Source organism: Anastrepha ludens, chromosome X (genome assembly GCF_028408465.1).
Source record: "Anastrepha ludens isolate Willacy chromosome X, idAnaLude1.1, whole genome shotgun sequence".
NCBI classification, from domain to species: domain Eukaryota; kingdom Metazoa; phylum Arthropoda; class Insecta; order Diptera; family Tephritidae; genus Anastrepha; species Anastrepha ludens.
This window is the reverse complement of record NC_071503.1, coordinates 95,501,646-95,562,593: the sequence shown is the minus strand read 5'-3', so window position 1 is coordinate 95,562,593 and position 60,948 is coordinate 95,501,646. Positions and strand designations below refer to the sequence as shown.

Sequence of the window (60,948 nt, the reverse complement as noted above, 5' to 3'; positions counted from 1 at the left end):
CGATCGCAGCGCGGATTAATAGGCAGAATCTTTTCTTTCGACGGCAGCATGACATTCCTCGTCGTACCAATTATTTTTTCGGGCTCGTCGGAATCCGATTTCTTCTTCGGCGGTGGTACGTAGGGAACGTGAAATGTTGCTGCATTGCTCGCGCATTCCCGCTTGTTGGGGAGTACTCTCTCAGAGCAGGAGTGAGAGTCGAGTGGCGAATCTTCTGGCTGTATGTTGTGATGTCGAGCATTCTTTGCGTAGTTAGATGTACGTTTTTCGCTTCACAGACGCGTATACGTAGTTTGGGTGCAACAAGGTAATGATCCGAGTCGATGTTGAGACCTCGGATCGTACGTATATCTAATACACTAGAAGCGTGTCTTCCATCTATCACAACATGATCGATCTAGTTTCGTGTTTTTCGATCAGGAGACAGCCAGGTTGCTTGGTGTATTTATTTATGCTGGAATCTGTTGCTGCAGACTACCACGTTTCGGGCCCCGGCGAAGTCGGTCAGCCTCTGTCAGTTACCGTATGTTTCGTTGTGCAGGCTGAATTTTCCGGCTGTGGGACCAAAAATTTCCTCTTTGCCCACCCTGGCGTTGAATTCGCCAAGCACGATTTTTATGTCGTGGCGAGGGCAGCGCTTTGATGCGGATTATTGTGAGACGCTCGTCCATCGGAGTGAACGACAGTACTTGGTGACGAAGTCTCTCTCCCACAACAAATCCGACACCGAATTTGCGCTTCTTTACATAGTAGACGTCGCAAGGTCCTATATTTTTCTTGCCTTGCCCCGTCCATCGCATTTCTTGAATGGCAGTGATGTCAGCCTTTACTCTCACGAGTACATCAACCAGCCGGGCAGAGGCACCTTCCCCATTAAGGGACCGGGCATTCCAGGTGCATGCCCTCAAATCGTTATCCTTATTTCGTCATCAGGAAATTTAGTTTTCATCCGGGGCTTTGTAAGTATTTTCATTTGGGGGGATTTTTAAGTGACGGGTCCTAAGCCTTGCGCACAACCTGCTTTTCTGGAATACTGCGCCTTCTCACGTTAGCTCACTCCCGAACGAGTGTTCGGAAGCTACCTAGAGGATACGTGGGCTAATCCCGGACGATGTGAGCTGCGTGAACCATTTGCAGAAGAATCGTCCTGGCCACTCCCAAGTGAATGGCGATCAATAACTTTCCCCACTTGCGTGGACTTCTACACATGGAACCATCCTCCTGATAACATTAAAATAAAATATCACTTCTGTTTTTGCATTCAAATTGAGCAAACGTTTTATGTGCAGTGACAAAACCCACACACACACACCATCCAGCTCCCGTTGGTAACTCGCGCACTTATATTTTTATTGTGCGTTTGCGGACAGACGGAGTCGTTGAACTCTTTTATTCTTATTTTTATGATTATTACTTTTTGTACCAAAAAAAATGTGTGCAAGAAATTCCACGTACCTTTGTATGCTGGAATAGGAATGTTTTGACCACTGCCTTTTTTTCGTTTGATTGGTGATTCCGTTGCCTTGGTTGAGTTGCTGGTTGGTGATTGGTACTGGTGTAGGTCCTGGTTTAAAAATTGCTTGTTAATTTTAGAATCCGGCTCGATGTTTATCATCGGAGGGCGACGCAGGTGCGAGGTTTAAGCTGTGGGGCCTCCACTTTTCGCTCCGATGATATTTTTTTTAAAGAGAGGGAAAAGAAACGTGCTATTATTATTTTTTATTAATATTTGGAATCTATGAATGTACCTACATATATGTTTGATACAATATGACACGGCTTATGTAGGTATTAATATACTAATATGTACATGTATGTATAATATGATAATGTATGATGGCCCGGAATCATCCTTACCTCTGTCGGCTGACACGTCCTGGTCCTTGTTGTACTAAAATTGAAGTGAAATTGAATTTTAAAATGAAGGCGAAAGTAACCTCGCCGAACAGCGTTTAACACAGTAAACGTTTTAACTGTTCGGCGGGGAAATACCGAGGTTAACGGTCTTAACGTTGCAGCGACGGGAACCGGTGGTTTTCAACAGTCGGAGCGTTAGGCGCAATTAACATTATGGGGGCTAAACATTTATTAGACTTTAGGGTGTGGCCTAAACAAGATTATTATTCGATTAGTCAATTTTAATGCTCAGGAGGAGAAGTATGTAGTAAATTTTAGAAATGAGATATGCATATTGACTGAATAATATTAGTTTATGTTATGAATAGTATTGTAGGTGAGAACATTTCAAAGAAGCTTCAGTGATTACTTCAATATTAAATGTTCGGCACTTTCGGCTTCATCAAGCCAAAGGCACAGTAACCTCCAAATAAGCCGCACTCTGGTTTCAGAGTAAGTTTCTAACTTTGCAGCAATATACATATATTTTTGTGCACTCATTATCAATTATTCGTAAAGAAATACACCAATTAAATATTTACCTACTATCAGAGAACAAAAAATAATTGTTTAGAAATTTTCTCTAGTATAAATGGCCCGGACAGAACTTTATTATAAGTAACTTGTTGATATTTTCTGCATCTTACTGATCGCTCATGCGCGCACTTGACACACAGCAGCTGTGACTGTCGAATATTTCGAACACATATTTACATATGCACATCTATGCGAGCAAATACGGAGGTGCGACCATTCGACATGACACAAATTCACGGTTCACCAAATATTGGCAAATATTTCTATACGACATATTTCAGTATTGACTATTTTCGAATGGTCGTCTGTGATTTCTTCAATCATAGTTAAGGGATTTTTTCATCGTTGCGAAAAATTGCTACTACTTTGCTCCTAGAAATATGAGCTCAAACTTATCAAAAAATTTATTTTTGTTGGGCTTTACAATATTTGAAACTGTTCAGCGTCGCCGCGACAAAGGGCCTCCGCACACGGGTCTTATCGTCATCGTAGCGTATGTGACAAAATGTACGAGAGGCATACGCTTCGTGTAGCACACTTTTGTTCAAATGATGAACCACACAATGGTGAATCACAGCTACTCGCACTCGTCACAAGCATGCAGTATGACGCTTATCGTACAGCAGAGTCGTCAAATATCCTGTACGCTTGTAGTTTGTTTTTGATTTTCAGTGTTAGTATTATGTTTTTGAATTGAAAGAATGAAAAGCATTTTTATACATTCTGTAAAATGTCTGAAATTTATAATCATTGTAATCATTTGTGTAAACAAACGTCTGAAACTTGTTATCATCCTCTTGTAACACCCTTGTGGCTGTTTGAGTTATTCCTAATGTACGGTTGCACCCAAAGCCTCCTGTTTGTTTTATTTCTCCTCCGATGGAGAAGATAATACAACATAATAAATTCCTCTTCATCGCTCGACATATTGACAACTCGTATTTGTGCTAGTTGCGTCGTATGCGGACAAGCAAGCGTATCGTGACCGTCGATACATTAAAAAATATTGTAGTGCCAATGACGATACGACCCGTGTGCGGAAGCCCTAAAAGAATCATGGCCGCTACGGCTGCTTCTATGGATGCATTTTGCTCTTGTAGTCACTAAGGTTAGAATTTCAGCTTTGGAAACATACGCATGCAGAGGCATAAAGTGAGTATGTGCGGTTATATGTACATACGAATATGCATTGTTTTGCTCACAATAGAAACATCTACCTACATACATTGTCCCAACATAGTATGTAAAACATACATATGTAAACGACTACGGTTTAGATGCATTTTTTTACACTCTTGAAGTTTTTATATGTAGATATGCATATGAGCTGTGTTATGAGGCAATTCAATATGGATGGCAGATGTTGTATGTATTCAACACTTTGTATAGGGTTATTCAATAGGTGCGCTTCAACTTTTTTCCGATAGGGAGAGCGAACGACGCAATATTTTTTATTTTTCCCTTGTCATTTGTAAACTTCATTAGCATACATTTCATCATGGAACGCTACACACTTGAGCAACGATTGCAAATCGTGCAAATTTTTTATGAAAATAATCGTTCTGTTGCTGTTACTTTAAGAGCATTACGGCCATCTTACGGTCCATTTAACAAGCCGTCCCGTTTTGGGGTTATGTGAAGTCATTGGTCTACAGTAACAAGCCGGCGACGATTTGTGAGCTCAGAGCCAATATTGAACGCGAAATTGCTGGAATTTCGGCCGATTTATGCAAAAGAGTGGTCGAAAATTGGGTTCAACGATTGGACTTCGTAAAACGTGCACGCGGTGGTCATGCAAAAGAAATCGAATTTCATACTTAAATGTATATGTTCAAACTCGATAATAAAAAAAAATTAGTTAAAAAAGTCAAACCGTTTGTGTTTTATTCAAAAAAGTTCAAAAGTTGAAGCGCTCTTACTGAAAAACCCTATAGTATATGTATATACATATGTACATAATAATTTAAAAAGTATAACATATTGTTGGTTAGTATTCAATTCAATTAAATTCGTGATGTTAATGAATGGTTTACAAAGATAATTAAGTTCATTTTCTATTTGAATATTGTTTATTCTAAACAAACACATCCCTGCATTGTCCTCATAAATTCGGAAAAGCGAAGAAGGTCAATGAAAGAATGAACAACCGCACCAACATCGCTGTACATACGTTTTAGTTATTTTTTTTAAATACAAGAGCAAGGACACATCTCAGTGACACCATACCAACTATAAAAATATATTTAAAAGGCCTGAAACGGATAGGTAGCTAAAAAGCGTAAACAGGTTAATATAAATATTATTGTTAATAAATTTATAACCAAAATAGTAATAAAAAATATAAAGAATTTAAACTAACCCTATTTTTTCCTTATTTCGGAATCGGCCACATATCATTGACATACGCCAACATTTGGTCGTTCGAGCCGGATAGGAAAAATTCAAAAGTGGAAAATAATTGGAACGTTTATTTTGAACCCGAGTTATCTAAAAAACAAAAAAAAAAGAACCAAACAGAGGAAACATTTGCAGAAGCTACATATAAGCAGAAGCTACCAACAACCTATAATACACAAGCAACTCAATCTTAAATAAAAACCCACACGGAAAACTGTAAATACGACCCAAAGTTTTCGAAGTTCTCAATTTTAATTAATTAATTCAGAATCGCTAGTTACTTGCTATATATAGAGGGTGAACGATTTGAAGTGTTACCAACTTCACATTGCTTGTATCTGTAAAACAGCTCATGACATCAACGTCAAAATTGTTCTAATGACAGTTCAATACAGGTATATTGTTTATGAGCCATCAAAAGCATTTGCGTCTCAGTTTTGTTTTTCTGTGATGGAATGCAAACGTAATAGTGTGATTGCGTTATATTTGGCTGGAAAATCACAACCAGCCATTGTTCGTGAGCTCAGTCACCTCAAAGTGAATGAAATGTTTGTGTATCACACTATAAAACGTTACAATGATACTGGTAGCATTGCGAAACGCTATGGAGGTGGACCAAAAAAAACCACAAAAACGCCAGAAATGGTTCGGAAAGTGAAGGCTCGACTTGAACGAAATCCACGTCGAAGTGGAAGAAAAATGGCCAAAGAACTGAAAATATCACAAGACAGCATTCGACGCATATTGAAAAATGAGCTAAAGGTAAATTTCCCAATTGAGCAGTTCATAAACACTCAAAACGATCGGGTTTACTTGAACGAACGCTCATACGAGAATTGGAGCCTACGTATGGCCACTGGAAGCAATTTCCCATCGCAAGTAATGATTTGGGCCGCAGTGACCGCTGATGGACGCTCTCCAATCGTTTTTATCGAGCCTGGTGTCAAAGTGAGTGCGACTTATTATCGGGAAAATGTTTTAGAAGCTGCTTTAGAGCCGTGGACACGCAAACATTCCGGTCGTAGACCATGGACGTTCCCACAGGACTCGGCACCGTCTCATAAAGCTCGTGTGAACCAAGAATGGTTAAAAAATCATGTTCCACACTTCATTTCGTCCACACAATGGCTTTCGAAGTCGCCAGACGCAAACCCGATGGACTATTCCATCTAGTCCATTTTGGAGAGCAAGGTGAGGACTAAAAAATATGCCAGTATGGATGCGCTGAAAAAAGCGATTATACGAGAATGGGCCAAAATACCTCAAGATCACATTCGTGCAGCATGCAACTCATTTTTTTACCGTTTGAAGGCTATAGTCAAGATAAAAGGTGGTCACATCGAGCTAAAATGAATATATGTTGAAATTGTAATCATTTTTTAATAATAATTAAAAAATAATCAATAAAAACTAATTTAACACAGAAAAGTTATGGTGTTTTGAATAGGTAACACTTCATATCGTTCACCCTGTATATTCTGCTTTGCCCTTTTTTACCTACATATGTACATATAAATTTACCGAAATAGAGCAGCATAACATACCAGTTGCTCTGTTGGCGAAGATTATTGCTATATATTTACACTATATGAAATATATATACGAGTATACGAATATACATTCCCGCACTTATATTAATGTAAAGCAATCCACTCCGCCTAATAAGTAGTTTAATACTGGTTAATCCATTTAATACTTACAAAATAAAATACCCAGCAAGAAAATGGAAACAGTGTCCCAGTAGGAAAAATTTACAAAAACCCTGCAGGAAAATTTGGAAACTTGTAATAAGTTGCCTTTAGTGTATACTCTACATACAAATAAAATTGGTATCTTTACCATTCATTATTAACCCTCGACCCTAACAGAAACAAAAGGTATCCACCGCAAAACAAAACAAAAAAATTTTTTTTGCGAAATTTGGGATTCAAAGGCTCCCTTCAACTTAATTTTCCAATTAGTATACGAACTCAATTCAATATATTCGATTGTAAATCTTACCCCTTTTTAAATAATATGGATGACTTCAAATTAACAACTTCAGATTTGATCGAATTCGTGGGTGATCATTGCCAGACCCTACCAGAAGACGAGTCAGTTTATGCTTTGGAAATCAAAAGAGTTGAACTGGATTCTCTCTTCGATAAATTGAAGAAAGCATACGACATTTTTCGGAGAGCCCCTAATAGTGCCGACGAAACCATCGACTTAAACAAAATAAAATATAGATATAAAAAATGCTATCAAATGCATCTAAGCTGTTTAGCTTCAATAAATAAAAATTTGGACATTCTAAAGAGCCCGAACCCTTCCCAAAAATTAAGGAGAGACGTTCAGAGGTCCCGATGATGGAGTTTGCACCCACAGTCCATCTACCCCCATGCGACACGGACATATTTTACGGAGATTATGTCACATGGCCTACACTTAGAGACATGTTCACAGCTGTTTATAACCAGAACCCAAGGATAAGTAATGTCGAAAGACACTTCCACTTAAACCGAAAGACCCGAAGAAAAGCACGAGAAACAATTAAAGACGCACCCCTTACGAACGATGGTTTCATATATACAATCATGGAAAAACTTAGTTGACCAATATGAAAACAAGAGAATGCAGGTGAATACTCAACTAAAAACCCTTTTTAATCTGCCGCAAGTAACCCAAGAGACAGGCAACTCCAATAAAACCCTACAAAGAACGGTTAACAGTTCTCTGACACACCTAACGAATCTCGGGATAGACACAATAAGCTGGGATCCGGTCCTAATACTCCTTTGTAGATCAAAGCCCGATATACAAAAACCCGATAACAGAACAGTCAAAACAAAAAACAAAAAAGAAAACCGAACCTAATTTCATAAAATTAAAAAAAAAAACACTGCAAACTATGCAAAAAAACAATACGCCATTCGCGAATGCTATAAGTTCCTTGCAATGAATGTAGAAACGCGTTTATCTACTATCAAACAGTACGGGTATTGTTACAACTGCTTAACAATGTCGCATTGCTTCAAAGACTGCAAAAGCAAATACTCCTGCAGAAAATGCAACAGGAAACATAATACCCTGCTACATAGAGACTCAGTCGCTCGAACCCAATCCGGAAGGATTAAGGTACTCAAGTTCGACTCCTGATACCAGCTCCGATACCTCCACAAAAACTCAAACCCAAAAAATAAATCCGCAAACCTATACCAACACAATACAGTCCACTCTATCGACAACCCAAAACCCATTCAACGCAATAGGAAACAGCTTTTATTAGGTATGGTTCAGTCGGAATCCGAAGATATGTTTATAGCTAAAAACCTACAACAAAATCTCGATATACCCACACATTCTATGGCAGCCCAAGTTACTGGATTAAATAATGCAGTTTCAGCAACACCAACAAAGATGTGCGTACTTTAGCATATCGACGCAAGCATTTATTCTAAACAGTCTCACGGATAATTTATTTTCATACCTAATCGACCCAAAGCTCTGCCCTGAAGGGCTTGGTTTTACACTAGCAGATCCCCAATTCCACAAACCTAGACGCGTGGACATATTAACTGGTACACATATAAATGGTCACATCTATACTCCAAAAATTATACTAGGAGGAGTTAAGCGAAATATTATAGGTTCACTCCTAGCCCAAAAGAATTTTGATGGATTCTATCCTGTTCCGAACTCAGATCGTCTCAGTCTCCAAATTTAGTCTCTCTTTACAATAAAATGACTCCGGATAATTTACTCACACGTTGTTGGGAGATAAAGGAAGTTCCCAGAAAGCCGTTGGTCTCCGCACCAGACACACTTTGCGAATAAATCTATCAAAAAACTACACGTCGAAATCCCAACGGACGCTATGTAGTAACCCTACCCTACACGGACCCTCAAAGCATCGAAATTGGGGAATCAAGACACATAGTGCTAGCTCAATACCTCAGAAATGAAAGGTTATTTCTTAAAAGACCCGAGGTTAGACGGAATACGATAAAGCAATTACCGAATACCTGGAACTTGGTCACATGAAGAAAGTTGAATATACGCCAGCGGATAAAACAACTTCATATTACTTACCACATCACGCGGTCATTAAACCCGACCGCATAACAACAAAGTTACGAGTCGTATTTAATGCATCAAGCCCCACATCGAATCGAAAGAGCATCAATGCCATTTTACATATTGGACCCACGCTTCAAAAGGACTTAGTTCTTCTAATTCTAAAACTGAGGCTTTTGCGATTTGTTTTCAACGCGAATTTTCAAAAAATATATCGACAGATACTTGTCGACCTAAAACACACCCGTTTCCAAAGGACACTCTTCAAAAAATCTATCGAAGACCCAATAGAAGACTTTGAGCTTCAAACAGTTGCGTTCGGTATAAATTGCGCATCATATTTAACCGTTTGAACCCTATTAAAGCTAGCCGATTATGTCCAAGATACACACCCTATTGCATCAAATATTCTCCGAAAAGAAATGTACGTAGACGATGTCTTAACAGGAACTCACGACCTATCAACTGCTAAAAGAGCAGAAATGAATTAATTTCTGCCCTAGAGCCGGCTGGATTTGCCTTACGCAAATGGGCCTCAAATGACACGGAAATATTAATTGATCTTCCTCAGGAACATAAATTAGACAACGAATCACTGAATTCATCAGAGGTCGACAACACCAAAACCCTAGGTGTTCGATGGAACTCTAAAAAAGATTCATTTTTATTTCTCGTCAACCCAATCGAGATTAAACCCAACCACACCAAACGCGAAGTTTTATCAGCTATGGCAAAATTATTTTACTGCGCCGGATGGCTCAGTCCAGTAATAACGACGCCAAAAATTATTATTATCAACAAATATGGCTTGATAAATCCGACTGGGACGAAAGTCTTAAGCCACTCACGCCTGATAGATGGCTCAATTTCGTAAAAGACCACGAAAAGGGAAATAATATTGAAATACCCCGATGGACTTACTTCTCGTTATCAGCAACCATCGAATTTCATAGATTTTCCGATGCCGAGAAAGGTTAGTCGCAACCCATTATATTCGAGTCACTATCGGAACCGAAGTAGAGGCCACCCTGTTAGTTTCGAAAACAAGAGTTGCCCCAATTAAAAGCATATCGCTGTCAAGGTTAGAACTCTGTGGAGCCGTTCAACTAGCTTATCATGTGGACACTACCCTACCCCAATTAAGCTTAGAGCAATACAGAAGCTATTTTTGGACGGACTCAACCATAGTTCTATCGTGGTTAGGCAAACCGCCATGTTCTTGGGACACACCACCATTATGGAACATGTTGGAGTGAATAACTGGCGCCCTGTCGAAAGCCATGACAATCCGGCAGTTTTGGCAAGCCGAAGATGTACGCCGATGGAACTTCTGAGCTGCGAACTCTGATGGCATGGATCCAAATGGTTAAGGTTCGAACAAGAACAGTGGCCAAAAACTCGGAACCCCTATACCACAACAATGGAAATCAAACACGTAAAGACATTCGCAATAACGACTCAAGAGGATATACTAGAAAGATTATCTTCACTACACAAAAGCTATTCGAGTAGTTGCGTATTTATTCAGGTTCTACTCAAATGCCTCACGCAGGAGACGTGAATGCCAATATTTAAGCCAAGAAATAACTCCAAGTGAATCTAAAGCGACGCGAATAAAACTGATTATTATAACCCAAAAAAATCATTTCCCAGAAAAGATCATTATTGACACTTAACCCATCAGTGAATTTGAACAAAATCATGCGAGTTGACGGGTGATTTAGCAACTCCCCCGCTCTGTCAAATAACGACAGACAAATGGCAAATTTATTTACTCGATTTACGCACACGGTGGAAATCAACCGGTTCTGCGACTCATGCGAACAGAGTTTTGGGTACCAAAAATAAGGACCCTCATAAAATCGGTGATCCATAATTCCAAAACTTGTATATTACACAAGAGGACACAACACACACAAATAATGGCGGCACTCCCAGCTGAGAGGACAACCCTAACCTACTCATTTGCCGTCACAGGAATAGATTTCGCAGCACCTTATGATATTAAAAATTACACTGGAAGAGCATGCTTAAAAAATAAAGGATGCGTCTGTATATTCGTATACTTCGCAACTAAGGCCATACATCTCGAACTTGTGAGCAATCTTACGGCACAAGCATTCATGGCCGCATTTGCACTTTTCTTTTTCAACGGAACAAACTTTGTATTAGCTGCCAAAGTATTACTGAAAGATACCGCATATAAAGTTGCTTGAACTCTCGTCCATTAAGTCCCTCAAATGATGACCCAACAAATTTAGAACCCATAACACCAGGACAATTTTTAATAGGTACACCACTATTAACACCCACCGAGCCCAACTTAAAAGATACTAAATTAAGTATGATAAACAGATGAAAAAAATTAAAAGCCCTTCATCAACAGTTTTCTAACAGATGAAAAGAAGAATACCTCAAGGAACTCCACAAGCGATATAACTGGAAATACCCTCAACGCAACACCGAAGTTGAGGACTTAGTCGTCATCAGAAACGAAAATCTGCCTCCAAACGAATGGAAAGTAGGCCGAATAAAGTAGGTGTACTTCGGTTCAGATAATAGGACCCGAGTTGGCATTCATCCGCATAAAACAAGATGACAAATGGGACAAGGTCAAAGCCCTAATCAATCCGTCCCAAAAAATAACCACCATCGGCTCAGAATTAGTGAGAAGATTGAGGTTGCCGATAACATATTTAAACGAATATCGTATCTGCAAACTCAAAATCGGGTCGCTAACCGACAAGCAACAGCGACTTGAGGCTCACGCCTTAATCTCGAAAAATTTACCCACACGACCCTATGAGCAGGACATACGTGACGAGATTCGAAAACGTTTCGATCACTTAGTCCTCACTGGCCCATCTTTCAACAAGAAAGACCAGGTGATGACAAAACTTGGAGCTGATATATATCCACAAATCATAAAATCCGGCATTATCCAATGGCACAATTGTCGCCCAAAACACCGCACTTGGATGGACTCTAACTAGAAACATTAATTAGACCCTAAGTAAACTAAACACCTTAAACAATTACACAATAATTATACCAGTTATTTTACACCAAATTAACCCATTTTTATTCGCAGGTACTGCAAGGCGGCCGGGATGTTTATTCTAAATAAACATATCCCTCCATTGTCCTCTTAAATTCTGAAAAGCGAAAGAAGGACAATGCAGAAATGAGCAACCGCACTAACATCGCTATACGTTTTGGTTATTATTTTAACTACAAGCGCAAGGACACATCTCAGTGACACCATATCAACTATTAAAGTATATTTAACAAGCCCGAAACGGATAAATAGAAAAAAAGTGTAAACAGGCTAATATAGATATTACTGTTAATAAATTTATAACCAATACACACCCACACACACTTGTACACACACACCCTACTATATATAATAATAAAATATAAAGAATTTAACCAACCCTATTTTTTCCTTATTTCGGAATCACCCACATATCGTCGACATACCAAGACATTTCGCGTTCTCCTGGGCCTTCAGTGCAGCCTGGCTGTCACTGAAAGCTCCAATCTGTATCCCGTTCCATTTCCTCTCGATTATCCATACGGCTACTTTCAGGATGGCAAAAATTTCCCTTTGGAAAACAGTTGCCATTTCCCCCATAGCATAGTGATACTTATTACTATCGTTTAAGTACCATCCGGCTCCAGACCCTATTTCATTCTTGGACCCATCGGTAAAGAAAATATATGTCAAGCCTCCCTGCATGCATTCTGGATTGCGTCATTGCTTACGCAGTGGAAATCTGATATAAAATTTCAGGTCGTCTTTAGTTGGCAAGAACAATGAATACTGCTCAGATAGCAACTTAGAGAATCCTCTGTGTTCCGGAGTTCCGTCTTTGTGCAGGGAACCATGTTTATGGAGTCTTCACGTTGCTTTTATTCCTTTTTGTTGTATCTTAAGACCCAAGGGGAGCAAATCAAGCATAGGATTTATTTCACCCATAATGCATAAACATACACTTCTTTCCAGCCTGTATAGTTTCCGGAGTGTGGACTTAACCATGCTCCGTCGCCACCGGACCACAGAAGTGATGATTGGTTAGATAAGTGCTGTGTATGTCCGTGCGACCACAGCAATGAAACGTGTGTCTCTCAAGTCAGCTTCTTACGTGCAAAGCCTTCCTAGGGATTTATTAGATGTGAAAACCGAGTCCCTGCATCTCCGCTAGTAGAGAGTCTACGACTAAGCACCACAACAGCGGAGAAAGAATACACTCTTGGGGACATCCACGCTTAGCCCTGACGGTGATTAGTTCGTCACTGCTCCCACCAGCGGTTAACAGCCTCTCAGAGAGCATGGAATATATCCATTTTATAATGGCTTGATTAACTCAGTGTCGTTCGGCAGAAGAACATATCGAGCCGAAGGAGGCATTATCAAAAGCCCGCTCAATGTCCACGAACACGCCCATTGTGTATTCGTCAGCTTCCAGCCCGGCTTCAATCTTGCTAACAAGATCGTGTTAGGCTGTTTCACATGATTTTCCACTCTGATAAGCGTGTTGATTTCTACTAAGTGGACTTCTCGGCAATACACCCACTCGAATATGTTTCTCCACCACTCGTTCCAGACTTTTCAACATGAACGATGTCAAACTGATTGGTCTAAAACTTTTTGCTAGGGAATAGTCATCTTTTCCTGGTTTCGGAATAAATACTACTCTTACGCGTCGCCATTGGGATGGACCAAATGCAAGACAGGCTATGAAGATCCTTTTCAGGGCCTCAATCAGCCTGTTTCCTCCTTTTTTAAGCATTGCTGGATATATTCCGTCAGGTCCAGGGGGCTTAAAGTTCTCAAAGGAAGACAAGGAAAACCTTATCGATTCCCTTGTCACTATCCTACTAGCAATATACCAGATGTACCTAGAGGTTCCACCATTGCTACCGTTATTGTTCATGCCACTCTCTACTTCAGAGAGAGTTCTACTACCCAGAAAATGGGTTTCGAGTAGAGCATTAAGCGGTTCGGATTTGGAAATGGTGTATGAACCATCAGGTTTTCGAAAGGAATCCAGCCTTACTGAGCGGTCTAAATGAAGGACCTTACAAAGTCTCGCGGTTTCCCTCATTTCTTCCACGTTACTGTAGAAATTTCTATAGGATTCAAGTTTGGCTTTCCGTACTTTTTTCTTATATTCTCTCTGTGTAAGTCGATGATTAGCCCAGTCCTCTTCTGTTTGGGTCTTCAAGGGCTTATTAAGAAGTTTCCTGGACCGTAAACGAAGCTTCGACAGTTCAGGGTTCCACCAAGGAACCGCTTTCCCCTGTCTGCTTTGCCTGAGTGGGCACAGTTCCTCAAAGCAATTGATTAAAGTACCTTCTAATTTCTTAGTAGCATCTTCAATCATATCTGCTGATTTGAGTTTTTTCTGGTTTGGTAATCGCTCTGTTACGAGCTCACCATACCTGTCCCAGTCCACATTTCGATGATTCCTACCGGAAGGTATTGATATTGTGTCAATTCCCAGTCGGAATTCCATAAGACGATGATCAGAAAGAGAGTCCTCTTCCAAAACTCGCCATCGCCAAAACTCTTTTAACATCGTGTGTTCGATCAACCTCGTCATGATAATAAATGCTCGCGGTCTCACATTCCCTTCACAATGAAATATTTGTCCCCACGACATAACACCTAGACCACAGATACGCTTGTGACATACCCATGGTTCTTGTATTAGTATTATGTGTAGGTTTGTTTACAGTTTTGCATGCGTACGGGACAAGAGAGCCGTAGACGCTTTGCTATGCTGCAGGTTTATCTGTGTAAATATTAATTCAGTCATGAGACTGAGTATATTTACGCTTTGTCCTCCACCTTATCTTGGACAGGGAAATGGATTCGCCCCAGATGTAGGGGAGGATGGCACCCGTACTTCAACTTAAGGATCTTGAGGGATCCAAGATCGATACCCAGTACCAGGTGGGAACCCGCCTCCGAAGTGGTAGCGGATTTCTGCCTGGTGCACGAGTATACTCTCCAGAGAGTCGTGTCAAGATCTTTGTTCTGAACACGGATGCGTGTGAGAAGTTCTGCTGAACTACAGGAAGGACCCGGAAGCCAGACACTCGCTCGTACCAGCCTTTCTTTGCTACTCTCAACTAGAATTAACTTGCGGTTTTCGCAGGCTGGAATTTTTGCTATCACTTTTTCCAGCCATTCTCGGGAAAAGGATTGGAACAGTGCACCTTTACGATGTCGTCCACCACGCTTTTCCCCTCGAACGTCGGCGCGTCTTTCGACTCACCGATAGCTTTCCAAAGATAGCTGTCAAAATAGTCTTTTTGCCCTTTGGACAGTAACCGTCTTGTTTGTCGGTATGTATCTCCACCGTCATTGCTTTTGCTGCCATTCTCGCGAATGATTCGCCAGACGTTGACGGAAGAGTGTCATTCGACATTTGAGGTCCCTTAGCCTTTGCTTTGTCAGGCAAGGGTTTGTCTGCCTTGGATTGGGTCGAGGGTTCAGGCATTTCCGAGTTCCGTCTCTCGACTTTCCTCTTCGTTGCCTTTCTCCTCTTCCCGGTCGTTGGCACAGACCCCGTTTCGTTTCCGGAAGAGCGCAGCGCTACAGAGGAATCCTCTGTTCTGCCTCGCTTTCCCGTTTCCATTATAGGTGTCGAAGTTGACGGAGCTTGAGTACTTGCCTTAGCTAATGCTTCGGCTTGCCTCGCCTTCTGTCTTCTTCGGTTGATCTGATTGTCCGCCATCTTCACATCCTCCACAACTCGTAGCTCGTTCAGTTGCTTCAGATCGTTTCGACGACGGTATATCGCTCACACTCACTCGGCTCTCCATTGGCATAGCCACTAGTAGTGCGCTTCCTCCGGAACCCTGGGTGTCAGTTCCGGTCATAGGGGAGTGTGGGGTTCGGGCCTGCACATCAGATGCCCGAGCCGTCGATTGCTCGACAGGAGGATTTCCCGAAAGTGGGTTACCTCGTGCAGAGAGATCCATTGTTAGCCTCCACATTGTAATAAAATGCATTTTATACCTCCTGCCAGGTCGTCGGTACGGTACTCTCCACATAGCACTTGGGTGGGCACCAAATCCGCCATTTCGCGGATGAGTGGATACCCAATTCCTATATGGAGCTGCCCTCTTAGTTCGTGGTAAGTTAATCTCCATAGCATGGGGTTAACTCACCACTTAAACCTCATCCCCGCGACAAGGAGACCGACATGACAAGGAACATGCTAGACTCGATATCAATTCCCGGCGCCAATTTTTTTTATTACTTTTTTAATTAATGTTTTTTTTTTAATATAATCGAAAAAAGTTGTTTAATAAATTTTAGGTGTATTCGCTTATTATTTCAAAAATAAGTAAATAGTAAACATTTAATTGGTTTAATGTCGAGGTGAGAGATGTGTTGTGTGTTGAGGTGAAAGATGTGTGGTGTTTTCAATTTTTGTGTGGGAAAAACTCAGCGTGGTGTCTATAAAGTCGGTGTTCTAAACTCCCTTACTACTCGTACAAACTTTTCAAATCTCAACTGTACAAAAAATTCTTAACAGTAACATTTGCGCCGTCTCATTCCATTAACATTCTTTGGTAATAGGTGGTAAAGAAGTAGGCTCAGTATTGAATTACTAGTTGCTGTTGCTTTGTTGTGAATTTGAGGGTAGAGCAAAAATAATTTGAAGTGAGTTACTAGATGGAATATAAAATGAAGGATTAATCGGTGTTTTATTTAATGGGACGATTGGGGCACGAAGGCACGGAGATTGGTTGAGTTGGCTTGGTTTTGGTGCTTTTTTGGCTACCTCGGCGAAAGGGACGTTCAGTACTGATGGTGTTTGAGCTTTATAGAGTTTTAGTGCTTCGCGCAGGGAGCATTTATTTTGGCATTTTATTTTTAATACATATATCCCTCGGGTGATCACCTGAGCAGCTTGCACCAAATATGTAACAGCATGGAGCGGAGCGGGTTGGAAAATTGCATGCCTCACATACGGGAGCTTTGTTGCAGCGTTTGGCGATATATCCAAGCCGTTGGAAAACTTTGCACTTCACTAAGACACATCAATTTTATCGGGAAGCTCGTAGAGGGCAAAAGTAAGTAATATTATTCCAATGAACTGGAATTCCTTCTATTTTTTTTTTGCAAATTTGTATACTCCGACCATATTTTGTTTACTCACGTTTTCGATTATCTCTTTATCACAAACATTATTTAAACAGGGAGCGTATGTTTTTCCTTTCAGGCTATTGAGTCTTTCCTGTTACTTTACATCAATTTCACAAACATCGGTAACATCTTGGTTGGAATTTGATGATTTTTCGAAAATTGAAATTATTTCTTTGCTAATGACTTTTTATGTACTGTATTTTGTATTTTTATGTATTTTGAAATGGGCTTGTTTGTATCGGTGGCGCTAATTGTAATAAATTTAGGGTTATCTTTCCTTGAATAGGGCAATTCAGGGAAATTAAGTGGAGTTTAGGATGGTTTTTTTCTTCTTTTTTCCATTGTTAAAACTCTTATTTCACTTGGTTCCAAAAAAATTTAAAAAAGGTAAGATCACGCGATTTACTTAGGAAACACGTGCACAAAAAACCTACGTGAAAAAAATGAAATGAGTACCGCACGAAACAAATGTACTGAGAGCGAGGCTAGACAGAGACTGTGTATGTAAATTACTAAATTACAAAGTTTAATTTTGGGCAGCAAGATGTATCAACGACATCAACCGCCTTTATTCAGAAACAAATAAAGATTGACCAAAGATTTCACAATTTCTACAATATTTATAGTAAAACTGCGCCTGCAAGTGCAATTTATTGCTGCAAGTGTATTTTATTGTTGTGGCCTTTTTCCATTCTGCAACAATACTCTTATGAAATTGCGTGTGTCGTTGGGTGCGAATGTGCTGGGCCGGTCTTCAGCCAGTCGGTGGCCAGTTTCAAGGTTTACGGAATTAAATGTCGACGTTAGGTGCGATTGTTCTGATCCGGTTTTCTGCTAGTTGATGGCCATATACGTAATTTCGTACCACTTTGAGAAAGCGTTTTGCTGTGGGTTGTTGGATTATGACGGACAATTATATCTCGATCGTCATATGCGCTGTTGCAATCGTATTTCCAGCAATGTGTGCGATATTGGCTTCTCTTGGGTTGTTGTTGTAGTGGATGAGTATTCCTGCTGAAATATTCCTAATTAGCGACTAGTGTCGTTTTACTACCACTGTTCTCGTCAGATGTCTGTTTTTTTGTTTTGTTTTGGTCAAATATATTTCGTTAGATCACAGCCTCTCAGAAAGCATCATTTCTTCGATGCTACTGCAGAAATTTACAAAGGATTCAAGTTTGACTTTCCGTACTTTTTTCTGACAGTTTCTCCTAGTTCCCTCGAAGGAGGTGGCTGTAGAGAGTCGTAGGGTAGGTAGGCCAGAACTATGATACATTCGACACTGTTCCCACTCTTCAAGTACTTTTTTTTGGAACAACGACATCTCCGGAGCATAGCTCTCTTAACATCGTGTGCTCGATCAACCTTGGCATGATAATGATGAGTACATGCACGCGGTCTCACACTCCCTTCATAATGAAGTATTCGTCCCCACAACATACACGCTTGTGAAATACCCATGGTTCTTGTATTAGTATTATGTGTGGGCTTGTTTGCAGTTTTGCATGCCGACGGCACTAGAGAGCCGTAGACGTGCTGCTATGCTGCAGATTTATCTGTGTAAATATTACTTCAGTCATGAGACTGAGTATATTTACGCTTTGTCCTCCACCTTATCCTGGACAGGGAAATGGATTCGCCCCAGATGTAGGTGAGGACGGCATCCGTACTTCGACTTCCGCACCTTGAGAGACCCGAGATCGATACCCAGTACCAGATGGGAACGCGCCTCGAAAGTGGAAGAGGATTTATGCCTGGTGTACGAGTATACTCTCCAGAGAGTCGTGTCAAGATCTATGTTCTGAACACGGATGCGTGTGAGAAGTTCTGCTGAACATCAGGAAGGACCCGGAATCCAGACACTCGCTACTACCAGCCTTTCTTTGCTACTCTCAACTAGAATTAACTTGCTGTTTTCGCAGGCTGGAATTTTTGCTATCACTTTTTCCAGCCATTCTCGGGAAAAGGATTGGAACAGTGCACCTTTACGATGCCGTTCACCACGCTTTTACCCTCGAAAGTCGACGCGGTTTTTTAAGTGACCTATAGGTTAGGTTAGTATGGTTGCCCAGGGAGTGGGCACACTTGGACGAAGAGAGATTCGTCCTTTGTGATACCATTGTCAAGGAAGTGAGGAGAGCGGAAGGACCGATGAGGTGCAGGGAGAGGGCGGGGAGAGGTGGTGATGGGAAGGTTAGGAGCGTGCGGATTATGAACGATGACTATGTTTGCGCCAACCGCTTAATGCTGCTCATGAAACTCATCAGATTTTTAATGTCAGCGCCAGCTATCTCAGCAGGCGTGGCAAAGAAGTAAGAGCCAAGATGCCTGAATCTTAGCCCCGCCAGGGCAGGGCAGCTAAGGAGAAGATGCTGAGATGATTCCACCTCATCCTCCATACATCCAGCACAGAAAGGACTCGAGGTGATTCCAAGTCTCACAGCATGCATTCCTCGCGCATTGTGTCCTGTGAGAGAACCCACTAGATTCGAGAGCTGATATTTTGTCAGTCTCAGAAGCTCACCCGAGCGCCTTCGGGCCACATGTGGCCAGAAGGATTTCGCGACTTTGCACGTTTGTGCATTTGCCCAGCGCTCGCTGAGTTTGCGCGATGCCCATCTTTCCAGGAGCAGACCGCAGGTAGTCAGGGGGATTCCAATTTTCTCCCTCCGCGGGGAAATCACCTCGCGTGTCCCTTGTCTGGCCAGCTCATCCGCCTCACAGTTTCCCGCAATGTCGCTGTGACCGGGAACCCAGATGAGGCTGTTGTCGAAGAATTCGGACGCAGTCGAAAGTGAGGTCAAGCATTCCTTGACCAATTCCGAATGCACCGTCATAGAACCGAGGGCCCTTATTGCCGCTTGGCTATTGGAGTAAATATTTACCTTCTTGACTGTTAGTGTGTACTAAGCATTGTATTTGAGCAACCAATCAGCTGCCTCCTTGATTGCGGCTACCTCTGCCTGGAACACACTGCAGTGGTCCGGTAACCTGAATTTTAGTCTGATGGGGAGCCCTTCGCAAAAGACTCCTCCGCCAACCTTTCCTTCCAACTTCGATCCATCCGTGAGCAAGTTCACCAGGCCCTGCCCCCAAGTGTAGCCCCCCGTCCACTCTTCCCTTGACGGGATGTGAGTGGAGAATGTTCCAGTTGGACTAAATGAGGGTATACAATGGTCTGTTGACAGAGGGATGAACTCAAAGTTTCTAAGGATGCTTGAGTGCCCATAAGGGAGGTTGAGCTTATAGCTCCAGCCCCTCAGTCTGATTGCGGTACGTGTAGCGGCAGTTCTGCCTGCGATATCTACGGGTACCACATTTAACATTGCGTTGAGCGCCAGAGTAGGAGTCGTTCGAAGCGCCCCACTGATTCCAATGAGTGCCGACCTCTGAACTCTTTCCAGCTTCTTCACCAATGTCGTCTTCTCTAGTGAGTTCCACCAGACTATGACTCCATATAACAAGATAGGCTTTGCAATAGTATTATACAGCCAGAAAACAACTCGAGGCGAGAGGCCCCATCTTTTGCCAATTGCGCCCTTGCACCCATACAAGGCGATTGTTGCCTTCCTCACCCTTTCCTCAATATTGGGCTTCCATGTAAGCTTGCTGTCAAGGATAATACCTAGGTACTTCACCTTGTCAGAAAGCATCAGAGGAGCGCCCCCTAGTGAGAGAAGTTGAGCTCTGGGTATTTTATATTTCCTCGTAAATAGGACGAGCTCCGTCTTAAGAGGATTCACCGACAGGCCACAATCCGTTGCCCATCTAACAACTGCATTCAGATATCCCTGCATCAAGTTGTACAGAGTATCCAAAAATTTTCCTCTAACAATTAGTGCCACGTCATCCGCGTAGGCAATTACCCTGCAGCCTCCCTTCACCAGCTCCTCCAACACATCATTTAGAACAACAACCCAGAGGAATGGTGAGAGAACCCCACCCTGCGGAGTGCCTCTACTCACCTGCCGGTGGATGGAGATACCGCCCCACTCTGCCGTGACAGTTCTGTCGCTAAGCATTTTGTGTATAAATCTTATAAGGTCGGTTTCGACCCCTAGTTTACCTAGAGACCTGGTAATTGCTTCCTATAGCTTTCCAAAGATAGCTGTCAAAATAGTCTTGTTGCCCTTTGGACAGAAGACCGTCTTGTTTGTCGGTGTGTATCTCTACCGTCATTGTCTTTGCTGCCACTCTCACGAATGATTCGCCAGATGTCGACGGAGGAGTGTCATTCGAAATTTGAAAAGTCCCTTAGCCTTGGCCTTGTCAGGTAAAGGTTTATCTGCCTTGGATTGGGTCGAGGAAGCAGACATTTCCAACTTCCACCTGTCGACTTTCCTCTTCGTTGCCTTTCTCCTCTTCCCGGTCGTTGGCACAGACCCCGTTTGGTTTCCGGAAGAGTGAAACTGTTCTGCCACGCTTTCCCGTTTCCATTACAATTGTCGAAGTTGACAGAGCTTGCGTTCGAGGCTCCAATAATTTCAGTCTTTTTACCGGTACTTACCTGATTCACACCAGTTTTACCGTTGTCTAGGACTTACTCGGTACCAGTGATCCATCTAAGTCTACTGAGAAATCGTCTGCCATCTCCACATCTTTGTTCAGGTGCTTCGGATCGTCGTCGAGACGGTGTATCGGTTACACTCACTCGGTGGTGTGGGGTTCGGGCCTGCACATCCGATGCTCGAGCCGCCGATTGCTCGATGGGAAGATTTCCCAAAAGTGGGTTACCTCGTGCTGAAATATCCTTTGTTAGCTTCCACATCACGGAAGAGAAATGCATTTTATGCCTCCTGCCAGGTTGTCGGTGCGTTAATCTCCACATAGTACAGGGTGGGACAAATAAGACCTACTAATGACTAAAGACTACTGCCTAGTAGTATGCGCAGTTGCTCTATTTTGTTGAAATCACAAATTAGGATACTGCTCCGCCATTGGCCGCAAAAAGTTTTCAATCAATGTTCTGTTAGAAGCTCCTGAAATCGATTCCGGCATTTCATCCTCATTTTTGAGGAAGTATGGACCGATAGCTCTAGTGGCCAAAACACCGCACCAAACAGTACATTGAGATATGTGCAACTGATGTTGGTGTGTTGCCCTTGGATTTTCAGAGCCCAACAGTTTTGTTTGTTGACATAACCATTAAAATGGAAATGCGCTTCATCCGACATCAAAACTTTATTTAACAAATCAATTTGTGTCACTAATTGTGTAAGAATAGAAAAACTCGATAATTTTAACGCGTTATGGTGTACTGTACGGTTCCATAATAAATTTCCAAGAATTCAATTATGTATAACCTACAAAAAGAGAAAAATAAATATGTCAAAAAAAAGAGGTATTTGTGCTTAACATTAGTAGGTCTTATTTGGCCCACCCTGTACTTGAGTGGCCATCAAATCCGCCGAAGCAACTCTGAGTTCCGCTGTTCGTTGTATTGGTTTTGCAGTTTAGCGTATCTCTCCATATTTTGCTGCCCAGATATTTCATTGCTAGGGACATGTCGCCTAGTTGCATGCTAACCTCGAGTGGCATCAGGATGACTTCGGTTTTATTTTGGTGAATTCCAGGTCATGGTCCTCAAGCCAGAATTGTGTTCTTAAGTTCTTCATATCTCCCTCGCTCCCGCCTTCCTTAAGCATTTTGCATGCCTGCAATGTCGCAAAGACTTCTGCTTCAAAAACAGAAGCAGTGTGAAATACTGTGTTACCTGCCCGAAAATGCTACCATGTCCCTTGAGAGATTGTCTCCAGAGGTCAATCTCCTTTAACCCAATTGCACTTTGAGCTGCGATGGGAATTACGGGAAAGTCGATAGGAAGTAAGTGCAAAAGGACATTCCGGGCAGCACTGGGGCAAGTTTTACATCCTCCGGTTATGCCAATGCAGTCCTTTGCATCCTCCCCAGTTTAGTGATATTTTAGCCCTTCCGAAGAGCTCCCCACCAAACCAGGCATCCATACGTCAAAATTGGCAAATTACATCCACAGCATGACCTGTGACTTAAATCCCCATTTTTTACCGAACATAGATTTGCAGGAGTAGAAGGCTATACTGGCCTTCTTTACCCGATTTTCAATGTGTAGCTTCTAATGGACCTTGGAGTCAAGTATCACTCCAAGGTACCTAACTTCCGATGAAAGCGGGAGAACGTGTTTGTTTAATTTGGGAAGTCGAAAGGGTGGAGGTTTATATTTTCTGGTTAAGAGCACCAGCTCCGTGGTAGCCCTGAGACTGAGTATAGCCAGTGACAGCCCACTTGCCACTGCATTAACTTCTCTGCAGCTAAGCTGGGACGAGATCCAGAGACAGGCAGGTGAAAAGTCTTTATTATCGGGGAAGAGCTTTAAAGCAAACTTGCCGACTAAAGGTTCCTTTTAAATAAAAGATTTTTTTTTTTTTGATTTAGTTAGGGCAAATGACTGCCTTCGAACTACCAGGCTAAGACTGAATTGCCCGCCTTCTGATAGAATTTTCTTTTTGTCTTCCCATCAATAAAATATATAATTACAACTAAACATTGTTACAAGTAAAAATCAATAATAAAATTATAAATTCAAAAAAATACTATACAATAAAATTTTGCTTAGGTTGACTTAAATTTTGCTTAGGCAGACTTACTTGACAGTAAGCTATGGTTAAAGCGTTTATTTGACAACAATGGCATTGACATTGAAATGGTTTAAAAAAATTAAGTTTGAGTTCATTTACCTATTACAAATATATTTAAAGAATTCGGAGAAGGTGTTTGAAAGTGAAGTGAAGGTACTCTACACCCCTATGATTAAGATTGAAAATTACTGTGCTAAAAAATTTGGTTAAATTTTGCAAGTTCAGTGGTTTTCAATAAAAATAATTTTATGACTTTAAAAGTTTCTTAGTATATTTAAATTTATTTTTAATCGTGTGTTTTATAGTAAATTTTTCTTTAATTCATTTAGTATGATAATATTTTAGGTGATTTTGTACTTCTTAAGGGTATTGTTATGATATTCCTTAAGCTTATTGTTAATTTGTAATACAGAATTGACTCCTTTACGCTCCACTATGAGATAAGGGCCATGATATGGACTTTGCCGTTTTCTTCTAGTTTCTAGTTTTACAAATTCCCAGTCACCTACTTTTAATTCTGATGTGTTACTGCTCTTGTCATATAGTTCTTTTCTCTTTTGTTTTGTTAGTTGTATCAGCTCTTGTGCCCTAAGAAGTGACTCTTGTAGTCTAAGTTTCATCTCATTTGCATAATTGTTGAAGTTATGTATCTATATACTAGTTGATTGTCCTCGATTATGTCAGTTGGTAAGCGTGGAAGTTTTCCGTATATTAACTCGTACGGTGAAAATTCCGTCTCTATGTTCGGTGTGGTATTAAAAGCAAATGCAAAATAAGGTAGCCATTGGTCCCATTCATGATTTTCTACGAAGTGTAACAGAAATTCATTAGGACTCTGTGACTCCTTTCAACTGTTATTGTCTGATGGTGATAGGGTGCTGAAAAGGTCTGCTTTATATTTAGTATTTCGCATATATTTTTCATTAATTAATTTGCAAACTCTGTACCTCGATCAGATTTTAATGTATTAAAAAGTCCGTATTTTAGTATTACCTGTTCTACGAGTGTCTTTGCGATAGAAGTTGCTTCTTTAGTTTTCATTGGGAATAAGATTACGTATTTTGTCAGTTCGCATTGTACCGTTAAAATATATCGGAAACCATTTGATATAATCAATGGTCCTACTGTATCTATGCTTAAATTTTCAAAGCTTGTACTAGGTGTGTCCGTTATTGTCATTTTTTCTTTTATGTACTTTGTCTGTTTGTTTCGAGTACATTCTTTACAACTGTTTATGTATTGTTTTCTTATTTTTCTCATGTTCTTCCATATGTATTTTTGTTTCAATTTTAAGATAGTTTTTCTTATACCCAGATGTTCTCCTAGTGCTGAATTGTGATACTCAAATATTAAATTTTTTATAATTTATTCGTCATTAATTTGTTTTGGGGCTTTATATAAAATTATTCTTAAGGGTCTTAAATTTTGTTCTAATCTTTCAGTTTGCAACTTGTTGAATGCTCTCTTAAAATTTTCAATATTCATTTCTCTTAATAAATTATCTTTTTCTAGCGCTAGCTTTTCTATATTTCTTTACGTCGCTATTGATGATAGTTTCGCCATGATTGAAACGTATTTCAGAGGCTCCTCACTATATCGGACTATTATATCCCCATTTTTATTTATCTGTATTTTGGATCCTTTCATTTTTTCTTCGTATACGAATTTTAATCTTTTTATATTTCTTATATCGGCTGTGGACGTACAATCCCAAATGTGAAGTTGGTCTGACTTCGAATGAGAGTTGTAAATCTCCTTGTCTACCCTGGTGTTATTTTTGACAGACATTCCCCTTGTTATGACAAACATTTTATTATTGTCATCACAATCCGTTGGTATCATTTTTTTTTTAGTATGTCTGAGTCTATCTTTATTCGCGATAATGCATCGGCATTTGTGTTCATTTTGCCTTGCTTGTAGACTATTTCGAAATCATAGTCTGACAAATCAAGTAGAATCCTTGTCATCTTGGACGAAGGATTTTTGTGTGAAAATAAGGAGATAAGAGGTCTGTGGTCCGTTACCACGGTGAATTTTCTACCCATTAGGTATGGACGGAAGAAATTTATTCCCCAGTGAATCGCGAGTAGTTCTTTTCTCCGACCGATTTATTTATATCATGTTTTACTAAAGTTTTGCTTGCATATGATATAGGCAAATCTTTTCCTATTTCCCCTTAACTAAGGACTGCACCGAGCGCGAAATTAGATGCGTCTGTTGTGAGCACAAATGATTGCTCGAAATTTGGATTTTGTAAGATAGGTGGATTGATTAGTTTTCCTTTTAGTGATTCGAATGCTTTCTGACATTCGTCAGTCCAATCAAATACTTGTCCCTTCTTTACAAGATTATTTAGGCACTTGGTTATTTGAGCAAAATTGTGTACAAAACGTCTATAATAATTGCAAAAAGCTACAAATCTCCTAACCTCGCCACTACTTTTGGGTACGGGGTATTTTTTTTATCACTTCAAATTTTGATGGGTCTGTTTTTATGCCATCTTGCGTGATCAGATGTCCTAGGTACACGACTTCAGATTTTGAAAATACGCACTTTCTCGCATTTAGTTTTAAGTTATATTTTCGTAGTCTTTCAAAAACTGCAATTAAATTACTGTTGTGGTGTTTTAGACTACAGCCAAACACTATAATATCGTCTACGTATAAAAATGCATTGCTATCTGAATTACTTAAAGCTATTTTGAGCATTCTTTGAAAGCTATTGTTAGATATTTTGAGTCCAAATGGCAAGCGTTTAAACTGGTAATGACCTTGTCTTGTGGAGAATGCAGTCAAGTGTCTTGAGTGTTTGTCTTGCGTTATCTGGTGAAAAGAGCTTGTCATGTCGAGCGTTGAAAAATATTTTGCGCGACCCAGTTTGTCTAGTACGTCTTCTATTCTTGTCAACGGAAATTTATCATTAATTATCTTTTTGTTTAGTTGTCTATAGTCTACTACAAGCGTCCATTTTTTTGTCTCCGCTACTTTCCTGTGGAACAATCAAAAGTGGTGAATTATAGGCGCTCACTGATGGTTCCACTATGTCGGTTTGCAATAAATTTTCTACTTGTTCTTCTATTTCTTCAAGCTGAGTCTGAGGTAATCTGTAATTTTTTATGTATACAGGTGTTTTATCGTTCATACTCAAATGTTAGGTATACAAATTATTAGTGCTCAAAGTTTCCCCTTCTATATGAAAAATGTCTGGGAATTGAATGAATCCCTTGCAATTTTGTCGTCTGAATCTAAATTTAAAATTTTTATTAATTTTTGCAAACGTGTTTTGTCAAAATTATCTTTATTTTTCTGGTTAATTATGTATTAGTTATTTAAGCGTTCTCTTTCAAGATTTAGATTTTTTATACGAATTTCACTGTCGTTAACGTTAAGAAGTCTTATGTGACCAAATCCTTCCTTGGGTATTATGGAGTTTCCTAGAAATACGCCTTTTTGAATTTCTTTATTGAACACGACGCTGTCTTTAGTTAGATCTAGTTTTACTCGGTGAATTATTTCCGATCTTGCAGGAATAATTATATCCGAAACTTCAGATAAATCTGAATGAATGGGTAAAATGATCTCTTCATCATCAACAACGAGTGTTATAGTATATGTTTCTAAATCGATTTTGCAAAGGCAATCTTTCGGAAAATCCTGTCCCAATATTCCGTCAGTTTGAATAGGAAATTTGTCGTCTACTATATTGAATTTTTGGATATGCGATTTCTCTCCAAAATCTAATTTTATGTCTGTTACTCCTTTTGAGTAAATAATTTCGTTTGATATCCCTGTTAATTTACATTTATCTTGGTCATTGAAAAATAAGTCGCCATTTAGATTTTCGGCTTTATGACAGATACGTCTGCTCCCGTGTCTATTATGAAAGTTAAATTTGTTAAATATTTGAGTCTGCACATCTTAAAGAAATTATATTCGTAGCATTATTTAAAATTCTAAAAATATTTAATTTTGGGTACCCGGGGATTGACTCTCGTTCGTTTGTTCTTCCTCCGGGGCAAACTCGTTTCCCTGTTGCATTACTCTAATTCTGTTATTATTATTACTAAAGTTTCCGCGGTTGTAAGTGTTCCCACGGTTATTGTTTTGTCCCCTGTTGTGCCCACGATTGCACTGATTTCCAAAATTATTATTGTATCTAAAATTATTGTTATAATTATTTCTATTATAATTGTTATTATTAGCTCCAAATTAGTTATTTGCATTATGATTTTGTCCACGGTGTCCATGATTTCCTCTTATTTCCACGGTGTGAATTTTGTCCAACATAGTTTTGGTTAAAGGTATTACGTCCTTGTTTATTTGTGTTGTTATGTCCTCTGTAATTGTTTCGTCCTCTGATATTGTTTTGATTAAAAAACATAATTTGTCCAGACGTCCTTTCTAGGTCTTTTGCCAAGTTTATGGCTTCTTGTAGTGTTTTCGTTTGGGTTAAGCATATCGCTTGTCTTAGGTTGCCGTTCAGATTAGTTTTAAAAATGGTTAAGCCATATTTTTGGTTATTTCTAATGACGTCGTATTTTCTTTCGTTCGTTACTGTTCCTTCCAGCTCTGCGAAGTGTAATATATTCAATTCAGAAGTAAGTTGCAGAATATGGTCACTGAATGTAGCCACATTTTGATTTCTCTGCGTACAGCAATTAAGTTTTGAGTACATTTCTGGAATGGTCAATGGATTCTTCTACGGCTTTGTTAGTTCAATTTGTAATATATCAAAATTGTCAATTGGGTCTAGAATTCCAATTGCTGTCCTTACTTTGTTGTTCAATTTTACTACCCTAATAAATTCTATAAATGTTTTTTTACTCTGTTCATTTAATGTCTCATAGATCAACTCTGTGAATTTTAAAAATAATGGTAAGCCCCTGTAGTTTCCAGTAAATTCTGGGACTACTTTTAACGATGTATTTATATCGAATTCTGACATGTTTTGTGTTGAAATATTATTTGAACCGCTCTGTTCTGATTTGTCTTGATCGTTTTTCTGTTCTGTTAATCGTCCTTTTGTGTCAGTGTATAATTTATGTCTCTCTATGTCTTTTAATTTTTGTAATAAAGTTTCTACTTTATACATTTTTGTTCCCTGTTCTTTTATGTTTTCTAATATCCCTGACAGAGTCCTTACAATTTCTTCAATATTTTCCATTTAAAATGTAATTATAGAATTTCATTTTATTGTACTAAATACTAGCAACCCGCCCAGCTTCGCACGGGTATAAAATATATACCCTATGTCACTCACTGAAAAAATGATTAAAATCGATCCAATAGTTTTGGCTTATTCATTATTGCCCGTGGCCCGCACGCGTTAAATTTGGAGTAAAACAATTCCCCTTTCTTTATAGCATGAAGATTTCCTGCTATCTTTGGGATATCTAAATTCATACCCTACATTTTTGCATATTAACTTTTTGCATTTTTACATATGTATTTATTTTATTTTTACAACAATTACTATATTACAGAATGTCTTTATATACAACGTTCATAGCCTTCTTGTCATTAGACAATACAAACATGTTTTCTCTAGAGGTTACTCTTGAAAGAGCGACATACAGTTGGCCATGTGAAAAACAGTCAACACTCAAATCTAAGCCTGCAACGTTGAAGGTTTGACCCTGAGATTTATTATTTATTAATGGTCATTGCAAAAGATGTCTTTACCGGAAATTGTAAGCGTTTAAATTGGAATAGTAGATCCGATGGTATCAGAGGGATTCGGGGAATCAATACATCTTCTCCGGTACCACATCCTGTGAGTATTGTGCACTCTATTATGAAAGTTTTCAGTGATTTTACCAGCAAACGCGTGCCATTGCAAAGTTTAGGTGGACTTCTTAATAAAATAACAGGACAACCTATTTTCAGCTCCATTTTGTGAGGAGGGAGTCCAGACGGTTTCAAAGAATTTAGAAATTCTGTAGGAAATTGAACAGCTTCTTCCAAATCGAGAACAGTATCGACCGAGTAGTATATTTTCGTCGGCGCATCAATCTTTGAAATAATCAAGTTATTTACTTTATCTACTTGTTCGTTAGTTGGTGACAGAATAGCTCTTTCTTTAAACCAAGATATTGTCTTATAACTTATGTTATCAATGTCTGGATAGACATTGTTGACTAACTCTTGGATGTTGTCTATCAAAACACAAAGGTTTTCTAGGTTAATCCTTCCCTCACTTTGTGTTAATTCTCCATTGCCAACTTTTAGCAGCATCTCTGGAAATAGCCTGTTCTCACGTGAAGATGACGAAATCCTCATATTAGTTTTAAGCTCTAATTTATTGACATACGACTAAAGGTGGGATCTTTTTAGCGAAGCATTTATTTCGTCAGCACGTGTTCCTCGAGTCACAACTGATAGGATTTGACACAAAGGTTTTCTAGGTTAATCCTTCCCTCACTTTGTGTTAATTCTCCATTGCCAACTTTTAGCAGCATCTCTGGAAATAGCCTGTTCTCACGTGAAGATGACGAAATCCTCATATTAGTTTTAAGCTCTAATTTATTGACATACGACTAAAGGTGGGATCTTTTTAGCGAAGCATTTATTTCGTCAGCACGTGTTCCTCGAGTCACAACTGATAGGATTTGACGGAAATCTCCTGAGAACAGAATTGTACATCCACCCATAGGTGCATTTTTGTTGCGCAAATCGCGCATTGTCCTATCCAGTGCTTCCACAGACGTCTTGTTTGACATGGTAGCTTCGTCCGAGACTATTAATGAGCAGTCACGCATCAATTTTCCTGTATTGCTCTGTCTAGAAACACTACAGACGCTGTTATCATCATCGGTGGCGATTTTCAGCGGGTGCTTCATTGTAGAGTGTGTGGTTCGGCCTCTTTCCAAAAGACTCTTTCCAAAAGAGTATTGTTTTTAATTATATGCTGTAAAGAGCCATATACATAGATCTATATGAAAACAACAATGTATTTAAGGTATTTAATTGGATAAGGATTAATGTTGTACCCATTTGTTGAAATCGCTTCGAAAATAAGCTATTAGTTGTCGTAAAAAGTAAATGACAAAAAATGTTATTGTATGGAATTGATAGCAAACTAAACGCGCTCCGAATCAATAAAAACTATTCAAAAACTGTATTTTAATTATGTGCGATTTACTAATATAGAACCTGAAAATAGCGTTTTATTTCGCTGACAGCTTTTCTTGGAAAAAGAGCTGTTTTTGTTTAAACAATTTTGGTTAAATAACAAATAAATCAATTTTTTTTTTTGATGCAGAACGAAAGTAAATATTTCAAAGTTAAACTTCAAGAAAGTTTCATTTTAATTGGTTGATTCGTTTATGATTTATGGCCGTGAAAACAAAAAAATTATGTTTTTTTGCCACATTTTGACCGATTGCCACGCCCCCTTTATATATTTCTTCACATTATATAGATATAAACCTTCCTCTTCAATCAATCTATCTTTAAAAAAAAACCGCATCAAAATCCGTTGCGTAGTTTTAAAGATTTAAGCGTATAAGGGGACATAGGGACAGAAAAAGCGACTTTGTTTTATAATATGTAGTGATATATTTTTTTGTTTTATTAATACATTAAAAATTTGAAAAAATTTTTATTATAATTTTTTTTTTTTTTTTTTTTTATGTAAGTTTTGCTTAGCATTTGTTTTTTTTTTTTTTTTTTTTGTCTTAAACTATTTCCCTACTTCTATTCAAGTGTTTGTGCAAGTATGTTTTATAATATTTATTAATTCTGTGTACAATGTATAAAATTATGATAAAGATAATGAATAAAATGATTTCATCAAGTGTTATTTTTTTGTTTTCTAAAAAGCTGCTGTTGTTGGCTGCTGTTTGGTTTAGGATGATTTCCTCCTTTTTTTCTGTTGACCACATTTTCTATGATTTCCCAAATTTTATTATTCCTCTGGTGTATTTTTGCCTTAAGTTCTTTGTTTACTTGTTCTAGAGCAAGGTCAGCTGCTAACGCTTTTGAGAAATTATTGCTTGCTTGTTGGTTCACTGTTCTTCTTTTTATGTCATGAAGTTTAGCTTTTTCCACTCTAAGGCGTTTTTTATATCCTCCTCGGGTTTTTAGTGTTAGATTTTCCTTGGGGATAGCCACACGATGGGTATCTCTGTTATCCTCAAGTCTATTTTTGTACTGATGTATAAAAAGCTTCTTTGGACCTTCCATATAGTTGTTAAAAATTTAAAGTTTTGGTTGAAAATTGACTTTTTTAAATAAGTTTAAAAAGGTATTTCAGAATTTAAGGATCGTCCGCAGGATCGCCATGAAAAGTCTTTATTATCGGGGAAGAGCTTTAGAGCAAACCTGCCGACTAAAGGTTCCCTTTAAATAAAAGATTTTTTTTTTTTTTGATTTAGTTAGGGCAAATGACTGCCTTCCAACTACCAGGCTAAGACTGAATTGCCCGCCTTCTGATAGAATGGCTTTATTGTATACTTTCTTTTTGTCTTCTCATCAATAAAATATACATAATTACAATCAAACATTGTTACAAGTAAAAATCAATAACAAAATTGTAAACACTTAAAAATACTATACAATAAAATTTTGCTTGGGCTGACTTAAATTTTGCTTAGGCAGACTTACTTGACAGTAAGCTACGGTTTTGCTTTGGAGTGAGGTATCATATGACAGAAAAAATGTATTTGGTGTGTGCCATGTGTTTACTTATGTTTTGGGTTTCAAAAAAAGGAAAAAGAATTTTGTCATTGAAATTAATAAACACTTTAACACAACAATGTCATTCACATTGAAATGGTTTAAATAATTTAAGTTTGAGTTCAATTACCTATTACAAATATATTTAAAGAATTCGAAAGGAGTTTGAAAGTGAAGTGAAGGTACTCTACACAGGTCATTCCACCTCTTGTCTATCTCACGAAGTGACAATTGAATTTGCTCTGATGTTATAAAAAGCACCCTATATATCTATGAATGACGCCAAAGTGAATTGTTTGCCTTCCAGAGATTTTCCACAGTCCCAACGACCTCGTGTAAGGCTCATTCCGTGGATTTCCCTTTCAGGTAAGCGTGTTGCGCTTGAGATAATTTGGATTCGATGTGCTCTCGGATACGATAATCAATTAATCTTTTAAACACCTTTAGGATAAATGAGGTAAGACTTATAGGCCTAAAGTCCTTGGCCGAGTCGCGACCCCTCCTCCCTGCCTTGGGTATGAAAACAACCTCCGTTTTCTTCCATTTGGCGGGTACGTGATTAAGAGCGATACGTGCCAAGTAGATTTATTGCACGATAGGTTTCTGGAGCATCCCAGGCAATATCGTCAAAACCAGGAGACTTAAAAGGAGAAAAACTATTTATTGTCCACGTGATTCTGTCAACTGACAGGATATATTCCAGGGAAACATCGAGTAGCCCTACCTGTCGACTGTAATAGAATTTTCCGGAAAGCGGTTATTTATAAGGATAGTCAAAGATTCTTCTACAGATTCAGCCCACTCCCCATCCTCTATTTTTACAAGAGTTCTGCAGGAGTCGTCTCTTGAAAGGATCTTGCTTAGCTTGGCATAATCCTTCACGGATTCAATGGATTCGCAGTACTCCTTCCAGGAGTCGCAGTTCGCTTATTTAATGCTTTTTTGTATTCATTCAAAATACACGGTAATTTTTTAAGTTTTTAGTTTGGTAGCATTCGTTAAAAACCCTCCTAACCATCTTTTTCAAGTCAGTCAGCGTCTTGCCCCACCAGGGAGGAAAGTCTTTCTTGTTAAAAGATACTAGACAAGCCACTTTGAAAGCCGTCTGATAGGATCGCTGCAAGGGTTCCACCTACTTGTCCCGTTGATCAGTGGATGAGTAGGAAAACGTTTGCCTGTTCAATTTATTATTGAAAACCCTATTGAGCAGAGACCAGTCGGTTCTTTTAGGGTTACTGTTAGGGGATATGGTTTCAGGGTTACTATTAGGGCTACTGTTCGGGGAATTGATTTCGGAAAGTTTCAACCTGTGATCCGAAAAGGAATTTCTCTGAGAAACCTTCCGATTATTAACCCTAATGGCAGGCGAATTAGTCGAAAGAGTGATATCAAGAACCTCCTCCCAACCGCTTGATGTTCCCGATGCTGGAAATAAAAACGTAGGGGTGTTGCCCTTGTTCACAATAAGGAGATTACGGATAATTATGAAATCAAAAAGAGACTCACCTCGATCATATATTATATCTCGCTGCTTCCTCGTATGTATCGCATTGGCGTCGCCGCCGATGAGGCTGACCTCTTTATTAAATGAAAGTGAGTCCACCAAACGCTATCAAACCTCAAGAGGTGGTGCATTTTCGTGGGCCATGTATGCAGAATCCAAATAGTAGCAGCGGCCACTAGATGCTTCTTCGCGGACCACTGTCACAGCTGATGAGCTGAAATGATATAATATTCCTAACGCGGATACAAGCCCTAGGCTTACCTTCCAACTGAACATGAAAAAGATCATAGTGTCGGTTCTGGAATCCCATGATCTTAGACGGCCGAGCCCAGGGTTCATAGATCAGGAATATATCTATATCTTCATCCCTGAAGATAATACAGGGGTTATCGATGGCTAAATTAGCGTGGCAAAGGTTCATCTGAGCTACCCTTTACATTACTTTCATAAGACAAGCTCACCTAAGCCTGTTTTATGGCCTACCCAAGCTCCGAGGATTTCATGGCTACGAGTACCTCGTCCATTCGTCGAGCTGATTCCGTCCAGGTCGCCATCCGGAGCACCAGACACGGCAAAGATCTTAAGTTTGGCTGTCCTGAGGCCAAAACGGAGATTGTGCTTCTTTTCTTCGAGTACCTTCAGGGACTCTTTAGATATAAGCAACAGTGCAGTGGAGTTGAAGTTCCTCCAACTTGATGATAGACCAGTCATCCAAAGGAACCTCTGGATTTTGAAGTTTGAGACAGTGGAGGACAATCGGAGTCATCCATAGGAACCTCTGGGTTTTGAAGTTTGAGGCAGTGAAGGATCTTCGGACCCTCCAGTTTCGGTCCGAAGCTGGGATGAGCTTAAGCGAGAGCCCCTACCAGGTGTTGCTGGCCTCAGCCACGCACTTCTCCAGAAAACCCTTGGGAACTCAGCGACACACTTGATAACCCTACAGCCACGACAGATATCTCCTGAGTCGAAAAGAGGTACCTGTCCTTGATTTGCCATGAGGTATTCGACGATTATTTCTTACAGCCGTCCCTCAATTGCACCTAAATTGGTCAGCACCTCCCTACCACTATGGGATCTTGCGTCTACGAGGGAAACTTGGAGAGAAAGCCTGGCCACCTCGCTATAAGCAACCCTCGCAGCCGCAACCACCACACATGTTATAAGGCCCTCAATGCCCTGAGTCAAGAAATTTCTTTATTTACTTGGCAGCGCGCCCGCTCACATCTAGTGATCGGTTACGCTTATTCGCTGGTTGGTTTCGAAGATTTTATGTGATTGGAGGTCGGTAGTTTTCCTCCCGGCCATCGTCTCGTACTCAAAAGCTACGGCCTCATATCTGACCTTGTCCCCTACATTGCGATCATCTGGTCTACTAAATGAATTTGGCTCTCAGGTAACGCACTTGGATCAGCGACCCAGAGGCAACGCTGTAAAAAGCGATATCGTATTTAATTTGAGGAATATATTTATTTCGATGCATGATTTTTTCATAAGCTAATAATTTTTAAGCAAAACGGTGGCAATCATTAAAAAAACGAAGTGGCAGTCGACAATGGAAGCAGAATAATTTACTTCTAATTCATTATTTCAGCATATATTAAATGATATGCAAATGATATGATATATGATACAATCTGTCTGTAACATAAGGGTAAACCGAAAAAAACTGATCCCGAATTTTGATTGAAATATAAGATATTACATCTTCACTATCGATCGACATATTGTAGCAAAAACAGCTCACGGTTGTAACTGGGAAAACTTTCGTAAAACAATTATTTCACGTCCGATGGAGGAGAATTTTTTTTTTTAACTGCATGAAAAAGACCACTGATTTCCGCTTGAAAATTAATATATTTTAATTACCAATAAACAATTTTCGTTTGATAATTTAACTGGTATTATTTTATTTTTATTTTTTTACTGCTGTTTACTGTTAGGGGTGTCGAGCAGATCGCCTCCGCGTGGTGCACCCTGGATAGGGCCAAATGATCTGTGGCCTTAACGGGCTTTTGACAACCTGAACGGTGACGACCCTTGCACTCGTCTGTGGACTAACCCTCCTTTTATTTTTTTTACGATTTGGAATCTTCTGACCCCTGTGCTGGTGGCTGAGTATGTTAGGGTGAAACTTAACAGAAATGGCTGGTGGGCTATTGTCGTGACCGCCCCCGTCCCGTTAAAACCTTGGCAGGCCTCGGAGTACGTTCCAAACCCGTCGCCATTTGGTTGGTGGTATAGGTGCGGTTGAGATGACTCTCGTCTTTGCGTCCGGTCTGGCTCTGAACGCATGCCTCATGAGGGCATGCGTCAACCCTCGCATGGCCTCCCTGCTGCGTCATAGACAACCATGGGATCTCTTAGAGACGACTACACTTCACAGGCTTTGGATAGCGGCTTCGAGTCGGGACCCAATTAAAACAAACATGAATAGAAATGCAAGCACAACAAAACAACTACCAAAAACTTCAGGTGGTAGCGGGAACTCGGAGCCGAGTCCTAAAACCACCTCTCGTAGGACGGAAGGGGCGAAATCGCCTCCTCGCAAATTCTCCCGGGGTACAGTTCCGAGGGCTGAGGTTCCCAGTGGCAGCAAAATGTCGGAATCGACTAGTAGGGCAGAGCACAAGGGGGACCTTGAGGGAAAGTCGGAACCGGCTTCCAACAAAAACTTGGGGGTCACAAGCGAGAATCCGCTTATGGTAGGTAGGGGACTGCAGGCGGAACCGTCTGCGTTTCCTAATTTAGCGGAACTGAATGGGGTGGCCAGTACCAGTAAGGGGTCCTCCCTCAGTTTTCCGGGGGCTCCGGGGTGGCCTCTTCGGGGACCCCCTGTTAAGCCTAAACGGCAGGCAGGGCAAAGCAAACGGTCCTTCTCCGACCTTCGTCTCGCTCCCAAAATCCTGGAGCGCTATGGCTGAGGTTCCCAGTGGCAGCAAAATGTCGGAATCGACTAGTAGGGCAGAGCACAAGGGGTACCTTGAGGGAAAGTCGGAACCGGCTTGAAAAATGTTCCTCAGCTATCTGAGTGGGCCAGGAAGGTTCTGCGGGAGTGAGTGCGCCACAAGTGGCTTCGGGGATAAAGAGGCAACGATCCCAGGAAGGGGACGCTTCCCTCGAAAAGAGACCCAGGACTGACGGCGGTCTACCCAAATCATTTAGCGAAGTCGCTTAACAGGCAGGCTACATCACCCTTGGAGTCATAGACAGCGGTACGGAGGACGGAGTCATTTCCAAGGAGGAATGGAAGAGAGTAGTGTCCGCCATCTCCGCCGTCTTCATGAGGGTAGTAAGGGAAAACCCTGCACCCCTTCTTGCTGTGAGTGTGCAGGATGGCACTATGGCACTTTCAAAAGAATAATTTGCGCTGACGAACGATCGGCTACTATGTACAGGGCGGCAGTGGCCTTGTTAGGAGAGGTATGGAAGGGAGTTAAGCTGAAGGCGGGGGACAAAAAAGATCTACCTATGCGTCCGCGGGCACATGTCTGGCTCCCCTCGGAACCCTCTACCTCAGAGGAAATGGAGCAAATCCTACTGCAACCCGAAACTCCCCACGCACAATTGGAAGGTGCTTAAGGTGGAAAGGACTGAGGGATCTTATCGGCAAGCGCTGATTCTGCTGAATGCGGGTTATCGGCTATGGTTTCGAAAAGGTAGTGCTTAAGGTCTACCAAAGCGATACCAGGGCGGATGCCTCTGCACATCCGGAGGTGCTGGAGGGAGAAGCGCCCACAGTTGAGGAAGCTCCTGTGGGCATGGAGACAGACTCCGTCACGTCGGAGACAGCTAGTGCGGGTGACGCCCCTAACAACCAGGGTCCATCATAAGCATCGGGGCATTCTTCGACAGGGCGGAGGAGGAGAGGCTTCTGGCCTCGGAGAGTGAGGACACCGATCTTGGGGTGCTGGAGAGGATTCTCGAAGATGATTATTCTTGAGATAAATCTTCAGCACTCTAAGGCGCCGTCCGCCAATCTACTGCTCCACCTTGAACAAGGTGGAGCTGATATGGTTCTGATCCAGGAGCCGTGGATGAGCAGCAGAGGTATTTCTGGACTTGGGACGAAAAGATATAAACTGATGGCGCATAGTGGGTTAGGTAAACCAAGATCATGCATGCTCATTAGGAAGGAACTTAATGCATTTATTCTGCTTAATTTTACCAACGTAAATGCAAGAGGTGAGTCACTTTTTGATTTTATTTCAAACGAAGATTTGTTTATTTGCAACAGGGGTAAGGACCCTACTTTCATTACTGCACCCAGGGAAGAGGTGCTGGATCTTACTCTGGCCTCCTCCTCATTGTTACACCGAATCTCTGACTGGAGGGTGCTTAACACCCACTCCTTCTCGGATCACAGGTATATTCAATTCTCTCTTACCGAAACCCGTCCAAAAATACCCTTTTACAGGAATCTGAGGAGAGCGGACTGGAACACGTACGGCAGGAATCTGTTAAACCTTCTACCCGAAGCATCAAGGGGAAATTTAGATCTCTCGGAGGGAGCAATCCATGACTTGGTAGAGGTCTTGACCTCAGCCTGTAATACGGCTCTCGAAAGCTTCTGTCCACTTAGAATGCTCCTTAAGAAGGAGAAACTACCTTGGTGGACAGCCGAGCTCTCTGAGCTTAGGGCTTCGTGCAGATGCCTCTTTAATAGGGCTAAGAGAATTAAGTCCCCCTCAGGATGGGAACTGTATAAAGTAGGGCTTGGAATCTATAAGTCCGAAATCAGGAAGGCTAAGAGGGACTCTTGGAGAAACCTCTGTGGAAGCGTGGAGAGCTGTCATGAGTCCTCAAGATTTAGACGAATACTCACGAGGAGCTCGGCTCCCCTCGAACACCTGAGGGATGAATCGGGACGTTGGGCGATGAGCGGCGAGGAATCACTAAAAATGCTTCTCGACGCTCATTTTCCGACGAATCCGGTATCTACCAGCATCAGCCTGGGAAGTACACCAATCTGTCTTCAGAACCGGGGCTGGCTGCTGGATGAGCACCGCTTTTCTTGGGCCATTGGCTCCTTCGGGTCCTCCAAGTCGCCTGGTCCTCATGGAATCATACCTGCCCAACTGCAGAAATCTGCGGATGTGTCATGCTGCTGGGTGGGCCCTATCTATGCGAGCTGCATGGCCAGGGGCTATATACCGGGACCTTGGAAGGCGGTGAGGGTTGCATTCATACCCAAGGCCGGCAAGAGCTCACATGTCTCGCCTGAGGATTTTAGGCCAAACAGTCTCTCATCTTTCTTGCTGAAAACCCTTGAGAGGCTGATTGACCTACACATAAGAAGCGGAATTCCTCGGGGGCGTTTGTCGCATACCCAACATGCTTACTGCAACGGCAGATCAGTGAAATCAGTGAATCTCCATATCGGAGAGAACTCGCAGTTGGCGCCTTTCTCGACATCGAGGGGCTTTTAACAACGTTCTCCCGGAGGCAATCATTAAACCTCTGGGTAGGCTGGGGTTTGGAACCAACCTTTCCATGTTTATTTACAGAATGCTTAGCGACAGAACGGTTGTGGCAGAATTGGGCGGCATCTCTCTCCGCCGGCAGGTGAGCAGGGGCACGCCGCAAGGCGGTTTGTAATGCAGGGGTATCTGAATGTAGTTGTTCGATGGGCAGCGGACTGCGGCTTATAGGTGAATCCTCTTAAGACGGAGCTCGTTCTTTTCACGAGGATATATAAAATACCCAGAGCTCAACTCCCTTCGATGGAGGGCGCTCCACTGGTGCTTTCTGACAAGGTGAAGTACTTAGGTCTAATCCTTGACAGTAAGCTAACGTGGAAGCCCAACATTGAGGAAAGAGTAAGAAAAGCAGCAATCGCTTTGTATGGATGCAAGAGCGCAATTGGCAAAAGATGGGGACTCTCGCCTAGAGTTGTATTTTGGCTCTATAATACCATAATAAAGCCAATCTTGTTATATGGAGTCATTGTCTGGTGGAACTCACTGGGGCGGACGACATCAGTTAAAAAGCTAGAGAGAGTCCAGAGGTCTGCACTCATTAGAATCAGTGGGGCGCTTCGAACTACTCCCACTCTAGCGCTTACTGTAATGTTAAATTTGGTACCCATAGACATCGCAGGCAGAATTGCCGCTGCACCTACCGGATAAATACTGAGGGGCTTGGGGTCTCAGCTCAATCTCACATATGGGGACTCAAGTATCCTCAGAAACTTTGAGTTCATCCCCTCGTCGACGGATCAATGCGTGCCTTCTCTTAGTCCAAGGGGAACTTTCTCCAGCAGGACCGGGGGCAGCACTTGGGGGCAGGGCCTGGTTAACCTGTTCACGGATGGCTCGAAGCTGGACGGTAGGGTTGGAGGAGGAGTTTTCTGTAAAGGGCTCCACATCAAACTCAGTTAAAGAAGCAGCTGACTGGCTACTAACTTGCATAATAACTGTAAAGAAGGTAAATATTTACTCCGATAGCCAAGCCGCAATTAGGGCCCTAGGCTCTATAATGGTGCACTCGAAACTGGGCAGGGAATGCCTGGTCTCTCTCTCGATGGCATCAGAACTCTTCGATATAAAGATAATTTTGGTACCTGGCCATAGTGACATTGCTGAAACTGCGAAGCCGACGAGCTGGCCAGATAAAGGACCTGTGAGGCTGTGTGCCCGCGAAAGGAGAGGATCGGGATCCCCTTGACAACCTGCGCCCTACTCCTGCAAGGATGGGCTCTGCACCAACACAGCGAGCGCTGGGTAAGTACACGAACGTATAGAGTCGCGAAGTCCTTTTGGCCACGTTTGGATAGGAGGCGTTCGAGGGATATTCTTAGGATGACGAAATCTCATCTCTCAAATTTCGTGGGGATACTAACGGGGCACCGCCCGCGGGGTACACATGCCGTGAGACTCGGAATCACTTCGAATCCTTCTTGCGTCAGCTGTATGGAGGATGAGGTGGAATCATCTCACCACCTGCTCCTCAGCTGCCCAGTTCTCGCGGCGCTAAGATTCAAGCATCTTGGTTCTCACCTCTTTTCTGCGCCTGCTGATATAGCGGGTCTTAATAAAAAAAACTGATGAACTTCACTAGCAGCATAGAGAGGTTAACACAACCGCAGACCAGTCACCGTTCATAGTCCACAAAGACTCAACCCTCCCCAACCCTTTCCCTTCGTCCAATCGTCCTCTTCCTTCACTTCTTTTCCCCCTCTTGCAATGGTATCACAAAGGATGAACCAAACTCTTTCGTTCAAGTGAGCCCACTCTCTGCGTAACCATCACTACCTTACCTAACTTACTGTTGTTTGTGAGCAATAGCAAAAAAACTCCTTATTTACAGCACACCTTGTGGAAAAAACTCCTGATGCACTGCGCCATGCTAATCCAAGAAAAGGGTGAGAGAAACATTGACATTTGATCGATCTTGACGTGCTTTTTTTGGTCTTGGCTTTCCTGGACTCTTCCATTGGATCGATTGGGCTTTGGTTTCGATGTCATAACCATACACCCATGACTCGTCACCAGTATGACCATTTTAACTAACTCTGGATCAGCGTTGACATCATTCAACAACATCAGCGATGCGCATGCAACGTTGTTTTAGGTAAAAATTCAGCAATTTTGGAATGAACTTCGCCACCACACGCTTCATGCCTAAAATTTTTTTCGAAAAGATTGCATGGCATGAGCCAGCGATATGCCGACATCCTCAGCAACTTTTCTTATTGTGATTCGACGATTCTCCATATCAATTTTCTTCACTTCCTCTATATTTTCATCGATTGTTGATGAGATGGGGCGTCCAGTGCGAGCGTGCACTTTCTCGACCCTCTGTGAAAAGTTTATACCACTTGTAAACATTTCTTTGCTCAGAGTACTCTCATCGTGGGGGGTTGAATGGGAAAGTGATGCGAACAATATAGCCACTCCTCTCCAAATGGCTAGACTTGATGTTCTGGACTTGGTACTCCCTGTTTTCGCTAACGAGACTCTGTCGACCGTTGACAAGGCGGTATAACCCTGTCAGCACATTAAGCTAAAATGTTGAGGTACCCGTGCCGAGAGCTCTATGGCAGATAGTGCTTAAGTAACCAGTCTTTAACGGTCCCATCCGATGCCCAGGCAAGGTCTGCTGCATTAAGTGCCTTACCGCGGTATGCCGACTCTGCCGTGGCGGACCACTCCTTCCGTGCCTGCTTATGGGACCAAAAAGCAAATGGAATTCTTTAAAACAAAGAAAGAAAAAGAATGAGTAGAAGATGAAACTAAAGGTGGGCTGGGCAGGCTCTCTGAGGACGATCTACTGGCCTCCAACCAGGACACGATTATCGAGCAAAGTACGACGAGCGGTGCACGACATAGCACCCCGCTAATCAGGCCAAGCCGACTTCAGTCTGCACCCAAGACGACCTCTGGTGAGGTAGTCAAGGCGGCTCTGCAAAGGTTTCCATTGGGGCCTCTGGTATGGCTGCCAAGGCGACCCCTGACAATGATGCCCCGGTGATTACTGCGAAGGTAACCAAAAAGAAAAATAAAAAATAATCCAGTGCCCTGCTCAAGGCGCGTTACCTGAGGGCGAAATTCATTCTGGCAAAGATGGCCAAGAATGAACAGGTCCGTAAAGCGCACGAGCGGGACACCGAGGATCGTGGTAAGTGCGAGGCCGTGATCAAAGAGTACGAGGCCGCTACCTAAACTTAACCAGCTACATCAACAGCCTAAATCGGTATGGAGATCGGCTAAACGTAACCGTTCACAGAATGTGAGTGAACGCGAAGCCAAGAAGAGCAAGTACTCCTCAGCCCAGTGCGGCATCCACCGCCGCGAGGACGGCTTACAATGAGGTGGCCTGGGATCATCTCCGAGTTGCCCTCGTGGACGCAAAACCCAATAGTGAAAGGGTAGTGTTGCACCTTTGGGATGCTATTAAGAGACGGCTATCTCGTATGGTCGTCAGACACCTCTCTTCGACTCCAGTGAAATCTGTCAAGGTTGTCCGGTAATAAAATGTGCCAATCATTTCTCGAAGGAATTTCTGGAGAAGAGCCCTCCTACAGTTAGCAACGCAAGGGCTTTCGCTAAAGCTCATTCTTACTTCAGAAATTCCCAGGCGACCTCGAGCTCGAATTTGGTTGCCGAAAATGGAGCTGGACAGTTCGGAAATTGTCCAGCGTCTCAACTGCAAAAACCTGAGGTACCTATGGATGACTGGTCTGCCATCAAGGCAGAAGAACCTTTGCAACACAGCTTCACCAATTTACTGATTATTAGCAACGAGACCCTGGAGGCACTCGGAAAACAGCAGTTCAAACTTCGCTTTGGCCTCAGGTTGGCCACAGTGAAAGTCTTCCCCGCCTCTATTGCCCTATCAAATTTCAGTTCCCCGGATGTGACAGTGGTCAGGGTGGAACCATCCAGTGGGAGTTGCTTCTTCTTGGTGTCTGCCTACATGGCCCATGACAGATCGGCGCCTCCAGAGGAGATGCAGCATTTGGTGGATACTCTCCTGCCCAAGAAAGAGAACATCCTGATCGGCTGCCACGCGAATGCCAAACACACAATTTTGAGCAGCAGCGAGATCAATGAACGAGATGAGTCTCTATCTTATTTTATATTTAATCCGAAAGAATGATCGACTATCACATTCGAGATCACTTTGAAACCAGACTATCTCCAGCTCAACACGCTTACCTGAAAGGGAAATCTACCGAGACAGCAGTAGTAGGGTCTGCAGGGAAATCTCTGGAGGGAAAACAATTCACTTTAGCGGCCTTTATAGACATAGAGGGCGCTTTTAATAATGTTACGGCTGAGTAAATTGTCACTGCTCTAAATAGGTAGAAAGACCTATCTACCTCTGGATCTCGCCCCTGCTTAGTGGTAGGGAAATACATGCTGTGGCAGGAGGTTCGTACATAGGGGTACACCGGAGGGCGGCGTCCTCTCACCTCTCCTTTGGATAGTAGCTATTAAAGAAGCTTTAACTCGTTTGAACAAGGGTGGTAAACAGGTAAAGGTGGTAAGATATGCCAATGATTTGGACCTAATTATTTCAGGACCCTTCCCATCAGTAATGGCTGAAGCTTTGGAGGATGTATTGGCTACACTCAGTAGATGGGCTACCAGTTTCGGTCTCAGAGTCAACTCTGACAAAACGGAGTTGATGGCATCACCAGGAAATACAAGGCTCCAACTTTTAAGCTTCCAAGACGAAACAACCAGTGCCTTATACTCTCATCGGAAGTCTAGTATCTTGAAGTATGTAGAAAATCGAGTTAAGAAGACCAGTATAGTCTTATACACCTGTAAATCTATGTTCGGCAAAACATGGGGTCTCCAGCCACGTGTCGTACTCTAGATGTACAACTTAGTGGTTCTGCAAATTTTCCTATATGGCTGCCTTGTTTGGTGTGTAGCTCTTCAGAAGGGCTACAACACCACTAAACTAGACCTGCATGTGTGGGCATCAGTGGTGTTTGTAGAACATGACCCACTACGCCCTCACTCTGCCCTTTCTTCCCGTGGATCTTCAAGTTAAATCCATTGCTGCTCAGAGCGCTATTAGGTGGAAGGAGATTGGCCTCTGGAGGCAACTTCCTGCAGGACATAGTAGCATCTTGAAGCATATCTCCCCTTCCTTCTCTGTACTTCGCACTGATCTCCCCATCCGCAAACTGGGTTTTGAGAGAGATTGGAAAGAAGGCAGAGTTGGCACGGATACAGGTACCCCTGTTTTCACTGACGGCTCCAAGATGGTTTTCTCCACCAGCTCTCTTCTGGTAAACTCCTGTAAGGAAGAACTCAAACGAGCAGGAAACTTTTCTGGGTTCCTGGGCACAGGAATATAGAGGGAAATGAAGTTGCCGATGAGCTTGCCCGGAAGGGATTGACATAACCCATTTCAGTTGTCCCCTTCTCAGATATCGGTGTCCCCTTGACCGATGTTAAAGGGAAACTACACAATTCCTTTCTAAAAAAAAGCGCAAGACAGATGGAGGTCTATCTAATCGTGTACTATCATATTTCGAAATCACTATTGCCTCGATACGATAGAAACAGAACGCTTAATGTGTTGGGAATCTCCCGCCATTCAATTTCCAAACTCATTGCAGTGCTCACTGGTCACGGATCGGTACTCATGCGGAGAAGCCTGGAATTTCGTACAACCCCTATTGTTAAAACTGCGGGGATCCTGCAGAGAAGGAGACTGTTGAGCACTTTCTCTGTAAATGTCAGGCTCTGGCTGTTAGGCGCTTGAGATTCCTTAGCATGCCCTTTGGAGATGGCTTGAAGAAATTCTCCAGCCTAGATCCACTTTCTTTCCTCCACTATATCAATAGCACTGGATGGCTGTAGACGGTTTTCTCTTCTCTAAATTTTTTCTCTCCATCTAACCTACCGACCAACCTACTCTCATCGCATGCCACTGTCAACATTTCAAGTGTTTTTGAGCTCTTAATTCCATGTTTTACACACAATTTGATACAACTTTTTTGATCCATTTTTTCCGATAGCAGAAAATCGCCGGGCAGGCAAAACACATGTCTTATTGATGCCGTGAACATATCTCGGGGACGAGTGAACGAACATAAAAAATTAATAATCGAAAGTCGAATGTACGCAGCCCGCGCAATTTGAAAATTCACCTTATGTTTTGAACGCAACTCGTATGTATTGACTTGCTTTTGTTTAGCTTTATTCTCCATTTCTTAGCCCATGTGGGAATAAGGTTAACAGCTCGTAGTGATTTGCCGATAGTAGGTTGTGTGTACACAAGATATATAGCAGAGAATCCAAATATTGTCCCTGTGTAACGTCTGCATTTATGTTTTTAGAGACGAATATGCATTTTTGTGTTTTACACAAAAGTATCTATTATTAAGATATGACGAAAGCGCTTCGCAATATTGTGTTGGCAGCGTTGACCTAAGCTTTTGGGGGATCTATTCATGTCATACTTTGACGATAGCTTGTGATACATCCAGAAAAACGACTGAACGTAATTTTGTCTGCACCGTAGCGCTTTCTATGGTGAGTGATGTTTTCTGAAACCAAAGTGGTGAATGGAAATCAGACTTTTAATTTCAATGAGTGACTGTAAACGTTGTAAAAGTATTTTTGAAAAAGCTTCGACATTAGTGGTAACAGAGATATTGGCCTGTAAGAAAACACTCCGTTGTGTGACTTTTCACTTTTAAGTATCATGGTAGCTTCTGCGAATTTTCAATATAGTTATAAGCAAGTACCTAAAACTGAGGCCCTTTTTAAATAAACTGCTCAAGTAGGTAATGCAATATTTTGGCAGATTACGAATGCATTCAGCCGTTATTAAATGAAATTCAGCGGACTTTTTCAGCTTTATTTTTTTTTTCTTGCCAACATCTTTTGGGGTAACTGGAATAATATACTCATCGTACTAGGCGCTGTTTCCAAAAGGTTTTACTTCATCAGTGCCTTCATTAGGGCAAAATGTTGTTTTCAAATCTTCAGCAAATAGATTCGCTTTTTGCTCGCTTGCCTTAGCTCAGTTTATCTCGTCTATTTTAACAGAAGCGTTATGTTGAATTGGTTTATTGAAAAGTTTAGTCGCTTTCCACAAACAATAATCTGTGCTGTTATCAGTTGTGAGTCCAGACAGAAATTGATTAAATGCATCATTATTAATAGTATTGATCGCTTTATGTATCATAGTTGTTTATTATTTAAGTTCAATTTTGTTTTAATCACTGGATATCAGGTTTACTGCTAGCGTTTCCATAGTTTCCGTTTTTCTGCTACTAAGTTTCTGATATAGAGGGGATACTTTTCCTAATGAGGCGCCTGGTTTGGTGTGGGTGTACTGTCTCACGCTGCCAAGTGGAGTTGTTGCGTAAAATGGAGCACTGTTCATAAAGCTGCCTAGATGTAAAGGGGTTTCCAATAAGAGGTGTTATTTTGATATTCAAAGAAAAACGATATTTTTTATATAAATGATCGGACGTTTATTTCATTATAAAGAGAAAAGAATGCGGTTAATGGTGGAAAATAACATCAGGCAAATGACCACCACGACCGCGCTTACAGGACAATATCCTTTTCATGAAATTTTCCATAACCGAATTGCAAAGTGGCTGCTCTAAATTCTCGGTAGCCTCACGAATTCCATCTTTGAGATTTTGAATTGACCCTGGGCTGTTGGCGTAGACACAAGGTGTTAAATCACAAGGATCGGTGGCCAATTGTGAGAGATAACACGGTCCGGAAACTTTTCCCGAAAAAGATCAATGGTTTCGTTGCTTGTTTGCCACATAGCGCCGTCTTGTTGAAAATAAAAGTTGTCCAGATCAATACCATCCAATTTAGGTCATAAAAAATCGTTAATCATCTCTAATCTAATCTAAATAACACCTGTTATAGGAAAACCTTTTAGTTATATTTATCAAATTGCTCTAGCTTAAGTTTCCTTGTATCTAAAGTACAGTAAATCGGTCAACCAGTTGAAATTGTTCTGTGCTTCACTTTGAAATTGAAATTTGCAAAGGTCAAGCCAAGGAGCACCAGGAGATTTGGTGGCTCCTAAAATACTCATGCTAAAAAGCCCATTGTATTTAAAGCTCTGGAGAAGGGGTAGATAGTCAAGGAAGGAAGGAGAAAATTATCAGAGAAAGAGATAGGAAAGAATAGAGACAGAGATAGAGATAGTTAGTCCTGTGAGAATTTTCCAGATTCTTTGGCAAATCTGTAAATATCCTCCACCTTTAGAGAACGAATATTACTCATTCTCATGACATCGGAACCCAAAACTCGTAGCCGTGCTTTAGCAAAGGCAGAAAACCCACAGAGAAAGTGCTCAGTGCTATCCGCCTCCTCCAAGCATGACAGGGACATTGGGTCCTCAATGATTTCAATGGTGGTCATATGCTGACCCCACGGGTTCTGTCCTGTAATGATACCGACCATCAACCGAACGTCTTTCCTTCTAAGTTTTAGTAGAAAGTTTGATTGAATTGAGCTTCTTCTTATATTCTGGAATAATCTTTCAAACTTGCTTCACGTTCTCCAGGGCCTTCAGTGCAGCCTGACTGTCACTGAAAACTCTCTGTTTCCCGCTCCATCTCCTCTCGATTATCCTTTCGGCTACTTTCAGGATGGCAAAAACTTCTGTTTGGAAAACAGTTACCATCGGTGAAGAAAATATCCGTAAAACTTCCCTGCATGAATTCTGGATTGCTCCATTCTTCACGCAATGGAAATCTGACATCAAATTTCCTTCCAAACGAAACTGGCAGGTCGTCTTTAGGTGCCAAAAACAGTGGATACCATCAGATGTCAACTTAAAGATTTCTCTGTGTCCCGAAGTTCCGTCTTCGTGCCAGAAACCATATTTATGGAGTTTACACTTTGCTTTGATTTCTTCCTGTTGTATCTTCAGATCCAGGGGGAGCAAATCAAGCATAGCATTTAGGGCATCACAAGTGGTTGTACTCATGGCACCCGTGATGCATAAACATAGACTTCTTTCTAGCCTGTATAGTGTTCGGATTGTGGACTTAACCATACTCCGTCGCCACCATACCACAAAAGCGTAAGTGATGATTGGTCTGATAAGTGCTGTGTATATCCTTAGGACCACAGCAGGTTTCAGACCCCATGTCTTACCAAAGGCTCTACGGCATTTCTAAAAATCCTCAATGCGCGATTCATCTTCAGTGAAACGTGTGTCTCCCAAGTCAGCTTCTTATCCAAGATTACTCCTAGATATTTAACTTCATTGGAAAGACCAAGTGTCAGACCTTTCAGTGTTGGAAGTCTGAGTCCATCCAATTTGTGTTTTCTCGTAAACAAGACTATGGTTGTTTTGTTGGGGTTAACGAAAAGACCTTGTCTCATGCACCAGTCATCGATTTTGTCACGAATCCTCTGCACTTTCGAGCAAAGCCTCCTTATGGACTTATCCGATGTTAGTGCACAGACATCTTCGGCATATGCTTGGACATAAAAACCGAGTTCCTGCAACTGCACTAGTAGAGAGTCTACGACGAAGGACTACAGCAGCGGAGAAAGAACATTCCCTTGGGGACATCCTTTTCTGGCCCTGACGGTGATTTGTTCGTCGCCGCTCCCACCAGCGGTTAACAGCCTCTCAGACAGCATGGAATATATTTATTTTACAATGGTTTGATTAACTCCGAGTCGTTCGGCAGATGATTTGATTTCCAACTGACCTATTGGTAAGTGTTAAATCAAGCACCCCTTGTCTCCTTTTGGTCACAAAAGTGTGGTTGTTACCAGTGTTTTGAATGACCAAATCGGATGACAGGATAAAATCTAGTAACTTGAGACCTCTGGGGTTGCATTAGCTGCTTCCCCATACAATGTTCTGTGAATTTACGTCACAGTCCACTATTAGCCCCAGATTATTGGATTCTACATACTTGACCACTTCTCTTAGCTCCCTCGAAGGAGGTGGCATGAGACTGCTGCCGTAGCAGAATGGGTTGGTGCGTGATTACTATTCGGAATTCACAGAGAGAACGTTGGCTTGAATCTCGGTGAAAGCAAAATTAATAAAAACGTTTTTCTAATAGCGGTCGCCCCTCGGCAGGCACTGGCAAACCTCCGAGTGTATTTCTGCCATGAAAAAACTCCTTATAAAAATATCTGCCGTTCGGAGTCGGCTTGGAACTGTAGGTCCCTCCATTTGTGGAACAACATCGAGACGCACACCAGAAATAGTAGGAGGAGCTCGGGCAAACACCCTAAAAGGGTGTACGCGCCAATTATGTATATATATATAAGAATCAGTATATTTACGCTTTGTCCTCCAACTTGTCTTTCACACGAAAAGGGATTCGCCCCAGATGTAGGTGAGGACGACATCCTTAGAGTAAACTTGCTGTTTTCGCAGGCTAGAATTTTTGCTATCGTTTTTCCAGCCATTCTCAGTAAAAATGCATTGGAACAGTGCACCTGTACGATGCCGTCCACCACGCCTTTACCTTCGAAAGTCGGCGCGTCTTTCGGCTCACCGATAGCTTTCCAAAGATAGCTGTCAAGATAGTCTTGGTGCCCTTTGGGCAGTAGACCGTCTTGTTTGCCGGTATGTATCTCCACCGTCATTGCTTTTGCTGCCATTCTCGCAAATGATTCGCCAGATGTTGTCGGAAGAGTGTCATTCGAAATTTGAAGTCCCTTAGCCTTTGCCTTGTCAGGTAAAGGTTTATCTGCCTTGAATTGGGTCGAGCATGCAGGCATTTTCGAATTCCGTCTCTCGACTTTCCTCTTCTTTGCCTTTTTCCTCTTCCCGGTCGTTGGCACAGACCCCGTTTGGTTTTCGGAAGAGAGTAACGTTACAGAGGAATCCTCTGTTCTGCCGCGCTTTCCCATTTCCATTACAGGTGTTCAAGTTGACGGAGCTACGATACTTTCCTTAACTGATGCTTCGCCTTTCTTCTCCTTCTGTCTTCTTCGTTTGATCTACCATGTGGATAGACCAACATCTGCTTTCGTATCTCCAATGACTTCAGTTTTTTACCGGTACTTACTTGATTTGCATCAGCTTTAACCGTTGTCGAAGACTTCCTCGGTACCAGAGATCCATCTGAGTCTACGGAGAGATTGTCCGTCATCTCCACTTCCTCCACAACTTGTTCAGTTGATTCGGATCGTTTCGGCGACGGTGTATCGCTCACACTCACTCGGCTCTCCATTGGCATAGCGAATGTGCCACGTTTCAATTTAATGTCGCCAGTTATTATAAAACGACGAGGAATGACATGCTGCGGCAGAAAGAAAGGATGCCGCCTATAGAGCCACGCTGCGATCGGGCGCAACGCGAGCCATACGGGATCGCTACGGGAGCTGAAAAAGGAAGAGGGACGTATTATAAGAGTGAAGAAACGAGAGGCCGAAATACGTGAGTACGAGGTGTTTCAGATGCTGGCCAACAGGAAAAACGCCCGAAAATTCTGCTAGAAAGTTTGGCAGCTTGCAGAAGGTTTCAAGACCGGGGCTATTTCCTGTAAGAACAAAGACGGCGATCTGGTGACTAATGTCCAGAGCGAACTTGAATTATGGAGAGAACACTTCTCAAACCCGCTAAATAGTGGCAACTGCGCATGTCACAGAGAAAGTGGAGATCCCAATACCCCAATCCTTTACGCCCGACCATGGCGAGGTGAGAATAGCGATAACACGGCTAAAGAACAACAGATCCGACGGACTGTCGGCTGAGCTATTTAAACATGGCGGCGAGGATCTGGTAAGGTATATGCATCAGCTCCATGCAAATTATGGTCGGATGAAAGTATGGCTGCCGATTAGAATTTAAGTGTGCTCTGCCCAATCCTTAAGGAGGGTGATACTGCAATCTGTGCCAATTAATGCGGCAGTAGTCTTTAAAATATCGGGTATAAGGTTCTAGCGAACGTATTGTGTGAAAGGTTGAAGCCCACCATTAACCAACTGATTGGACCTTATCAGTGTGGCTTTACACCTGGAAAATCTCCCATGAAAAGAGAATCGACACACACCATCCTTTTGTCGATTTCATTAAATAAATAAATAACTAAAACTTATATGGCTATGCAAAGTCACGTTGCTGAATAGCAGCAATGCCATTAGAATTGGGAACGACCTCTCCGATATCAAAATGAAAGGCTGACTCGCTGTCGTGTGACTTCTTTAACCTTATGCTGGAAAAGATCGTGCGAACCTCAGAACTTAATCGCTCATTCACAACTTTTTATAAGAGCATACGGACTGATATTGACATCATCAGCCTTAACAACCACGCTGTTAGTTCTGCCTTTCCAAACTGGACAAAGAGGCAAACCGAATGAGTCTGGTGGTGAACGAGGACCAAACGAAGTACCTCCTGTCATCAAACAAACAGTCGTCGCTCTCGCGTATAGGTGCCCACGTTACTGTTCAAAGTTATGATTTTGAGGTTGTAGAAAAATCGTTCATCTGTCAGCTTTGAAATCCAACGTAGAATCTCTCTTACCAGCAAATGCTACTTTGGACTATGTAGGCAATTGAGTAGTTAAGTGCTCTCTCGACGAGCAAAACTAACACTTTATAAGGCTCTCGTCATACCCACCTTATCGTATGGCGTCCCTTGGGGTTTTTGAGAGAAAGATTCTGCCAAGATTCTTGGACCTTTACACATTAGGAACGGCGAGAATCGCAGGTGATAGAACAATGAGCTGCATGAATTTTATAATGACATAGTGCTGTAAATAAAGATCCGGCGGCTTTGTTGGCTAGGTCATGTCATTCAAATGGAGTTAAACGCTCCAGCTCTGAAAGTATTGGATGCGGTATCAATTGGGAGTACTTTAACCTCAGCGCGGGGAAAAATGTGGTTGACTGAAAAAACAACAGAAGCAAAAAAAAAGGAACCTCTGACGTTTGTAAAGAAACGGGGAAAACCCGATTGTTACGATTACCACCTGCTAGGAGTTCCTAAATGACTCCCTCGAGCAGCAAGTTCGATTCGACGACCCGATATTGTAGGTTTGTTTGGACATGGTTTGAATCTAATAGGATTAGAATTTACCAATCGATTGTCTGAGTCGTTTGGTAAGGTCAATACAACTTAAAAAAAAACAAATTAAATGAGATTTCATCAGTTATTATTATGGAACTAAATCCACATGACTCCTGCCTTTCGCGAAATTTTCAACACGACGAGTGTGAGAATGATGAAGTTGGATAACGCGTTAAATATCATGTAAGAACGCATATAGTAAATCCAACTCATCGCGCAACGTGTTGGTACAACAGTTAAAGTGTGTATACTCTAAATAAAACTTAAACGGGCCAAACAACAAACTTTGCTTTATGCAGCTCTGGATGTATGAAAACTGACGGCGAATCATGAAAAAATGTCTCACGAGGTTTCACTTTGTTTAACGATTGTTTTAATGAACTGATAAAGTCATAAAGTCTTTGTGGCTCGTTCGGCGAAAAACTGTCCTACTATGTACGCCAAAATGAGAGATCCACAATGATAACAAAGAGTTCGCAGCCATTTCGGTAGAAATTTCCGCAATGGGATGTTGATTTGATCAAAGCGATCACATCTGCTGTCGCAATGTTCGATAAGTGATCGTGTGTGACGATGAACATTGGCTTTCTTACATGCACGGCAGTTACGCACAAAAGACTTGACTCTCGAGAGCAAATCTGGAACTATGTTTTTCTTTCCTGAAAAGTGGCGAATGGTAGTACTGAATTCACTAATATAATATAACGCATTCGCTGCCAAGGTCGAGTATACTCGTCTTTGGCAGAGTGTCATGCATTGCCAAGACGAATATACTCGTCTTACTTTAAATATATTATAACATGCAGGCTTTTGAATTAGCAAATTTTTGTGGCCACAAACATAAATATTAGTATTTAGAGAATAAAATACTACAAATAAAATTGTTTACAAAAATAATACTTTATTTCTTAGAGAGAATGATCTTTTACGCAAAAATCAACTTGATCGCGTATTTGTAACAAAATTGTTTAGCAACGAAATCACATACAATATAATAATTATCTTCATGACAGGATTTGTAACATAGTCCAATACATAATGGAGATTTATTAGGACAGCTCGGACAGTAATATCGAGTCTCCTTTTGAATTTTTTTCGTTGCACAAACTCTACATTTGCGAGTTGGGTTATTCTTTTTTGTTGTAGGAGGAATAGAATCAAGATGAATGGAAATTTGTTCCTCTGGTATGATTGACGTAGATTGATGAGATTGAATGACTGCATCTTGGCTTCCATTTAGCCAATATTGTATAACTTCTTTTTTCTTCATTTTCTGCGTTCGGTTGTTAACTATAAGATATATACATATGCATTATGCGCAGCCATTTTCATGATGTGTACAGCTAGTTTTTATACCAAAGTACAATATTGGTTTTGATGGAGACTTGTCTATTTCTGTTAGCAATTTCAACCACCTCAGCTTTGCGCAAATTTCATATGGTAAATACGTCTCTTTTATCTCTCCACTTACAAACAACGACCGATTCGGGTCGCTTCCAACTGTTTTGACAGATTTTGTTTGACCAATTCTTTCGGATTACCTTTACGATTTGATCGTCCCTCGAATTCAAAAACTGGAGGTTCTCTTTCCACTTCTGTCCACATATTGCCACTGCTGGTATCTTCATTTATAGATTGCACATTGATAGAAGTACTAGGAATTTCATCTTCATTTTCCTGCCAGTTGATATATCGTCGTCCATTATAACTAAATTGAATTGTACAAGAGATAAAATAAATAATTATAAGCTATATAACCATTGAGAATTTTCACTTTAAAAGTATACCTAATATGTACAACAATGTGTGATATCATTGAGCAAAATTTGTATGCATCTAATAGTTTGTTAATCTGAACTCCACAAAACTATTGTGATTATTTGTTTTTCTACTAAAACGTACTCAAATACGAAAAATGATATCGAGTCCCCTTGCCTTACCATCGCCAACGACGAGTATACTCGTCTTTGCTTTTCTGCTTGTAAATGGTTATGTATGATAATACATATTATATATATGCTCTTACCATTTCAGGGTTTTGGTAAACAATACCACTCAAAATATAAATGGCAATCTGAATGACTTCATATTATTTAGGCTTGGCAGCGAATGGGCTAATGGCTATGCACGACGTTTAATAATTTTGACGTGACAACGTTTTATAATTCGATGTAGCCAGCTGCACGCACCAAAATATGCGTTGTTATCTTGTTCATGCGTCGTTATCTTGCTCATGCGGCGTTATCTTGCTCATGCGACGTTGTCTTGCTCATGCGCCGTTAACTTGCTTGAACTCCAAGCGAGAGCGCGGAACGAACGACAAAGACAATTGTATCATCATCATCCTTACCGAATTTGTAATTAGTGACGACTAGTTGTTAATAATACCTGTTGTTTTAATGTTTTTATTATTAATTTATTATTATTTATGAAGAACAAATTGTATGGTAATATTTACACATACCTTATAAGATATGTTGTAAACTAATATATGTACATATATAAACATGCATACATACATATACTTTGGCGCAACTTTCATAGTCTAATATACATACATATGTCCTATGCCAATGCAAATAAACATGCATATACATATTCAATTTCGCACAATTTTCAAACAAAAAGAACAAATCTATATGTAAAGATGCATACAAATCATATGGACATATCAAATGTACGAATCTATTCTGTACGCAAGCAAATGTACCTTGCTTGAACTGCAAGCGTTCCTGCGTTCGGCAACGTTCGACATCTGGCTCTCTCCTACTTGAGTGAGCATATATAAAGGGTTTTTCAATAAGGGCAGGTAGATGTTGAAATGGAATAAAACAAGCTGTGTGTGAGTTATTGACAAAGTTATTTTTTATTTGAAAGGCGCATATATGTCATTAAGTGTGGAATATGACATCATTCAAATGCCCGCCTCGGCTTCTTACGGTGGAACGGATCCGAGTGGCCAATTTTCAGTGACTCTTCCGCATAGATCCGGCTGAATTTGAGCGATGGCCTGTGTTATGTTCATCTTTAGAGCATCGGTCGATTGTGGTTTATTTGCATAGACCTGAGACTTCAAGAAACCCCACAGGAAAAAGTCTAGCGGGGTCAAATCGCATGACCTTGGTGGCCAATTCACATCACCCTTGCGAGAGATAACCTTACCCTCAAATCGTTCATGCAGAATGTCAATCGTGGCGTTTGCTGTATGGCACGTAGCGCCGTCCTGCTGTAACCACATGTCATCTAGGTTCATATGGTTCAATATGAGCCATAAGAAATTGGTTATCATCGTTGTGTAGCGCTCGCTGTTGACGGTGACCGCCTCACCAACGTCGTTTTCAAAAAAGGCCCAAAATCCACACCAAACCTTAACTTTTTGAGGATGCATTATCACCTGGTGAGCCTCGTGTGGATTGGTGTCGTCCCATATACGGCAATTTTGTTTGTTAACACAGCCATTCATCTAAAAATGTGCCTCGTCACTAAAGATGATTTTTCGCCCAAAACTGGGGTTCTCTTCCAAACGATTCGAAGCCCAGTCAGCGAACAAACGGCGTTGTCTATGGTCATCAACTTTGAGCTCCTGGGACAGTTGGATCTTGTACGGGTGTAGGCCCAAGTCCCGACGCAAAATTCGCCAGGATGAAGTCTGCGAAAGGGCAAGTTCTTGTGCACGGCGAGGAATAGACCGCGGCAATGTTCTCGGCTGATATTGCCTTCCTTGAACATACGGGTATTGGCTAATTGTTTACTGACCCGGTCGTCTCAAATTTGGCCACCAAACGTTGAAGAGTCGACTTTGAAGGGCCACCACGTCCACCGAAAAATGAGCGCAATGCGCGCAACGTTTGCGTTAATGAACACTCACAACTTGCCATGATGATTTGGCATGAACAAGTGAATAATAAACAAAAGATTTGACAGATGTCACCAAAACAAAATGGCTGCCACAGGGCGCCAAAATCGACCCGCGCCAATTGAAAAACCCATTATGTATGTATATGCGCTTATGTATATAAATTCACATATTTGTATTTTCATTTGCCTTCTTCCTGTGTGCATGGTAATGAACCATTTCTCTGTTGAGAATAGGACGATGATAGGAAAAGTAGGAAATGAAAGGGAATGTTTTAAGTGTAATGTGTCTTGGAAAAGTCAAATCGATGATGGTGCCTCTTAGTGTTGTTGACTTATTAACGTCAGATGCACAATCGAAATTGAACATATCTTTCATGAATTTGATAAATGTTTCGTAATTTTTCACGTTTGTGTAAAGGTAACTTGATCAATTCCATTGCGATTCCATTTACCTCTTTCTCTATATCCATACAAAATATCTATCAAATAAATAAAATTAAAATTTTGTTTTGAAAATTGCAACCATTACATCAGTATTTTCTTATGACATTGTCACGTTAAACTATCTTCAGTAAACCGACTTTACAGACAACCTCTTTTTTTCGCTAAATTTAGTGAATGCAAATGGCAATGGCTCGAATTTCTGAAACACCAATGTGAAGAAAAAGTCTTTTCTAATAGCGGTCACCCCTCGGCAGGTAATGGTAAACCTCCGAGTGTATTTCCACCATGAAAAAGCTTCTCATAAAAATCCATTTGCCGTTCGGAGTCGGCTTAAAACTGTAGGTCCCTCCATTTGTGAAACAATATAAAGACGCACGCCACAAATAGAAAGAGGAGCTGGGCCAAACACCCAAAAAGGGTATACGCGTTAATTACACATATGTACCAATAACGAAACATTTGCCAACTGCTTCTTGTACTGTTTGAATATCTGTCTTGCATCTTTAGTCCACGTTTCTTAATTAAAATATTTAATCGTATTTGCGTTTCAGCTGCATTTCTAATAAAGCAACGGTAGACATTAATAGTTAACGTTAATCGTTTTGAACTTTTCGCGATAGTCGTTCTTTCAATGACAACATTTGGTCCACCTTTTCATTTGGCGGCTTAACTTCTTCAGTAGTGACCTCATGTTCCAAAAATGTTATTTTTCCAGCAGCAAATATACATTTTTCAGCATTAATATGAAGTCCATAAACACACAAGCGCTTGAAAACGCTTCAAATCTGTACGCAAAGCCAAGTGCAGTCCTCGTGGCACTTCACCAATTAATTGTTGGAACGCCTGTGGCGCATTTCGCAGTCCGAATGATATAAAAAAACATCCACGAATAAGCGTAATGAAGTGATGATGACCATTTTTGAAATATGTGACTCTTCGATTCGGACTTGATGGTATGCTTTGCGTAAGTCGATGCCGCTGAAAATCGGATATGTATCGGGTTTTGTGTGTGAATTCAATATCCAATAGTCACTGCATCGGCTGCGACGCCAATGCGAGACATACCATTTGGGGAAGCAGCAAGGTAAATGATCGAGGTGAGTCTCTTTTTGATTAAATTATTATCCGTAATCTCCTTATTGTGAACAAGGGCAACACCCCTACGTTTTTATTTCCAGCATCGGGAACATCAAGCGGTTGGGAGGAGGTTCTTGATATCACTCTTTCGACTAATTCGCCTGCCATTAGGGTTAATAATCGGAAGGTTTCTCAGAGAAATTCCTTTTCGGATCACAGGTTGAAACTTATCGAAATCAATTCCCCTAACAGTAGCCCTAATAGTAACCCTGAAACCATATCCCCTAACAGTAACCCTAAAAGAACCGACTGGTATCTGCTCAATAGGGTTTTCAATAATAAATTGAACAGGCAAACGTTTTCCTACTCATCCACTGATCAACGGGACAAGTAGGTGGAACCCTTGCAGCGATCCTATCAGACGGCTTTCAAAGTGGCTTGTCTAGTATCTTTTAACAAGAAAGACTTTCCTCCCTGGTGGAGCAAGACGCTGACTGACTTGAAAAAGAAGGTTAGGAGGGTTTTTAACGAATGCTACCAAACTGAAAACTTAAAAAATTACCGTGTATTTTGAATGAATACAAAAAAGCCATTAAATAAGCGAATTGCGACTCCTGGAAGGAGTACTGCGAATACATTGAATCCGTGAACGCTTCTGAGAAGCTAAGCAAGATCCTTTCAAGAGACGACTTCTGCAGAACTCTTGTAAAAAGAGAGGATTTAGAGTGGGCTGAATCTGTAGAAAAATATTTGACTATCCTTATAAATAATCGCTTTCCGGAAAATTCTATTACCCCACATGACATTGTCAACACGAATAGACAGGTAGGGCTACTTTATGTTTCCCTGGAATCTATCCTGTCAGTTGACATAATCACGTGGACAATAAATAGTTTTTCTCCTTTTAAATCTCCTGGTTCTGACGATATCTTGCCTGTGATGCTTCAGAAAACAAGTACCTTGGTGGTTCCTGTCCTGCAATAAATCTACTTGGCATGTATCGCTCTTAATCACGTACCCGCCAAATGGAAGAAAACGGAGGTTGTTTTCATACCCAAGGACTTTAGGCCTATAAGTCTTACCTCATTTATCCTAAAGGTGTTTGAAAGATTGATTGATTATCATATCCGAGAGCACATCGAATCCTAATTATATCCAGCGCAACACGCTTACCTGAAAGGGAAATCCACGGTATTAGCCTTACACGAGGTCGTTGGGACTGTGGAAAATCTCTGGAAGGCAAACAATTCCCTTTGGCGTCATTCATAGATATATAGGGTGCTTTTAATAACATCAGAGCGTATTCAATTGTCACTTCGTTAGATAGACTAGAGGTGGAAAGACCTGCCTGTCTCTGGATCTCGTCCCTGCTTGGCTGCAGAAAAGTTATTGCAGTGGCAAGTGGGACTAAAGTCACTAGATTCGTGCACAGGGGGACGTCGCAGGGTGGTGTTCTTTCGCCCCTACTTTGGCTGGTTTCTATTGACGAAGTACTGATAATGTTAAATAAGGGTGGGGTAAGGTAGTAGCATACGCCGATGGCTTGGCCCTAAAGGTACCGGGACCGTCTCCCTCACTCATTTTGATAATAAAGTTTTATCATTTGAACGTGCTGTTCAATCAACAACAACTGAATAACAAACCCAAGATTTGACAGATGTCACCAAAACAAAATGGCTGCCACAGGGCGACCCGCGGCAATTGAAAAACCCTTTATATTTCGCTCCTTAATAAACCGCGAGCATTGGAACAAGATATGCCTCGCCGTTTCTTGTTCTTCGGGGCACTGCGGGCAGTACGGGTCGGTCTCAAGATGGAGCCTGCGTAGATATGCTTTAAAGCAACCGTGTCGAGTCAGCAACTGTGTGATACAAAAATCAATTTCTCCGAGTTTTTGCTCAATCCACCTCGCACTGTTTGGAGTCAGTTCAAATGTCAACCTACCTTTCTCGGATTGTTCCCATCGTATCTGCCATTCTTCAATTGTTCGCAGCCTTTCTTCTTTTTTAGCCACGTTCGACGGTTTCTGCCCAATGGTATTATGCAACCTATACATCTCAACAGCGAGAAGGTCGATAGGCACCATTCCCGTTATCAAATGGATTGCGTCATCTGAGACAGTGCGATAGGCACTGGCTACTCGCAGGGCGCCAAATCTGTATGTCGCTCGTACGTGTTGGAGGTACGATGGCTTTGTGTTTGCCCAGATTGGTGCTGCGTACAGAATCACTGAGCTTGTGACTGTTAACAGGAGTCTCCGTATACTTGCGCGAGGGCTGCCAAAATTACGCATTAGTCTAGTCAACGCGTTATTTATTCTTACGGCTTTTTCACTGACTGACTCTAAATGATGCTTTAAGGTCATTTTCGAGTCAATGAGTACTCCCAGATATTTGATATATTGCTGCGACCTTATGTCAGCTACCGTAATCACTAACTCTTCACGTACCCGTCGTGTTGTCAGTAATACGACTTCAGTTTTTTGAGCTGCAAGTTCTAACTTCACACTTTTAAGCCATCTTCTAATTCTTACAATTGCATCGTTGCATAACGCTTGCAACACGTCCAGATGCTTTCCCACTACCACCAACGCAATGGCGTCTGCGTATCCAATGGGGGTAGCATCTTCAAGAAGCTCAAGCTTGAGGATACCGTCATACATAGCATTCCAAAGTGTTGGGCCAAGCAACGAGCCCTGTTGGACACCGCCAGTTACCTTATATGTGCCTATTCCGTTGTCAGTATCATAAAGCAAGAGCCTGTTTTCAAAGTAGCTTGATATGATTTTTTGGAGGTATTTCGGCACCGCAAATCCTCTCAGTGCACTCATAACTTGGGGCCAGCTTGCGGAGTTGAACGCATTTTTTATATCTAAGGTAACAACAGCGCAGTATTTCTTCGAGCCACCTTTCCATTTCCTGCCGCTAGTAGCTTGACGAGCAATACTCATTACAGCTTGTATTGCGTCCACGGTTGAGCGGCCTTTTCTAAAGCCGTATTGGTTTGGGGAAAGCCCTGTTGGCTTCTCTAGAAACTCTTGCATTCTGTTACATATGATGCGTTCTAGTATTTTGCCGAGTGTATCTAGCATACAGAGTGGACGGTATGACGATGGATGGTCCGGCGACTTCCCCGGTTTGGGTAGCAGTACCAACCTCTGTTTCTTCCACACTTTTGGGAAAACGCCTTCGTTGAGACATGTGTTGTACAATTTAGCAAAAACCT

At 41.5% G+C, this 60,948-nt stretch overlaps 1 protein-coding gene across 2 annotated transcripts; it reads left to right on the top strand.

Moving 5' to 3' along the window:
• Positions 1-4,601: 4,601 nt before the first annotated feature.
• On the top strand, positions 4,602-12,273 carry LOC128869564 (uncharacterized). Of its 2 annotated transcripts, none has more exons than XR_008455337.1 (2): positions 4,602-4,719; positions 11,978-12,273. XR_008455337.1 is itself a non-coding variant. In XM_054112141.1 (2 exons), exon 2 carries the CDS (start codon positions 5,209-5,211, stop codon positions 6,001-6,003), a length of 795 nt encoding a protein of 264 aa, XP_053968116.1. In that variant the 5' UTR covers positions 4,602-4,719; positions 4,951-5,208; the 3' UTR covers positions 6,004-6,297. The 2 variants fall into 2 exon arrangements, 1 of the variants encoding a protein (XP_053968116.1); XM_054112141.1 differs by lacking the exon at positions 11,978-12,273 and adding an exon at positions 4,951-6,297.
• Positions 12,274-60,948: the final 48,675 nt, after the last annotated feature.

What these genes read in the sequence shown, in the direction of transcription:
- LOC128869564 (XM_054112141.1), top strand. Translation starts at nt 5,209, where the DNA reads ATGACAGTTCAATACAGGTATATTGTTTATGAGCCATCAAAAGCATTT.